The 72,089-nt window shown below is 40.1% G+C and overlaps 1 long non-coding RNA gene and 1 other non-coding gene across 2 annotated transcripts; one reads left to right on the forward strand and one right to left on the reverse strand.

The window, feature by feature from the left end:
• The first annotated feature begins 4,462 nt into the window (after nt 1-4,462).
• Nucleotides 4,463-41,188, forward strand: LOC140843414 (uncharacterized). Its single transcript, XR_012121154.1, has 2 exons — nt 4,463-4,695; nt 36,354-41,188. It is a non-coding gene; the product is annotated as an uncharacterized lncRNA (long non-coding RNA).
• Nucleotides 41,189-43,682: 2,494 nt separating this feature from the next.
• On the reverse strand, nt 43,683-43,789 carry LOC118970552 (U6 spliceosomal RNA). The gene has a single exon (XR_005058610.2). It is a non-coding gene; the product is annotated as a U6 spliceosomal RNA (small nuclear RNA).
• Between the last annotated feature and the right edge of the window lie 28,300 nt (nt 43,790-72,089).

Consider the following 72,089-nt stretch of genomic DNA (forward strand, 5'->3'; position numbering starts at 1 on the left):
ATAGACATAGGAATTAGAAGAAAAAGTTTTTCCCGATTTTTTTACTGTGGTAGAAAATACATACATAAAATTTACCATCTTAAACATTTTTAAGTGTGTGGTTCTGTGGTATTAAGTACCTAAGTACATTCATTTTGTTGTGTAATCATCACCACCATCCATCTCCAGAACCCATTTCATCTGGCAAACCTTAAACTATATACTCATTAAATAGTATCAGCATAGTCTCCCCTCAGGCCCAGGCCCTAGAAACTACCATGCTACTCTCTGTCTCTGTGAATTTGACTGGCAAAAGGAGATTTTTAAATTCAGTATTATCACAAATAAATACTAGATCAGTAGGTGAAACTCTGATGTGTAGCCACAATAGGCTTATTAATGCTACAGAACTCTCCAGAATTAAACTCTCTCATGAAAACCACAGATTCTTCCCACTGTCTCAGCCTTCCTAAGGGCAGAGCAGCCCAGTCGGGAGGATGCAGGTAGACCACTCTGTGGACAGGCAGATACTGAGAGGTCCCTCCAAGGGCCTGGCCTGAGCTTGTTCAATGCTTTCCTCAAGCATCCAGAAGGATGTGACACGGGAAGGAGGGAACAGGTGGAGGTAGGAGGGGCCAGGAGCCTACTCTGATGGAAGCCCCTTCCTGGGGACATAAGGTCAAAGAATCTAGGAAATACGGAAAGGAGGCTTGAAATTTAATTTCACTCTCACATGAATTGCTGTCCAACCAGGAAAGAGGAACATCAACACCAGGACAAGTTGGGAGGACAATAGCAATTAGCTGGAAGTGACGTCATGCTGTCCTCAAGATCTGCTTATCCATCTAATATTATAAATTAAAAAACTGGCTGCATTAGTTCATTACTGACATCTTTCATATGTATATCTTTCTAAGTTGTTTTTTCTTTGTGTTACAGAAAGAGTAACAATTCTGCAATCCAGACTAAAGATTTTGTTACCCTCAAGAGGTCACTTTTTCAACCCAGAGTGAATCAGTGGCCTGTGTCAGTTGCTGTCTAGATAAGCTATGCTAAAACATTTGCAGAAAACTAAGACAGAGCTGGGAGAGAGTGGGAAGGAGCCAAGCAGACTTCTCTTTCTCTTTCTATTAGAATTTTCAGGCATTCTTTTCCCAGCAAGAATGGTCTTGGGTAATGGATACTTGAATCACTTCCTAGCACATATTTTCTCTCAAAGTTATTCAAAATTGTGGCTGAAGATGAAGTCAACAAAAGATGTGCTGGTAAAGAGACTCTGATGAAGCAGGCATCTACACTGCAAGAAGCATCATCTCTTTATTTCAGGAAAACTGATTGCTTCTGTTACCAACACACTGTGAAGAGAAGATAACCCAGTGGTTCGGGTTTTGGTTCTCTTTAACTGGCTGTGAAGTTTTTTCTGAATGCTTTCAGGGTCTTAAAGTTTTTTTACTTGCAGCAGTTGGAATTCAGTAATAGTCGAAGGCTGGAAATCTGACAAGCCAGCAGTTGGAGGACTGACTGTCCTGGGAAAATGCCAAATGACCCCAAATCTCTCCAACAATACTTGCACAGGTACAGGTATTTAATCAGCTCTCCTGAGGTTTTTCTCTCCTCTTCTCAGAAGATTGTATTACATTTGGTATTCCAAGAATCTTAAAAAGAATAGGTGATTTGCTGAGACAATGATGTAAAAAACAATAGTTTGCATACAAGGAAAGCTGCTCCTATGTGAAATCCACTCTTGCAGGCCACCAATGGTGTCACAAAAAGATTCCTCTGACTGGTGGCCCTTAAATACAGTTCTCACACACTTCTATAGATACATATGATATTCTATTTTTCAAATAGAAACCAATGCTTTTATATATTGTACATTATCCTGGACAGTAAGAATTCTTGCCCAGTACTTTGTTTAGGAAGAACCAAATGGAATTTGCAGCTTCTCAGCTCTTAGTTGCAGATTCTGTTCTCTTCCTGGAGGATGGCACTCTGCCTGCCTCTGCTCTTTTCTCAGAATGGGAAGGGAAGAGGGAGCATACTCAGATAAGGAAGGCCCTCTGGGTATTTCTTCCCATCCCAGAATCAGCTGTCTGCTGCCCATCATCCCATTATTCTCCCAGTCTTAGGGTCTGCTTATTTCCTTTGGAGTCCTGAGAAAAACTCTAGAAAACGGCAAGAAAGCTGACCTGGTGGATTCTACTGGCTGATGTGCATTGCTTGTATAGGCCTGAATTTCAGAAATCTCCGAAGGCAAATCTTACTAAGCATTTTATTTTCTATAAAAGTACTGACACATTTTGTACAATTGCCCTTTTGAAAGAGGTTATTTCACCATGAACAGATTTTTAAAGCTGATATGCGATTCAGCTAAACAAATAAGTGGTGATAGAATGCATGCTCAAAACACATGACTCTTGAATCAAATTAGTGTTTTTAAAATTGTGGCTTTTAGGAGGGTGATCTTTGTATTTATGTGGTCTACTAAGCTGAGACCAAAAATCATAAAAAATTGAAGTTATACATTGATGACATTCTTTCAATGGCAGATGTATTTTCCATAGGCTTGGATCTACTTTCTCTTTTGTATGTGGTTAAAAGTTTCCATTTGATATGAGTGGTACACTCAAAGTGTCTGTGCTTGGGTCTCAGCTACTTTGTGCTGACCTTTGTGAAGGCAGGTGACCTTTAGCTCTGGTGAGGTGGAATAAACATGGGACTTTCAGTAAAAAGAATGGCTTTGAAATTTTGCCAGTTTACATAGTTTCTGTGAATGTCAGTTTCCTTATTTCTAAAGTGAGGAAAGTAATATTTACATTACATCAGGTGTTTTAAGAATTAAATAGTATAATACATGGAAAAGCAATTAGATCACTACATAATTGAATCCAACAAATATTAAATCTGACGGTGATCTGAAGGTTGGTCTTCCTGTTCTAATGCCAGCTCTGCCACTTCCTCACAATGTGATCTTGGGATAGCTACTCCAACATTTTAAGCCCGTTTCCTCAACTGCAAAATGGGATGATAGAAATGAGATCTTGTTATGTAAAATATTTAGTGCTGTGTTAAGCTCATGATAGGTTTTCTCTATTTTCCTATCCCTAGCCCTCAGCGATCCCTTCTCTACTTCCTATCACTAAGGATTTCTTTATTCTGGACATTTCATATGAATGGATCATAAAAGATGTGGTCTTTTTTGTCTGTGTGTTCTTCCACTGAGCATAATTTTGATCAAGATTCATCCATGTTATAGCATATATTAGTACATATTTTTCTGGCCAAATCATATTCCAATGTATGGATTTATCACAGTTTATCTCTTCTCCAAGTATCCATTCAAATGTTGATGGATATTTAGGTTGTTCTGCTCCAGGAGGAGGGGTTCCCCATTCTCAGCAAGTTCACTATGAATTTGGTGAGACCGAATAATGACAACTGAACATTGTGGGTAAAAAGGGCTCATGCCAAAGTTCATTCTCCCAGCAGTCGGTCAAGCACTAGACTTCCATCTGCCCATCTCAGTCCCTGGCCCTGGCTCCAGGCCCTGCTCCCCAGGTGCTGCCTCCACTCGTGGCTCTGCTTCCTCTCCCTCCTGCTCCTCAGCATGGGGCTCCACAGCTTGTCTCTGTCCTGCTTGCCTCTGCTCTTCCCCAAGTCCGATACTTCCATGACCTACAGTCCACTCTGGGCAGAGCTCTATCAGCCTTAAACAGCTTACTGCCAACAGGTATGCAAGCAGGCCCCTGTGTGCATGCAGAGGATGATAGAATCAGGTGAGAATCCTGGCCATGAAAATTCCATTTTCCCTACAGATTGTTTCTACCTTTTCCTACGATGATTAATACTACTATAAATATTAATGTAAACTTCATAAATTTTCATTTCTCCTGGATATATACCTAAGAGTGGGGTTGCTAGGTCTGTGCAGCTCTATCCTTAGCAGCTGAGAGAATGGCCAGGCTGTTTTCCAAAAAGCCTGCACCATTTCTCATTCCGGCTGGGAATGTGTAAGAGCTCTGAAGGGGTTTGGAACAAGTCTCCCCAGAATGTGCCACTTTGGCATGTGGATTATTTTGAGCTGAAAACACAAGCCCAAGAGACTCAGGAAGCGCTTTTTACCTCCCCCTTGGCTGCCTAAATGAATTTAGATAGAGGATGTGGTCCAGCAAGAGAGCTAGAACAGGAGTGTGGACTGGGGTAAGTGGGGGGAGCTCGGCAAGGCCTGTTTGTCGGAATTCCTCTCCGTGCCCGTTGTCTCTGCATAGCATGACAAACACTGGCTTACCAAACATTTGCTCTTCCCATCTTCCTAGGAATTGTATTCCTTCTTTTTGAAGCCCAGACCCTGCCCACTTCCCCTTAGCTCAGGATGGCATACAAGCCTCAATTGTCTGCCTGTCTTTGAGCCTCTTATGTCTATGTGAGGCTCCAGTATGTACCAAATTAAATTATTTTTTCTCCTGTTAATTTTCTAGTGTCAGTTTAATTAATTGACCAGCCAAATGAATCTAGAAGGGTAGAGGAAAACTTTCCCTCCCTTACAGTTGGCAACCAGGAAGAGAAGAACTTCACTGGCCGGACACTGCTCTCTCCATGACTGCTGCAGCTGAGGATTCCTGGGGCCTCTAACAAAAAGCTCTTAGAGAAGGAAAAAATTCTTGCCATGTCAGTCTCCTGGATCTCTACCTGCAAAGTTCAGTGGAAGCACGAATGGTGAGAACCTTTATTTTTCTTTCTCTAAATTTAGATTAGCAGGAGAAAATATTTGTGGGCCTAGTTCCTTGGGTATAGCAACCCTGGCCAAGATTTATTTTGAGTATTCTTGACTTTTATTGATTCTTTTCCTCCCAGAGATGGTCACTGTTTTCCTTTGTCTCTGTTCTGCCATTTGTCATAAGGAGAGCAACCACAGGGCAGAATGCAGGTGTTGGCCCGGGAAGCTGGCTGGCAGAGCCAGCCTCACAGACTGGTAAAGTTCTTGGTTGTCACCAGTCCAGTGTCTCTTCAGACAAACTTTGCTGTGGGCTAATGTGCACGTGAACAATGATGTTGGTGAGAGACATCTTGGAAGCCAAAGCCACAGAGCTGGTGGGCATGAGCTGAGCATTTCAAAGTGATTAGAGTGCTCACCACCTGACTCGAAGACTCCTGTGTTAGTTGATCTAGGAATGGGTTAGATTGACACTAGGTCATCTGCTAACTTCAAAAAAATTTCTGTTCAGAGAGGTAAAACACCACCCAACACTAACCCAGTGGCACACCCCTTGCTCGTAGATACTAGTTTGGCTTCTAGAGACATAGGCTTAACCAAAGCTGTTAAAGTGCATGTAAGAAAAATCAGATGAGGTTTTCCTTTCTTCTGTTCTATTCTAAGCCAGGGAGAAGATTCTGTGACCAGTGAGAATATTCTGTCTGGTCTCCACCAGCCAGAAGATGCATGTACTGGTGTGCATCTCAGTGGCCAATGGAAAACACTGGGGCTCCCAAACGTGAAGTCACGTGACTCTGCACCAGCTCCTGGAGAGTTAGTCAAGGGAGCTTTGGCCACACTGGTCTTCATTTCCCTCTTAGTGCTGGAAAAGTCCCACTCCAGTGGCATCTCCTAGATGTCACAGAACACTGGGTTTGTGACTGTAGGCATCTCATGTTCTCAGGGAAACCAGAGACACCATTTTTATTACACCATTCTTACTGCCTGTAACAGCAAAGGGCTTTACTTCCTTGGACTTCCTTTCAGAGTGAACTTTTTGGATCATGAGAGCTGCATCTTTTGCACCCATTCTAGCGACACCTCTTAAGTCCATGGTAAAGGTTTATTCTAGACTGGAAAGTTACTTCAGGGTCTTTCCACAAAAAGGCTTATTGAATTGAGTTTCTATTGAAATAAATATGCCATTGAAGATCCTCCTTGTGAATGGCCAGACTATGGATCCTCTGAATTGGAAAAACTTCTATATTAAAAAACCTTTTTAGAGAGATCAAATCCTAAACAGCTGTTATACTGGTACCTATGGGAAGATCAAATTGAAAAGAAGACAAGAAAAAGTATAATGGCTAGCCTTAGGGATACCCTAAAGGTGAAAGAACAGAAGCTGGATTTAAAACAAACTTTAGGAAACACATCTCACATAAATTTCTTCCCTTATACAACCTTTATCCTCAACTCTCTACCCCTGACCCTCCAGCAGATCTTTTGGATCTTGGGGCCACTTTTCTGCACTCCCCCCTCCAAACCCAGCTCCATTTCCTCAGCCAATCCCCTTAGAAACTGAAACACCTCCAACTTCTCCAGAAAATCCCTTAAACACCCAGCTACCTGTTTTGATTTCCCTTTCTTTACAAGATTTAGAGAGAGCAGTCCAGCCTGACTTCTAGGCCTGGGGTGTACAGGTTTCTCATGTAACTACTAAAAACCAGGTAGTTAATTTAAGGCTCACTTTGCTGAGCCTTACATCTCCTGCTTCCCAGGGCTCCATAACCAGGCTCTGCCAGGCTCAGGCCTTCCTACACTGTGCCTTTGCAATATATCCTAGATGCCCACCGCAAAGATTCATATCTTGTGGACAGCAGCAGATCTTTTAAATTATAAAGCCCTTTAACCTCCACTTTTGGAATATCCTACCAAATTTATAGGCAAGTTGGAAAGATTAGTGGCTATTCAAACCCTCCTCTCAGAGACCCAGATTTCTGACAAGGGGTGTTCTTCCCACCCATGATTATACCATGGTTATCAAACAAGCCAGAAGGTCTCCTGGGGAAAATCCTCTCTCAGATGGAAAGGACGGCCAGAATCTCTCCCAGGTTCACCCTCAGATGACAAGGAAATGGCTCAGCTGGAGACTGATATTTAAGACTGATAAGAGCAATATAAGAGGCTTTCCCCCTAAAGTGAATAGGTCTTATGTTGAATTAGGCAGTCAGAAAGGAGGGCATCTGAAGTCTTTCACTGAATGCTTTACACAGACTTTTCAAAGGTAGAAGCTCCAGAACACAGATATCTTTTAATTTATGCTCTAGTGTGAAATTTTCTGCCTGATATAACAAAAACAAACTCAAAATAGCATGGTTGGGTGGTCCAACCGACCTCTAAGGGTCATAATGGAGGCAGCCACTCAATTCTTTGAAAATTGCTTACAAAAGTACATGAGAAAAGAATTAAAAGCAATAATTATTGCTTTGTAACTTGATTCTTTAGGGGAAAAAAACATGACTCAAAGTAACTTAAAGTCGTAGAGCACTCCTGATTTGCCTCCAAACAATTATAGATACTGTAAAAAAAAATTGGACATTGAAAGAAAAATTATTATTACTCTTAAGAGAAAGGAAAGTTCAAGAAACAAACTTTCTAGATTCCATCACCTCAGAAAGGTTCATCTCTCTTTCTGAAGGACTATGTCACTTCAAACGACAGGGTCCCATTCCAGTGCCCACCTTTAAACTTACAGTAGAGAATTGGGGACTGTATTTCCACTTTACCCTTTGCTAGAAGAATTTATCTCTGCCTGTTACTTCTGATGCTGTTCAAGCTGTCGGCATCTCTGGGTTGCCCAGTTCATTGCCCACATCTCAGGCCACTCCTGTTTCCTTAGGCCCTCTCAGCACCCATCATGCTTTTCTAGCTTCCAAATTCTCACCAGCAAACCTTCCTGGTAGAGATTTGTTATGTAAATTTTGGAGACGGGAGTGTTATGTAAATGTAATAAGAAAGACATTTTTATTTCTCCCCCCTCAGACCAAATCCCAAATTTCCTGCTTTCCTTGCTGGAAACTTAATTCCTCTGAAGATGATAAACCGTTAAAAGATGTCCCAGTTCATCTCTGGGCTACACCTGTAAGGGAGTTGGACTGTCACTTGAGTGCAGAGAAATGTGCATTTTACTTGGAAAAGAACAGCTTTTTCCATTACTAGTCCAATCCTTCTTCCCAGAGATGCCAGTGAGGATCAAACCTTTGATAGACTCTCTTTTGCAGTAGGATGTACTGTCTCCTTCCTCACTCTGCAATCTCTGAACAGTAAAGAAAGAAATAAAATTTGACTCTGGGGGGGAGCCAAATCTATCAATTTATGCAAGACCTGACCCCTAAACTCTTTTGTAGTTCCTTGCTACCCTGGAGTCCCTAAACCAGCTCCTATTCTTACCGTAATTCTTGGGGATGCAGCCTGGATTAGAGTGAATGACTTCTGCTTGACTTTCTTTGCAATCCCATTCCAACTTCTTTTTGCACTTACATTTAGAGGGGGACAGTTAACATGGACTCACATATACTGTGTATTGTGAGTCTCCCTCAGTATTTTCCTAAATTCTTAAAGCAAACTTGAATTCTGTAGGCTTTGCTCAAGTCTCCATTCCTGATTAGTATGTTGATGACCTTTTACTTTGTAATTAAACTAAGCAGGGAGATCTTATAGACCCTCTCATTCTCCTGAAGGCACTAACTGAATAAGGCATAAAGCCTCTAGATCTAAACTTCAATGGGTCCAAACAAGTGTTACCTACTTAAGACATGAGATATCTCAGGGCATTCAAAATTTCACCCCAAAGTTCCTGGAGTCAATTTTACGCATCCCTCCTCTCCAAAGGAGAGAACAATATGTGAATCTTTATGGGCAGCTTTCTACTGCACCAATGGTTCCTAATTCACGCTCCCAGATACCACCCCAGAGCCCATTTCCTGGCCTTTACAGCCATTAACCTTCTTTAAAGCCAAAAAGTTAACATTGTCCACACCACCAGCTCTCAACTTACCTAATTTTAACAAACTTTATCTATATTGCCATGAAAATAATGAGATTGCTGCAGGTATTCTAGGATAATCTTTTCATCTCAAATACATCCTATAACATATCTCTCGTTCTGGCCAGTCCCTGTAACATCAGGTATGCCCCCAGGCTTGTGTGCAGTTAATGCAGCTATGCCTTGATGGAAAAAAGCCAATACTCTTGCAAAAGGCTTCCATGTTCATCTGTATGTTTCTCATGTTGTGTCTTGTCTCATACACATTGATAAGACAGCCTACATGACAACAGACCACTTATGAACAGCTCGTTTGACTAACCCTTCCACCATCCTATATTGTGGTAACACTTCAAATCCAGCAACATTACTGCCCTCCCTGAGGATGGGCAGCTCCATTCCATTCTCCATGATTACCTTGCAACTACAGAAATGGTCTCTAAGCCAGGAGAGGATTTCTTAGACACCCCTTTGGATAACCCAGACTTATGTCTTATTATTTGATGGTTCCTATAAAGGAAATTTCCCGGGAAACATAATAATTGGTTATGCCACAGTTTTCCCACATGGAACCCTGGAAATATATGCTTTGCCATCTGCAAAATCAGCCTAAGTTGCTGAACACACAAGTACTAGTGTTTGCACTTTAGGGAAAGGGAAAACTATTCACACACAGACTCCAGATATGCTTTTGGAATCTGCCATGCTGTCGGCACAATTTGGAAATCCCATGGATTCTAAAGTTCTGCAGGTACTCCTATGGCTAATGGGCATGTAATTGCTGCTGTATTACAAGATACTCACCTCCTTCCTAAAATCACCATTGTTCACTGTTCAAGCCATGTTAAGGAAGCTGATCTTGTGTTTTTAGGAAATGATAGGACTGACAAGGTTACTAAATATGCAGCCCCAAATGGACTCCCTTATCCTTGCTCCACCCAATTTCTAAACCCACCTTTATCCATAACCGATACTGTTAACTCTCAGGCAAATTCCCCACATCTAGAAAAGATAAACAGATACAAAGGGTGCCAAACAATTATCAGATGGATTGTACATCTGTAGCCCCTTTTCTTTTGACCTTTTGGCTTGTACTTATCTCCCACCAAATGGGACATATGTGCAGATGGGGGACAGTTCAGGAACTAAAAGATTATTAGTTTTGCCCTGGCTTCTATAAAATTCATGACCAAATTATTTCCCAAAACATCACTTGCAAATCTCATCAAATTTTTAGAACAAAAAGTATACCTCTGGAAGTCTGACTGGGGCCACATTGTCCTTTGCAGCACTGCAGATTTGCCCCTAGCTTTAGGCTCTTCTCACTATTTTGTTATTGTCTGCAGGCCTAGTGGATGGACTGAATGGTATTCCTAATAGATGGACCAATGCTACACTAGCATTAAAGAAATTAATAACTGAGATTATTCCCCATTTTGGCATCCCTTTATTTATTGAATCAGACCAAGGAACCCAATTTGTAGCAGAGATAAAGCATTTGCTTGCAAAAACTCTGTAGTAATCATTAAAATTTCATACCCCATATCACCCTCAATCATCAGGGCAAGTGAAGCATAATAAAAATCTAGACGTAAAAAAGGACTTCAGGGAAGATCTGTCAAGAAACTGGGCTGAAATGGCCAGAAGCATTACCCTTCACCCTTATTTAGACTCAGAATATTCCAAATGGGAGACACGGATTGAGAAGTGGAAAATTGATGCTGTAACTAACTATACACAAGAACTAACTAGTACACTTGAAGCATATTGCCAACAGGTAAAAGAGTCAAGGCCCCCACTGTCTGGCAAGCCTTGTTACCCCTTTCAACCAGGAGACTGGGTGCTTATCAAGGTCTTTATGAGGCAATATGTACTGTCACCTTGATGAGAAAGCCCTTCTGAAGTATTGCTAACCACCTACACTGCCATGACAATAAAAGAAAAATCCTCCTGGATTCACTTAAAACATGCCATAATAGACCCAGAGCATCTCTCTCAAGACAAGTGGGAGAAAATGTCTACAAGTAAACTTAAATTAAGGATTTCCAGGGCCAATTCCAGACCTCAGAAATAGATGACATCATGAAGTAGACAGCTTTTCCCAAGACCACAGATCAAAAAACATCACTGTCACCTATTTCCCCAAGTGAAAACTTCCTACTTACACAAGCACACACACACACAAACACACACACACACAACAAGAAAACAAACTACCTTTTCTTATTAATGAACATTTTCCCCACATTTATTAATCATTTATTAGAAGGCTCACTGGAAACTGCTGGTCTCTCTCTACCTTTCTTTCCCTTTCTGAGCTTTCCCTATGGGTTGTCTTGTAACCTGTGTCTTGTACTCATTAACCCTTACTTTTCCACAAGTGGAATACAGACCAAAAACTCACTTATGCCAGTTTACCAAACCCTGGCCATGTTAACTAATCAATCTGATTGTTGGTTATGTCAACATCTCAACAGTACAGAAGAACCTGAACTAAGTTTTTGTTTGTGCCAAAATGAATCCATGGAACTCAAACAAGATAAATAGTGTCTAAATTAAATTTATTAAAAGAGAAGAGAATTACATTGATTAAAAGAGAATAAAATGACATTATTAACACTTCTTGAAAGAGCCTGGGCTAGGTGTGGTAGACTGTAGGAGCTTGGAAGGGCCTGTGGCCCATTGTCTCTGTATGGAATGAAAGTTTTTTACCAAACATTTGCTCTTCCCATCATCAAGGTGACAGTACATGTCTTCTTTCTCTTTGAAACCCCAGACCCCTACTGATTTCCCTGTAGCTCAAGAGAGCATATAAATCTATTGCCTGAATGTCTTTGAATGGTTCATGTCTATGTGAGGTGCCCGTATGTACAAAATTAAATTAACATTCTCTTGTTTATCTTCCAACTCAATTTAATTAATAGATCAGCTGAAAGAACCTAGGAGGCTAGAGGGAAAAATTTTCCTCCCTTACAGTCCCTATGTTTTCTTTACTTTTAGTTTTTGCACTTTGGCCTTTCATCCATTTTGAGTTAACTTTGGCATATGGTTTGATGTAAAGGTTCATGCTTTTCCATGTGAGTTCCCAGTTTCCTTAGCACCATTTGTTGAAAAAACTGTTCCTTCCCCATTAAATGATCTTGGCATCCTTGCTGAATATCAGTTGATAATAGATGTATGGGTTTATTTCTAGACTCTCCTTTCTACCCCAGTAATCTATATGCCTACTCTCATGTTAGTGCCACATTGGTTCAATTAACATTGCTTTGTAGTAAGTTTTGAAATGGGAAGAGTCCTACTTGGTTCTTTTGGAAGACTGTTTTTCCTATTCTGGGTCCCTACCAATTCCACATGAATTTTAGAATCAGCTTGTCGATTTCTACTGAGAAGTAAGATAGGATTCTGATTGGAATGCATTGAATCTGTAGATCGGTTTGGAGAGTACTGCCACCTTAACCCTATTAAGTCTTTCTGTCCATGAACACACGATGTTTTTCCAGCTATTTAAATCTGGGTTATCTTTCAACATTTTGAAGTTTCCAGAGTATAACTTTTGCACTTCTTTTGTTAAATCTATTCCTAAACATTTTATTTTTATTATATTATAAAAGGAATTGTTTTCTCAATTTCATTGTTAGATTGTTCAAGTGTATAGAAATGCAATTGATATCTATATTTTGATATTTTAAATTTGAAATGTTAACTTATTAATTTTTAAGCACTTTGATTTTCTTTCTTTTTTTAATTGAAGTATAGTTGGTAAACAATATTATATTGGTTTCAGGTATATGACACAGTGTTTCAGCAATTACCCATATTATCAAATCCTCATGCCAACTAGTGCAGTTACTATCTGTTACCATAGTAAGATGTTACAGAACCATTGGCTATATGCTCCATGCTGCACTTCCATTCCCATGACCAACATATATTATGATTAATATTTTGTGCCCCTTTATTTTCCTTACTCTCCCCACCCACCCACTAACCCCAACACATCCCCCATGGTGACCACCCATTACTTCGCAGTTTCTCTGAGTCTACTGCTTTTTTATTCATTTTGTTTCAGTTTTGTTTTTAGATTCCACAAATAAATGAAATCATATGGTATTTGTCTTTCTCTGCCTGGCTTATTTCAGATAGTATAATATGATCTAGGTCCATCCATGTAGTCACAAATAGCAAGATTTCTTTCTTTTTTTATGGTGGAATAATATCCCATTGCGTATATGTACCACATCTTCCTTATACATTCATCTGTTGATAGATACTTTGGTTGCTTCCATATCTTTGCTATTTTAAATAATGTGGCAATAAACACAGGCATGCGTGTATCTTTTCAAATCAGAGATTTTGTTTTCTTCCGTTAAATTCCTAGAAATGCCGTTACTGGGTTATATGGTATTTCGATTTTAAGTTTCTTGGGGAACCTCCATATTGTTTTCCATAGTGGCTGCACCAGTTTACACTCACACCAACAGTGTAGAAAGGTTTCCTTTTCTCCACATCCTCGTCAACACTTGTTATTTTTTGTGTTTTGGATAGTGGTCATACTAACTGGTGTGAGGTGATATTTCATTGTGGTTTTGATTTGCATTTCCCTGATTATTAATGATGTGGAGCATCTTTTCAAGTGTCTGCTAGCCATCTGTATTTCTTCTTTGGAGAAATGTCTGTTCAGGTCCTCTGCCCATTTTTTAAGTAGGTTATTTGTTTTTTTGGTATTGAGTTGTATGAGTTCTTTGTATATTTTGGATGTTAACTCCTTATTGGATAAGTCATTTGCAAGTATATTCTCTCATATGGTAGGCTGCTTTTTTATTCTGTTGATGGTATCCTTTGCTATACTCTGGAAACTTCAAAAGTACAGAAACATTTTAGCTTGACGTAGTCCTGCTTTTTCATTTTTATTTTTGTTTCCTTTGCCTGGAGAGACATGTTCCGAAAAAAATTGCTTATGCTTATGTTCAAGAGATTTTTGCCTATGTTTTCTTCAAATAATTTTATGTTTTCCTGTCTCGTGTTTAGGTCTTTAGTCTATTTCAAGTTTACTTTTATCTACGGAGTTAGGCAGTAATCCAGTTTCATTCTCTTCCATGTAATTGTCCAGTTTTCCTAACACCAGTTATTGAAGAGACTGTCTTTTCTATGTTGTATATGCAGGGTATATTAATGATATATTAATTGACCATATATGTGTGGTCTTATTTCTGGACTGTCTATTCTATTCCATTGACCTATGGATCTAATCTTGTGCCAGTACCATACTGTTTTGATTACTGAAGGTTTGTGGTATAGCTTGAAGTCAGGGAGCATAATCTCCCCAGCTTTGTTCTTCTTTCTCAGGGTTACTTTGGCTATTTGGGGTCTTGTGTTGTTCCATATGAATTTTAAGATTATTTTTTCTACTTCATTGAAAAATGCCATTGGTATTTTGATAGGGATTGCATTGAATGTGTAAATTGTTTTGGGTAGGATGGCCATTTTGACAATATTAATTCTTCCTATCCATGAGCACAGGATAGATATTTCCATTTGTTTGTGTCTTCTTTAATTTCTCTCATGAGTGTTTTATAGTTTTCAGAGTACAGGTCTTATACCTCCCTGGTTAGGTTTATTCCTAGGCATTTTATTCTTTTTCATTATAAGTGCAGTTGTAAAAGTTGTTTTCCTGATTTCTCTTTCTGCTTGTTCAGTGTTAGTTTATAGGAATGCAACAGATTTCTGTGTATTAATTTTATATCCTGCAAATTTGCTGAATCTAGTTACTAGTTCTAAGAGTTTTTGGTGGAGTCTTTAGGGTTTTCTATATATAGTAACATGTCATCTGCAAATAGTGGCAGCTTTTTCTTCCTTACTTGGATATCATTTATTTTTTTTCTTGTCTAACTGCTGTGCCATAAAAGTGATGAGAGTGGGCATCCTTGTCTTTTTCCTGATCTTAAAGGAAAATATTTCAGTTTTGCCTTTGAGTATGATGGTAGCTGTGGGTTTATCATGCATGACCTTTATTATGTTGAGATATAGTCCCTCTATACCCACTGTATTGAGAGTTTTTATCATGAATGGATGTTGAATTTTGTCTTCAGCATCTATTGAGATGGCCAGATGGTGTTTATCCTTCCTTTTGTTAATGTATTGTATCACACTGATTGATTTATGAACATTGTACCATCCTTGCATACCTCAGCTAAATTTCACTTGGTCATGATGGATGATCCTTTTGATGTATTTTTGAATTTGGCTTGCTAATAATATTTTGTTGAGGATTTTTGCATCTATGTCTATCAGGGATATTGTTCTGTAAGTTTCTTCTTTTGTAGTTTCTTTGTCTGGGTTTGGTATTAGTGATACTACCTCATGTAATAAGTTTGGAAATATTCTCCTTTTCTGCTTTTTGGAATACTTTAAGAAGGATGAGTATTACCTCTTCTTTAAATGTTTGGTAGAATTCAACTATGAAACTGGTTCCTGGACTTTTGTTTATTGGGAGTTTTTTTATTACTACTTCAATTTCAATACTGGTAATTGGTCTGTTCAGATTTTCTGTTTTTTCCTGGGTCAGTCTTGGAAGGTTGTACTTTTTGAGGAATTTGTCCTTTTTTTCTAGGTTGTCCAACTTATTGGCATATAATTTTTTACAGTATTTTCCAATAATTCTTTGTGTTCCTGTGGTGTCAGTTCTTTTATTTTTTTTGTTTCTAATTTTGTTTTGTCCTCTTTCATTGTTTTCGATAAGTCTGACTTGGAATTTGTCTATTTTGTTTATCTTCTCAAAGAACAATAGATTTTTTTCTATTGTTTTATTCTTCTCTATTTAATTTATTTCTACTTTGATCTTTGTTATGTCCCTCCCTCTACTAATTTGGGTTTCACTTGTTCTGTTTTTATCTAATTTCTTTAGTTGTGAGGTTCAACTATTTCTTTGGGATTGTTCCTGTTTATTGAGGTAGGCCTGCATTGCTATATACTTCCCTCTTAGAACTACTTTTGCAGAGTCCCACATACTTTGAGCTGTTGTATTGTTTTCATTTGTCTCCATGTATTGCTTAATTTCTTCTTTTATTTGTTCATCAATCCATTGATTATTTAGAAGCATGTTGTTTGGCCTCCATGTGTCTGTGGGCTTTTTGCTTCCTTTATGTAATTTATTTCTAGTTTCATACCTTTGTGGTCTGAAATTTCAATCTTATTTAAATTATTGAGGCTCTTTTTGTGTCCTAATATGCGATCTATTCTGGAGAATGTCCATGTGCACTTGAGAAAAATTTGTATACTGCTGCTTTGGGGTGTTCTGTAGATACCTGTTAAGTCCATCAGATTTAGTGTTGTTTAGTGCCTTTGTTTCCTTATTTTTTTTTTTCTGTCTGGACAATCTGTACATTGATGTAAGTGGGGTGTTAAAGTTTCCTAATATGATTGTACTGCTGTCTATTTCTCCCTTTAGTTCTGTTAGTATTTGTTCTACATATTTAGATATTAATTGTTTTCTGGTTGTTTTTGTAGTTCCTCATTGTTGCTTTTTTCCTCTCATACTCTTCTCTCATCATTTGATGTTTTTCTTTAGTATTGTGTTTGAATTTCTTTTAAAAAATTATTTTCTGTATCTATTACAGGCATTAGGTTTGTGGTTACCATAAGGTTCATAGGTAATTTTCTTTACACATTGCAGTCTATATTAAGTTACTGGTCTCTCTATTTTGAGTGCAATCTAAAAGTACTTCTCTATTTTTCTTTCTCATCCACACTTTATGTATTAGATGTCATAATATACATTTTTTGTGTATCCCTTGACTGATTTTGTTTATAGCTGATTTTACTACTGTTTTTTTACTTTCATTCTTGCTTAGTGTAATACATGTACTACTTTACTGTGGGTTTATTTTCACAGTAAAGGTAGTGGAAAAATATTTAAGCATAAGAAGATTTCCATCTACAGAAGACTCTGTAACATATCCTGTACGGCCAGTTCAGTTGTGGTGAATTCTTTTAACTTCCATTTATCTAGGAAATTTTTAATTTCCCCTTCTGAATGATAACCTTGCTAGGAAGAGGATTCTTGGTTGTAAGCACTCTCATTTTAATACATTATATATTTTATGCCATTCCCTTCTGGCCTGTAAACTTTCTGCTGAGAAATCTGCTCATGGCCTTCTGGGGTTTCCCATACAGTTAACTGTCTGCTTTTCTCTTGCTGCTTTTAAAATTCTCTCTTATCTTTAATTTTGCCATTTTAATTACTTTATGTCTTAGTGTGTATTCCTGGGGCTCCTTTTGTTAGGGCCTTTCTGTACTTTCAGAACCTGTCTATTTCTTTTTCCAGATTGGGAAGTTTCCAGCAATTTTTCTTCAAAGAGACCCTACTCCTTTGTCTGTCTTTTCTCATTCTGTTGCCTCTATTATGCAAATATTGTTTCATTTGGAGGTGTTACACAGATCTCTTAGTATCCTCTCATTTTTCAAAATTCTTTTCCTCTGTTCCTCAGCTTCATTGCTCTCCTGTTCTCTAATATCCATCTCAGTGATTATCTCTTCTACTTGTAGTATCTATTATTCATTCCCTCCATTGTACTTTTCATTTCAGTTACTGTATTCTTCAGCTCTGAGTGGCTCTTTTTCAAATCTCTTTGTTGAAGTTCTCACTGAGATCATCAATTCTTTTCTGCAGATCAGTGTGCTCACTTTGAAATATTTATCAAGAAGATTAATAATCTTCATATCATTTAGCCCTCTTTCTGGTGTCTTATCCTGTTCTTTTGTTTGGAACATATTCTTCTGCCTCTTCATTTTGTCTGGGTTTCTGTGTTACTTCTTTTGTATTACATAGATTAAGCATACCTCCTGGTCTAGAAAATAATGTCTTTATGAAGAAAGCATCATGTGATGCTCACAAAATAAGACCCTTTGCTCACCAGTGCCTGATTCTCCTTTGCAGTGGAGCCACAGCTACTGTTTTGGGACTGTAAGCAGCCCACCTTTCTGTGTGTTTCACGGCAGTGGCTGATCTCTGTCAGCAGAGGCTGACAGCTCCCTCTGTGTCCTTTGTGAGCTGTGCAGTGGTGCTTCTTTCATATCCTTGTGGGCAGGACCTCCCTCTGCCTTCAGGGCAGCAGTGATGGTGCTGCTGGGCCAGCAGGGTGGTCAGGGCTGATGCACAGAGGAGCACAATAGGGGGCCAAGCCAGCATTGAGGGGGATGGAGCATATGGATCTGGCTTCTGCAGGTGTCTCCCTAGTTGGGCTGAAAGAGGGCCAGGAAAGCTAGGAGTGCCTCCCTCTTCCTGTAAGGCAGCAAAGTCTGACCACCGTTGGGCTTAGTGGCCAGGTGGGTGGGCAGGAGGGCAGGAGCATAGGGAAGCACACTACTGGGCAGGGCTTAGCCACCATGGAGGGGGATGAAACATTTGGGGCTGGCTCCTCAGAGTGCCCAACCATTTGGACTGATGGAAGGCTGGGGAAGTATCATGCACCTGCCCTTTCTCCTCCAGAGAAAGCTCCCTCCAACCGCTGCCTTTCTGGCACACTTCCCACGGTTGATAAATCTCTCCAACTGCTGCCTCTGTGTTGGGTCTCAGCAGGACTGAAGGATCATGACTGTCCTCCACAAGTGACAAGAGACTCAGTCTCTCAGAGTGCTCCAATTCTCCCCAGTGTCCAGCCCCATTAATAACTAAAGCCCAGAGCAATGTGAACTCTTGTTACAAGAGCAGATCTCCAGGAGCAGATGTGCAGGATTCCTGCACTTATCCTCCTGTCCCCTCCAAGTCTGTTCCTCTCCTTTCTGCTTGTGGGCTGGGATGGGGAAGGGCTTGGGTTCCAATTATCATGGGCCTGCCTCTTTACCCTATCTTTGTGGTCTTCTCTTCTTTGCCAGGTGTAGATTGTCTGTTCTGCAGTCTTCAGGTCATTTTCAGGGTTAGTTGTATTTGCTGTAGCTGCTTATTTGTTTTTATTTGTGAAGAGGTTTCTGCCTTGCTTCATACTCTACCATCTTTTTCCCAAGTACTCTTTCTTACTTTGGTCTTGTATCCTGAAACTTTGCAGAATTAGTTTACTAGATTGTTTTTTACAGGATTCCTTAGGATTTTTCTATATAGAAGATCATGTCAACTGCAAATAAGGATAGTTGTATTTCTTCCTTTACAATCTAGATACTTTCTATTTTTCCCCTTATCTAATTGCTGTGATGAGAACTTGAACTACAATGTTGAGTAGAAGTGATGGGAGCAGACATCCTGATCTTGTTCTGGACATAGATAGTAAACATCCAGTCTTTCAACATTAGATACAATGCTAGGGTTTTTCATATATGATCTCTATCATGCCGAAAGAGTTCCCTTCTATTCCTATGTGTCAAGTGTGTTAATTGTGAAAAAAGAGTTGAATTTTGTCAAATACATCTATGGAGATGATCATGTGATTTTTAAAAAAATTTATTGATATGATGTATTAAGTCAATTGATTTTCAAATGTTAAACCAACCTCACATCTTTGGATTAAATATTATTTGTTTATGGTATATAATTATTTTTACATGCTGGTATATTCAGTTTTCTAATATTTTGTTGATGATACTTGTGTCCATATTCATAAAAGTTATTTGTCTTTAGTTTTCTTGTGATTTCTTTGACTGATTTTGGTATCAGAGTAATATTGACCTCATAAAATAAGTTGGAAAGTATTCCTTCATCTTCTATTTTTGGAGTTCATACATATTTGGTAGTAACTCTTCAAATATTTGGTAGAATTCAGCATTGAGGCTATCTTGACCTTTAGCTCTTCTTTCTGGATTTTTTTGATTATCAATTCAATCCTTTTAACTTGTTATAGGTTTATTCAGATAGTCTATTTTTATTTTTAGTCAATTTCAGTATTTTGTGAATTTTAAGGAATTTGTGTCTTTTAAGGAATTTGTTTCACTGTTTATCTAATCTATTGGTGTACAATTGTTCATTGTATTTATGATCCTTACAAAAAATTCTGTAATGTCTCTGGTAATTTCCTTTCTTTTATTTCTGATTCTAGTAATTTGAGTCTTTTCTCTTTTTTCCTTTGGTTGGTCTACTTAAAGCCTTGTCAATTTTGTTTCCCTTTTTAAAGAACTGGACTTTAGTTGTATTGATTTTCTCTATTGCTTTTCTATTCTTTATTTTGTTAATTTCTGCCATGTTCTTTATTATTTCCTGTTTGCTTTAGGTTTTGTTTGCTCTTCTTTTTTCCATGGTCTCAAAATGGAAGGTCAGGTTATGATTTGAGGTCATTTTTTACTTTCTTAATATATACACTGACAATTTTAAAGTTCTCTCTAAGCTCTGCTTTAGATGTGTCCCACTCACTTTAATGTGTTGTACCTTCGTTTTCATGTATCTCAAAGTGTTTTCTGATTTTCCTTGTGACTTCTTCTTTGATCCATTGGTTATTTGGGTGTATGTTGTTTAGTGTCCACTTATTTGTGAGTTTCCCATTTTTTCCCCTACTATTGCTTTCTAATTTCTTGTCAGTGTGATTGGAGAACATACTTTTCTCTCCATACATTATTTCTATCCTTTAATTTGCCATATTTTTACTTCAGAATATCACGAAAACTATCTGATATTATGGAATGTGGAATCTTATTTCCCAAAGGGTTGCAATGCCTGGTTTGTGGCTGAGCGTGTAATTTATCCTGTTGAATGTCCCATATGTACTTGAGAAGAATATATATTCTATTGTTATTCAGTGGAGTTTTCTACAGATGTCTGTTAGATCTAATTAGTTATAGTGTTGTTCAAGTCTTCTTTTTCTTTGTTGTCTTCTGCCTAGTTGTTCTATCCATTATTGAAAGTAAGATATTAAAGTTCCCAGCTATTGTTGTTGACTTGTCTATGTTTCTCTTTAATTATGTCAGCTTTTGCTTCATGTATTTTGGGTCTTCCTTTTAGGAGCATATGTATATAATTGATAACTCTTGCTGATTGACATACATATATAATTGATAACTTCCTGATTTCTTTATAATATATATGTATACATATAATATCATTGTAAAGTGTCCGGGTTTATCTCTAGCAATATTTTTTGTTTTAAAGTTTAATATCAGGATAGCCACTCCATCCTTTCTGTGATTGCTGTTTGCATGGTAATTTATCTTTTTTCATCCTTTTACTTCAATATATTTGTATCTCCTAAAGAGAGCATACAGTTAGATCTTGCGTTTTAAAATCAAGTCTGACCATCTTGGCCTTTTGACCTCTTCAATTCATTCATGTTTAATGTTATTATCCATATAGTTGGATTGATGCCTTCTATTTTTATTTTTGGTTTATATGTCTTTTTCCTCCTCTATCCCTCCTGTACTGCTTCCTTTAATAATAAATCAACATTTTCTAGTACATGACTTTTGTTTCTTTAAAGACTGTCATTATATATTTTTTTAGTTTGTTCTAGGGTTTACATTATTTGTATTAATTCACAGCATGACACTGGGGTGACAGTGGTTTTGGTAGCACTCCATTTTTCTCTCTCCCTGACCACACCTGGTTGTTAAACTCTACTAATTGCTGGTTTATTGCTGTAGTGTTTTCAACAAGGTCCTGGGCATAACGTATACTGGATCTCCTCTCAGTTGCCTTTAGCCAGAGTCTCCCCTTACCCATCTTTGTTGCAAATGGAGCCAACATTTGGGAAGATATGAGAGTGATGGTGTTTACAGCCTGCTTCTTCTACCAGGCAAAATCTATACAGGCCTCTGGAGGTGGGAATGGGGATAATGGCAGCCTTCTTTAGGATACTGCTGCTCTAGCTGCTGAGTGCTTGGTGTACTGCAAAGTGGGAGGAGGTTCTTTTGGCTTGTTTCTCCTAGCGTGGAAACATGAGGCATGGCAAGGCTATCAGGGCCCCAATATTGTCAGTGAGCTGTTCCCAAGGTAGAGCCTCCATCCCAGATTCAGAGCTGTGCAGAGGAAGGGAGCCCTCACCTCTCCACTGTATTTGCCCAGGGCCTAGCCTCAGCAACAAGCAGCTGGTGGCAGGATGAGATGCTGTGGTTTGCTTCTCTAAGGAAGAAAGCCCTTCTGGGAGTTGGAGAGAGAGACAGCCTTGGGTTCTTGGCTGCAGCAGACTAAAGTAGAATCCCCACCATATTTGGTAGGGAGAGGGGAAAACAGACTTGGCTCCAATGCCATAGACTTTCATCTTTCTTACCAAACTTTAATAGATTTTTCTTGAATCAGTGTTTTCTTTGTTTGCTCTGCCCTCAGGACTATTTGCAGAGGCTTTAAATGATTGTCTTCTCATGATAAGTATTTAGCAAAAATTAGTTAGCCTTCCCTTTACCTCTATTTCCTCACAAAAGATTGAAAGGATCTTGAATGCCCCTTCTAACCAATAATTTTTATTTTAGTATTTCATAATCATTAACTGTCTTAGAAAGGCCTCTTTCAACACACCCCATTTTTTTGTGATGCAATTAGGGATCAATTACTTTCTGTATACCAGCTAGAATCAAGAACACTACAACAGATGATAAGGAGGGATAATTTAATGCCATCTCTTGCCTATGGTCCAGAAACTTCACTATAAGATTTTCTATTTTACCCAGCTCAGGGTATTTCTAAATAAATAATGACTCATTGTTGCTTCTGGGTCCTCTCAAGAGCAATGCTCATCATTATTTATTCATAACAGAAAATTCTCAAGAATCTTTGTGAGCCGTAATAATATTTCATAAGCATCTTTGCTTACTCCCTCCTATCAGACTTTGCACAATAGTACTACTAGTGCAGCTCCTTTCTCACCAACCAGGGGTTTGGCTGACATTGTACTGACATTTAAAGTTTATACTTTGTTGTCTTCAAGCTGTTGGTACAGTTTTCCTGCATTCTTTTAGTGGTTTCAAGTTTCTTGCTTTTTTATATGATTTCTGCATAGATATAGGAGTGCATTATTAAAAGAGCAAGCCATGACTCTGAAAACACTGCAGCACATATGAGGTTACATCGGTGGGCTTCTTTGAGTTCCTACCAAACACTTTGTAGTTGACAAGAGCTCAAACTCGGATGTTGTGAGCATTCCCTTTCTTACTTCCAGATTTGACCATTTGCTGTATTTTTACTTTCAGAGTATCATGAAGACTATCTGAGTTAACAGATTATTGAATCTTATTTCCCAAAGGGTTAAAATTCAAGGGTCCATGATGACTGAGATTTGGCGAAAACATACAAAATTGATTTATGTATGCCTGATAGAGATAGTCCCACAAAACAAATGTGATTTAGAAAATAAGAAAGGAGAGAGGCAGAAAAGTCATGAGAAAAAAGAGAAAGAAAATCTATATCAACTAAAAAGCTAAATTAAAACCCAAAAACCTCTGAAATGTTATAATAATTTTAAATATATTGCAAAGCAAAACCTCCTGCCAGATCAAAATGAAATTTCTTGTAATATATAGTGCATGATTGCTAATCTCTGTTTATGACATTTATCTTTATGAATTCATTGAGTTCATAAGGGAGAAAGGCTAAGATAGTATTGGCATTATCTTGCTGCTCTTCATGAAGAGAAATGCCAATGTCATAATAAAGATGAGGTGTTTTTTACAGTTATTCTTTTTATATTATATTATGAAATTATAAATTTTTAAAAATAAGCCTAGTTTAAAAAAGTCCTGATTAATAAAACCATGAGGACACATACCTTCATTTTTATTGAAAGATAATAGAATGATGGATATTGAAGATTATTTCTATTTGGTTTTGAAAAATAAATTTTGACCTGCAATATGAATTTGGGTATATTTGTTCTTCAGGGATTTCATATCAAATGAAATACTGAGGCCACATTGTGAAGATCCAATCAGGAGGAATTAATAAAGCCTGCAGACTTTACTTCTGGTTCTCTGATCAGCTCCAGTTTACATTTCTGTATTTGCCAAACTTGCCATCATCTTTCAGTCTTAAGCAAAGTACATTTGACTTTCTAAGCTTGCTTGTCTGTCAGACTTTCAGCTTTTCCCTGGGGTTAGAAGAGGTAAATAAGTGTTTTGTGTTTTGAAAAGACTTTTTTTGGTAGTTGGGAGTAAGAAGCTGGAATATTTTCCTTTCTAGATTCCACAGGCTGCATATGTAATCAGGAAAGGTGACGAGTCAATAAGAGTTCAAAAGAGGAACAGAAGGGCCGCTGGGAGAGAGCTTAGTGCTCGCCTAGGAATGAATAGTGGATCATCTTTTTCAAACTGTTTTGTAACATTTGTTAAGCTGCTATTACATGTACACTCAAATCCATATTTCTGGTTATATGTCAATTTCTCCATATCATAAAGTTTATGCCATTTATAGCTATAGATGCTTCTCATAACAATGAGAGAAGGAAACAGATATAGACACAGTGACCTGCATAGAATGACAGAGTCCTTCACCATGGGACAGACTTTCTAGAGGCAATCTTGCTGAAGGGCTGTTCTGATTTCAGCTGGCTGAATATCTCATTGCTTGCTAATTCTCAAAATCAAATACATCTCCCATTTGTGTGAGACACACTCAAAATTAATATGTAAATCCAAAGTCATTATCAAGGACGAATTCTAGTATTCAGTGGAGAGCCAAGTATTGTTATATCAAAATCATGAGAATGCCATTTTTAAGTTTGATTTTCCTACTGGTGGGGATCTTATCGTATTTTTCTTGGCTATTTCCTGAAAGCATATGCTTTTCATCTGCATGAGAAGTTCCCTCATTAAGGTGATCGTGTCCAGCAAACGTTTGCTCCAGCTGGTGTTGAACAACAGGCCCACTGACTAACTGCATGAATAAGGCTTCACTCAGGCAGAAAGATGAGTTTCTTTTTATTTTTTCTTTGCTTTTGTGACTTAAGGAGGGAAACAGTGATGTACAGCTTATGTTCCTGGTGATTTGAAATTGAAGCACATAACACAGGCAGAAGCTGAGTGTGAGAACAGAGACAAAGGGTTTATAAAGCATGAAAGGATCAAAGGAAAATGTCAGCATGCAGTAGATTGAGAATAAAGAAGAAGGGGGGTGGAGAAGTGGGAATAAGAAGAGGCTGTGAAGGAGAAAGGAAGCAACCTGCCCACAGCAGGGGAGGACCAAGTGGCAGGGGCAGCAGGTGGCACTGATAGGAGGTGCTCTGGAACTCAGTGCAACCAGAGAGAGGCTTAGAGTTCTTCTGTTCTAATAATCCAAAGAGCAAATAGTTCATTCAATTAGATTTACAAAATGAACACTATATATTATAAGGAAAAAATGGACTGTTTTTAAAACCACGACTTCATCTAAGAGATGGAGGGGAAAATAAGAGAGCATGAAGCAGTGTTTCCTCATTGTGTCACTTTCAGAACTTGTCCATATGAAGTCAAGATAGTAAACGTATTACCTCATAACAAATGTGGGGAAGTGATTTACCATCCTCAGTCCTAAAGAACAGATGGTCATAGATTACACACAGCAGCATTATGAGGAGATAAAGTAAGAGGTACCTGTGCTACCAGTGGAATGTGTTGTGTTTCCCCAATTCTTTTCTTCTCAAAGGAAAGAATTCAATCAAGAGACAGACTTAGGACAGTTTTAAATGTCAGGAGTTTGTTAAGCCAAGCACAACTATACTCTCAAGAACTGTGGACAGCAGGCTGTCCAGAAACCAGAAACAGTCTAAGGTTAGGTAAGTTTTTATGTTTTCTTAAGACAGCAGGAAGTCCTGCCCTGTATCTCTGTCATTTGATTGACAGGTTGATTGACAGCTGTAGGTTATATAACTTTTTTCTCAGTGCAGGCACCTTACCCATAAGTACTTACGCAAAGCCCACAAAGGGGCCAAACCATGATACTAATTCTATTTAAATGTTATTTTAATGAGGTGGGGTTACTTTCGGACAAGGTTTTCAGACCTTGCGCATGTCCTGTAATCAGGGAAGCTGCTGTGGTGTTGGGCCGCTTGGCAATCTGGGTGTCCCTGACGGTCCGGGTCTCCTGACAAGCTAGGCATCCTTGACTGGGAACTGGGAACTACGGAGCGCTTGGGGTTTGGCCAGGGAGGTGTCTTCCTTGATAATGGACTGGCCCTTTCTCCTGCTTATGTCCAACTAACCACCTATTCTGACACCTGTATATTAGTTTGAGGAACTTAAAAGGCACCCTTTTTCAAAATACCGTCTTATTTGAAGCTTTTTCATCCTTAAAGCTTCACTACTCTGGTTAATGGTCTATTTTCCATTGCTGTTAACAGGAATTGATGGACAGTCTGTTACATTTTTGGTTGTCATACTAAGAAGGGGGTGCTATGGGCATCTAGTGGGGAGAGTCTAGGGACACATGCAACCACATACAGGACAGTCCACCATGAGGAGTTACCTGGCCCAAAATGTCAAAAGTGCCTGGTCTACTGACATAGTCATATAAATGAAAGACAAATAGTTCCAGGCAAACTTCTTTGTTCATCCATTCACTCACTGGTAAACACTCAGTATGTTCAAGGCAGTGTGCCAGGTGCTAGGATGCAAAGATAAGATTCACACAATCCTTGCCTTTAGGAATTTGCCACTTTCAGCAAGAACATCATATATGACATAAACATTCAGAGCAAAGAGAGGTTATTCCCAGGTGTGCCATCAAAGGAGGCTTCAGGAATGGCAGTGTTGGAATGGACCGGTGCACTGTATGAAGGAAGGAAATGGAGGAACAACTATGCAGGGCTTGATCAGAGCAAACTGGGGTGAAAAGAGAAAAAGGTAGTGCTGGAAGGGCAATTGCGGCCAGATAGTAGGATGTCTTTAGAGCCAGGTTGCGAAGGGCTTGTTGCTGTTTGCCTGTTGAGTTGTTTTTATTGCATTTTATAGAAAAGGGAATCCATTCAATGTTTTTGAGAAGGGATGTGCCATGATCAGAGACCTGAAGTTGAAACATTTTTGTAGCAGAAGCATATGAGTGGTTGAGTGGTGGCCTTTGAAAGTTCCCATGAATGTCCCCTCTGCTCCCTGAACTGGTCACTTAGTAAAAGAATTGAGCACATGCTCCCTCCTCAAACTGGGACTGTGGTCCTCCCGGCGCTTCTGTAAACCCTGTAAGCCAGGGCTGCTTTTCCCAGACACTGATCTCATACCTTATCTCTCATTTCCTTCCTTTCCTCGCTGTTAGAATCTCATCCTTATTATTATTTTTTTCAGCCATGACTCTAGGCCTCTGAAAGAATTTGTTTCACAGGCCCAGAACCACTTGGGGAAGGCAGGGTGGGGGCACAGGGTGGAGGGACTGTATTTCTAATGCTCTTGAGAAGCAGTACTCTATCCTGACGTTGGAAAAACCAATTCCCTTCCCCTTTCTGCATGATTTCCAGATTTTCCTGTCCGGGTCACTCTTGAAAGGCTGTTAGCACATGCTGACCTTACTTCACCAACTGCTCTTTTTCTTTGGCCATTGCAGCCACCTTTCTGCCTACTACAACACTAGCAAAATTGCTTCTTCAAGCATCATAGATGATAATGATAATCAGCATTTATACTATTTTTATGTGCCAGTTTTGTTCTAAATACTTTATATGTATATTAACTCATGAATCCTCATAACAAGACGATGAGGTAGATGTATTATAATTTCCACTCTAATGTGGGAAAACTCAAGCATAGGAATGCTTGCCAATGGTACCAAGCTACCTAGCTACTAAGTAGTAAAGTCAGGACTTGAATCAGGCAGTTTGGCCCTAGAGTCATGTTCTTAACCACTACTCACCTTAACGGCAGTATCAATGACCTCTTTTAATTGGACCACTGAGGAAGAAAAAGAGTAGCCACTGACATTCTGAAGCTGGCATGGCACCCAGGCTAGGTGATGTTATTCTCTTATTAGACATAAGCAGCCTCACAAAATAATAACCTCAGTTAAAGCTACCTTGAGACCAGGGTAAAATGAGCCAAAGCAAGGCCACCTCATAATTTTGTTTAAGAACAGGCAAAAGGTCGCTCTGCCATCATAAAATACCAAAACCTACTCTCTCAGCCAAAATGAGGGATTGCTTCTTCTTTACCAATGACAACTTAGTCCTCTTTCTAGTTCTCCCTCCTTGTATAGAAGATTTATTGAGGTATCCTATCAAAGAACTGTCCCCTCTGTCTGACAGCATCCAGTTCCCAGTGAGCCCAGCTCCCTTAGAAGCCCCTGAATCACTCATCCAAAACCCAGATTCTATAATCGGTTCTAACACCATCATACTGAGGCACCCCATGGTTCCCCTTGCTGTGTGCCTTCTCTGCTGCAACAAGAATACACCCAACTTGTTCAACTGCAAGCGGGTTCCTTACAGGCTCTGGTGGGAGGGCACTCACATCTCTATGCCATGTATGACTTCCTGTTCCTTGAAATCTTCTTGGCTTCTAGACACCATTGTCTCCTGATTCTCCTCCTAGATTTTGATGATGTCCAGAGATTTTCATGTCTTGCTATTCATGTCCTTGTATAATCCCTTCCCTTTGAGTGGGGGTCTGGACCTAGTGACTTCCTTCTAATGAACAGAACTCACCAAAAATAATATGACGTTTCTGACATTAGGTTACAAAAAGATACTAGCTTCCATCTTCCTGTCTGTCTCACTATCTCACTCTGGTGGAGTGTAACTCCAGGGAGAGGAAATCCTGGAGCAAAATACTCCTAAAAACAAAATCAGTCAAAAGGAGATATAAAGTTTAAAACCTGTTTATTGCTTACAAACTGCAGTCTGTGGCTGTCTTTTTCCTAATCCAGCAGAAGCAAGCAAGACTTCCCTCCAACCTCTCAGGTTCAGATAAGCCCTAGGTGGCCCAGGTAATTACCCATTGATATGGAGATGAACCACCTCTATCCACTCCCTAGGAACGCCTGTTGATATGCAAATGCACTAAAGTCAGGCAAGATATTTTGACATTTTATCCGCAGGCCACCCCTCCAGAAATCTCACCTTACAATCTACTTATTCTCTCTCGTCTGCAATGGTCCTGGAGTGAAAAAACTGGAGCATTGTGACCAGACTAATGACTAATAACAATAGTAACAGCAATAAAATCATGATAATCCTCAAACTGGAGGATTGAGCTAGGTTCAAAGTCCTATGCAAATTAAGTCCAGAGCTCATCCATTCCAGATAGTAGCTGAAGAGGTAGAGAGTTCAGAGCAGTCATCACATGGCAGCTGACTGTAGAAGAAAATAACTTTAAGGGCGATAAGATACATGTTTTAATGACACCAGTATAGGCAAATCTTGTCCATGAGTTAGAATACGTGCAAGAGAGTGGTCCTGTGATAGAACAGTGGCAGGAATGGGATCTCTTCCTAGTCTAGAATACCTATAGGGCTACAGGAGGTACATGCACTGGCCATAAAGATAAAACTAAACTTCCCCATTTATTTTCCTTTGATCTTTGGGGGCCACTCTACTGTTACACCACAAATACACATGAGGCCACTTTCAAGGCCTTTTCCTTAAGGTGCCAGAAGGACCAGCCATGGCTGGTCCATGTGTCAAAATGTCCAAGGCCATGTCCATTCAACAGTGTCTCCAGGGTTTAATGCAGTAGGGGCTGGCAGCAGGATGTTGCCCTGCTGGCTATACCCTGGCTTCAATAACTCTTCTTTGGTTTGCATGTATAGTTGTGCAGGAGAGGCAGCAGTGTGTGCTAGCATATCCACAGGGCTCAAAGCTCCTTCATGTGGTTTCTCATTCAAATGCTATAGCACCGTTTATAAGCGAACTGACAGCCCCATAGACTATTGGTGTCCGACTTCAGGCCAGATTTCAACAAATCATTGTACCTCTCTATCATGCCTACTCCAGTAGGCTTATGTGGTACATGAAACTGCCACTTTATTCCTAATTGCTGCACCCGTCATTGTAACACATGTCCAATAAAGTGGGTGCCTTAATTGCTCTCTATCAGCTGCAGCCAGCTATAGGCTGCAAAGAGACAGTCTAGGCCTGTCTTGGTGGTTTGTTGATCTGTACAATGTATACAAAAAGCAAACAATAGTTTACTAGCCATGTCCACACAAGTCATAGCATACCAATATCCTTCTGATATGGACAAAGGCTCAATATAGTCTATCTGCCACCTGACAAGGGATATTGGCTCCCTTACTATTGTCCCATGTTGCTGCAGGACTTGGTGTAAGTCCCTCTTAGAGCACACAAAGCACTCCTTCCAGGATCAGCTGACTTTTTCAAAGGTTAATGGCAAACCCCATCGACAAGCTACAGTCCACATTGTCTTTTGCCCTGCATGTAACAAATGCTGGTGTAACCATTGGGCCACACCAGAGGCAGGCTTTCCTTTTAGCCAGCATAGCTGGGTGTGTTGGCTTCATCATTCTCTGGGGATGCCCAAGGCAACTGACCAGTCACATGATATACGGTAACAGTCTTAGTCTCACCAGAGGCCAATAGATCTTGCCACAACTCCTGCCGCCAAACAGGCTGGTGACCAACCATTCAGTTGGCATGGTACCATGTCAGTAGCCACAGGGTCAAGCCCCGATAGATGGCCCAGCTGTCAGTGCAGACAACTATGGGAGAAGGCTCCTGAGCGATCATGAGCCATACTGCCCAAAACTTAGCCCATTGGCTGCTTTTCCCCTCTTCATCCTCCATCCTTATTGTCTCCATCTTAGGATGGAAAGCCACAGCCCTCCACTTCTGGAGCTGCCCATGACTGGAGCCATCTGTATACCAAACATCTTCAGGTATAGGGGCTTTTCCTTCCTGATAAGGACTCTCTGCTACCAATGGCTCAAAAACAAGTTCTTCCTGCTTTCCACTGGTATGGGTCACTGGCCCCAACAAGCATTGGAGTTCTCCACTGGAGGGGCTGGTAGAGAGCGTGCTGCACTACTGTAAATATGTGCCCCATTTGGCCAATGTAGGCATCTGTGCCATGCCACTCCGTGGCCTTTGGGTCCTGTCTCACACCCACCCCACGATGGGATTGGTGGTTATTACCTTGGTCAGAGCTGTTCCAGCAATGGGCTCTGTAGCCAGCAAGGCATAGTACATAGCAGCCAGTTGCTTCTCTGTCAAGGTGTACTGGACCTCTGCTCCTTTCCATAACTGTGACCAGAATCCAATAGGGTTTGCGTGTCTGTTCAAGCTGCTGCCAAAGACCCCATCCATAACCATCTTCAGTTACATGAACATCTAGCTAATAGGGCCTTGATGAGTCCATTACATTCAAGACCTGTACAGCCTTGACTGCCTGCTTGGCAGCAGTAAAAGCAGCTGCACATGTTTCATCCCAGTCTCATCTGAAGCCTTTTTGTACCAACCAGTATAAGGGCTTCAGAGTGTGGGATAAACACTCTCCAGTAGCCCAAAAGACCCCAAAACACTTGTAATACTGCCACAGGGGTAGTGGTGGGGAAAGCATGGACTTTGTCTATGACCATTTGAGGAATGACTTTAGTTTTACCCAACCAGACAACCCCCAAGAATTCCACAGACAAACCAGGTCCTGAACCTTGGTGCTGTTCACAGTCCATCCTTTTTCCTGTAGATGTTGCAACAGTCTAGGAACTGCCCCTTCTAAATCTGAAAAACAATCAGATATGAGCCAAATATCATAAATGTAGTGATACAACCGCGCCCTTTGCTGTTTTTTCCAAGTGGCCAAGTCCTGGGCTATAAGTCCATTGACAGATGGTGGGACTGTGGAGGTATCCCTGTGGAAGGACAGTGAATGTCTGCTGCCAGCCTTCCCATGTGAAGGCAAACTGTTCGTGGTTTTCCTGTGCTATGTAAGTAGAGAAGAAGCATTAGCAAGGTCTACTACTAATGATACATTCCCAGCTCATGGCTGAGGGTGTCCAGAATGTCTGCTATAAAGGGGACAGCAGCATGCAAAGGGGTTGTGACTTTATTTAATTCCCTGTAATCCACGATAATATGCCAGGAGCCATCTGGCTTTCTCACTGGCCACACTGGGGAAAAAGGACTATGAGTGGGCTTTATGAGGCCCACCCTCTCCAACCTCTGCAGAGTTTCTCCAATTTCCTTGTGCCCCCGCAAGGCAATTTATACTGCTTAATATTTGTCACCCACCAAGATACAGGCAGAGCTACAGGTGGGTGCTTAGCATGTCCCCTCAGAACTGCCTTTACTACACATACCCTCAGTCTGAAGTCACCTGCAGTGGTCTGTAACCACAGGCCCTGCAGGATATCTACCCCCAGAACATATTCAGGGATGGGAGAAATGTACACAGTATACTCCTTTGGCGGTACACATCCTATCCTCAGTGGAATTTGGGCTTTCTTCACTCTAATTGCCTTACCCCCTTAGCCAACTCTCACAGCAGGGGTCCACAGAAAGCACTCAGGGTTGCCATAAATCAGAGAACACCCAGCTCCTGTGTCCACCAGCGCCAGGACACGTTGTAATTCACAGGTGACCAATGAGTTGCTAATTCTACATGTAGCCTCCAGTCCCACCATGTCTCCCAAGGTGGGAACCTTGACCACCCCCCTCAGTAGAACTACAATGCCCAATCATCCGCCTGTGGGGGTTATGGCCCAGGCAAATTCTGAGTGCTGAGCTACAGCAAGTTTTTCAGGGACACAGGCTGGTCGTGAGGTCTTGACTCTGGTTTCCGTGTCCTGGGCTTCAGTGGCCAGAACTGCTGTTCTGCCTTTAACTGGTGCCACAGTTCTAACAAGTTTCTACTGGGCTGCCCATTAAGTTTTTCTTTCACTACATCAGCCTTCCTTCATCATCAAGTCAACCCACATCTGGTTCTTCGAGACCTGTATGGGGTTCTTTGCACTGTTCCTTTCAATCATAGCCCATACCTCCCTCCATGCTCTTACTGTTCCAATCTTCCCCAGATCTGCTAAAGTATGAGTAGCCTCACTTATGGGTTGCCCTATGTGGTGGTCAGGAGTAGTCACTGGGAACCTAAAGAGAGATGCAAGAGCTGAATGCGACATCAGATTTCTCATTCCTCATTGGGGCCCTGGGGGATCCATATTTTAGATGACATTTTTCATACCCAATTCCCTCAGTATCTTTTGGTGCTTTGCATATATTTTTTCCAACTACTGGGTAAATATGGTAAATCACCCTGATTAGGCCAAACTGCCCTGATGGCAGCTGTCAGCCATTCCAGGAGTGTCTGATTCCCTGAGGGGTGACGGGCATTTTGCAACCACTACCAGAGGGAAGGGTGAGTCATCAGGGAAGCCATTCTACTCATCTCAGTACCTGAGATAACAATGTTTTCCACCCGTGATATCCCAGTGACATAACAGCCATGTAGGCAGAGTTTCCGATGGCTTCTGCCAATATCAGACATTCATGTCCACCAGCTCATCCTGGGGTATAGGGGCAGAGCATGGAGTGCTCCACAACCTGGGGAGGGGGCTGCTCCTCCTCCTGAGGAGCCCATGGTTGTTTCATTTTTATTTTCTTAATTACAGCCAGGCAGGCCTTTAAAACAGGAGAGAATGGTACCTCTGGTGGTGGCATCGGCAGTAGATCAGCCCCTGGCCCCACCTCCTCCTCTTCTCCCCCCACCCCTTCCCTGGCTCCTCCTCCATTTCTGGAGCTGAAAGCATCACCCTTTCCTCCCCCTCCCACATGGCCTCCTGTAATGTGGCTTTTCCTGCTTCCTCCCCGCTCGCAGCTGCTAAGGAATCTTCTAGGAGCATGACCTACCTTTTCAATAACTCTCTCTCTTCCTTAACAGCATCCCATAAGTTATCCCCCAGCTCCTCCAAGCCACACTGAAGTGTGTCTCTCTCCTGCCTAAGTCCCTCTCTCTCCTCACTAACCCTCTAGACAATTCTCTCTTTTTCCTGGATAACATTTTCCACTATCTTGATGAAAAGAGACCCTACAATGCCAGCCACTACACAGCCACTCAGGGCCTCTAAGCAGCCTTCTATCTCATGGAGGGCTAATTCTGCAGCTTCCAGTGTCACCACCCTTCCCCAGTTCTGGGGAAGGCCCCACCCATCTTGGAGGGATTTTACCCTGGACCAATTCCCCACTAGGGGCTCCCAAATTGGAAACCCCACAGATGTGGGTACAATAACAGGTGAAGCTGCACTGTCTGCTGCCGTATCCACTGGGGCCTCCCCACCATCCATAGAGGGTGTTCCAGGCATCTCATCATCATCTCTAGGGGCAGCCCTCCCAAAGGTCACACCCATTATGACAGATTTCGGGTTCAGAGATCCTGCCAACTACCTCAGATGTAACTCCAGGGAGAGGAAATCCTGGGGAAAATACCTCTAAAACTGAAATCAATCAAAAGGGGAAATAAAGTTTAAAACCCATTTATTGCTTACAAACTGTGGTCTAGGGCTGTCTTTTTTCTGTTTCAGCAGAAGCAAGCAAGACCTTCCCTCAGGTCTCAGATTCAGATAAACCCTCTGGGTTGCCCAGGATGTGGAGATGAACTACTTCTCTCCACCCTCCAGGAATGCCTGTTGATATGTAGATGCACTAAAACCAGGTGAGATATTCTGGAAATATTACAATTTTACCCACATGGAGCTAGTTGTCAAATCATAATTATGGGTAAAATTGTAATATTCCAGGATCTCTCACCTGGCTTTGGTGCATATCCATATGAACAGGTGTTCCTAAGAGGTGGAGAGAAGTAGTGCTCTATGGAGAAGCCCACAGAAAGTGGGTGACCCATAGAGAAACTCAGAGAAGTGTCCAGGAACTAAAGGAAGCCTCTAAGCAATTGCCAGAGGGAAAATTGGTTTCTGCCAACCACCACTTGAGTTACCTGGGAACTGGATCCTTCCCTGGTTGAGCCTTGGGAGGACTGCCATCCTGGCTGACACCCTGATGGCAGCTTCAGGAGAGACCTTGAAAGGTGGCCTTCAGCTAAGCTGTATTGTATTTCTCAACCACAGAAACTATAAGATAGTAAATTTTTGTTATTTTAAGTCTCTAAATTTTGGGACAATTTGCTATGCAGCCATAGATAACTATTAGACTTCTATAATATGAAGATTATTCTATGGCATAAGCCTAACTGTGTCGCTCAGTGGTACAGAATCTTTCATGGCTGACCTCTGTCTCTAGGAGGCTTATAGTCTGACCCAAGCTTTGACATAGCCTTTGCTTTAGCCACAATAACCTACTCATAGGTCCCAGAACATACCAAGTGACTGGCTATACTGCTTACTTTCCCTAGAATATTACATGTTCTGTCAAATCTTCCTAAGAGCTCGCATATTAGAATGAGTTGCTCTTCCTCTGGTGTTCCAAATCCCAGAGAAACAGGTATAAATGGGTAGGAGAAGTAGAAAAAGCACACAGGAATGAGTAAATAAAGACAAGTAAATATAATAACACAAAAGACAGAAGCTAAAAGAATGATAACAGAAATTCCTTAGCTCCAAAGAGAACAGACTGTATTGCAGTGAAATGTGGAGTTTGCCACAAAGGGGATGGGAGACATTCTTTGTAAGAAAATCATTTTGATTTGTAGGTTGGGAGTTATATTTGTAGCTGGGGGGAATGATGGTAGAAGCCTTAGGTGAAAGATTGCTGTTGCTATTTTTGGCCAATCAACATAAGCAGCCTGAGGCATAGGCAGCTAGGGCCCTGCTCCTGTGGGTGCCCATCATGCAATAGCCTCTGGGTACATTTACAAATATTATTTTTAGATGTCATTTTTGGCTCTCAGAACTTTTGGCTATTAGAGTTACTTCACTCTCTACCCTTCAATTAGGTTTCTTCCCTGTGGAATGTCAGGCATTCTATAACGAAACCAGATCAACTCTGCTCAAAATTGCTATTATATCTTCTATTCAGAACCTTTTTTTTTATTTTTCCTCTTGGAGTGGCCATTTGGTCTAAGGAAGTTTATAAGGGAAAAGCCTTTGCTAAAGGCAGCAAAGCTGTGAAATGTTTAACAGTATGCAAATCCAGCAGGCAGCTCCTAGACTGAAAGAGAAGGGAGGGAGCTGAGCTACTCTTATGAAAAGAAAATCTATGAAAATTCAGTCATTAACTGTTAGAGTGTTCCACAATTGGCAGTTGCCTACTGGGAATTTGGGTTAAGTTTTTCTGGGGGTATAACAAAACTGTACATTCTCATGGGAAGCCAGAAAAGAGGAGGCCTTGGAGCAGTAAAGCGTGGATTTTCTCAGCAGAGTGGAGCTGAGACGAGAAGCAATGCCTTCCCCTTCATTACTGTGATGGAAGGTGGGAAATGTTGCCTGTGGCTGAGACAGTAGAAGTTGTTAACAGCAGGAGAACAGTTCTGCCAGGGCTAGCCAGGGGCCATGACTCACTTACCCTGTAAGAGTTTTGTTATAGTTAAGAGTCCAGGTAAATTTTAAAGGGGCACCATGACCCCTGTTTAAAGTTACAGGTCGTTGATTAGAAGGATACTAAATTGAAAGAGAATATGATACACAGTGTATCTCGCTGTCACTTATCCATGGGTTTTTAGGATCTGGAAGAGACCTTAGAACTGAAAAGATTTCTTACTTTGATTGTCTAAGGTAATAAAGCAATTTTTTCAATAGAACGAATGCTAATATTTTATCTGGTTTATGGATTTCTAGAACCTAGAGTTGTCATTTTCACTTTTATTTATATGTCTTATCAGTTAACCTGCCAGCCTTTCCCAGTCTCTATTCTTCTTTGCTTCCCTTCCTCTATATTCCAGGATCTCATTCGGGAATAATCTCTGCCTGCACTCAAGGATCTGCTCCCAGACCAGATTGCTAGCAAGACCAGAGCCCAGGAATGCTTACTGCAGCATGTTCCTGTGCATCAGCTGAGGGTGAATCAACCTTCCCAGGTCTTCATTTGTTGCCTCAGCATCTCAGCTGCATGGAGCTCCACCAGCCAGTCCATCAAGCACTTCACCTCCCAGGCTGCCTTAGTCATCACTAGAAGTCTTAGCGTCAAGACTGCCATAATTGGCCAGGTTGTCCTGAATATGCTCTAATCTTACCTCATGCTCCACCCTTCTCCCTCTTCCCAAATCATTCCAAAGGTCCTTTGAAATTCATAGTCCCTTATTAACGAAGTGCCAAAGTATCTTCAATCTCTCACCTGAATATTCCATTCTTTTTCTTGCTTTAAGTTGGGTCAGCAAACATTTTCTATGAAGGGCGAGGTAGTGCCTATTTTATGCTTTGCTGGCCATATAGTCACTGTTGCAACTACTTAACTTTGCCATCAAAAGGAGCCATAGGAAATATGTAAATAAAGTGTTCCAAAAAAACTTTACTTGCAAAATCAGGGGTAGGCCAGACTTGGCCCAGAGATGGCGATTTTCCAAGCCCTGCTCTAATAGAAACCTGGCTAGTGCTCAACTATCACCATGAGAATACGCCAGGTATAAACCCTTTTACCCCAAGAACATTCCATTGTCATTTGTCAGTCTCACCAAATCCATAGTGAACTTGCCCAGGGCTGAAACCCTCAGGCAAAACAAACAGGCACATGACCTTGGAACACAGTGGGTTCTCCCATACTGTCATTACCTAGAAGCAGTCAGGATGTTGGAATGGCTTTTGACAGGCTCCAAAAATTCATGCAGTTGGGGATTCTGTCCCTCAGGATGGGGTATATGCGTTGAGCTACTGGCTGGTAAGGAGTGCTGTGTCTCTGACAGCCGGACTTCATAGGTCTGGGAACGAAAGGGTAAAGGAAAGACTGACCCTTTCATCATCACTCTCAGTACCCATCCCTCCTGCAACTTTAAGCTCTAATGGATTGGAAATTTTGGTTCCCAGTAGAAGATGGCTTTGACCTGGACACAGTAAGGCTTCCATGGCAGCTAAAGCAAGTCTGATACCTGGGCAATTTGGTTTCTTCTACGCAAGAGACTACCAGGCAAAGGAAGGAGTACCTACAATGGCAGGAAATACCAATTTTTGTTACCAAGAAGAGCTACTGCTATTGCTTCATCATTACAGGAGGAGCATTCTGGGATTCAGGAAATTTATTAAGGCATCATGATAAGTGCTCCAGGATGGGTGACCAAGTGCACCTAATGTGGACATGAGTAGATCTGAGAGCTGCAGGGGACTGACCAGCAGACATGTGCAATTCATACCTCACACCCCACTGCCTACCTCTGATCTCAGCTGCAGAGGCAGTAAGAGTTCCTGTGTGTGGTAGTGTCCTGCCTCAAGCGTTTTCTGCCTCCCTGTTTCTCTACCATACAACTTTCTTTGAAGCTGCCTAGCTTATTCTGTTGAAGACATTGTAGCTGGAAAGCTGAAGGGATTTGATGTCATTAGAAGCAAACCAGGAGCACTAGGGGATGGGACCTAATGGACAATGCCCAGTCTCCCAACTTTTTCCCCCAAAGTTTGATTAACATATAATTGATACATGATATTGTATTAGTTTTAGGTGTGCAGCAGAGTGATTTGGTATGTATATAGTAATATATATCTATATATATTGTGAAATTTCATGATATATGGGGATACACACACACACGCACACACACACACATACAAATATATAAATAATCACCACAATAAGTTTAGTTAACATCCATCACCACATATGGTTACACTTTTTGTTTTTGTGGTGAAAATTTCTAAGAGCTTTTCTCTTAGCAACTTTCAAATATGCAATACAGAATTACTAACTGTAGTCACCATGCTGTACATTGCATCCCCAGGATGTATCTATCTTATAACTGGAAGTTTGTACCTTTTGCCCACTTTTATCCATTTTGCCTATATCCAGCCCCTACCTCTGGCAACCAGCAATCTGTTTTTGTGGGATTCTTTTTCTTTTTTAGATTCCACATATATATGAGATCATATAGTATTTGCTTTTTTGCATTTGACATTTTAACATAATACCCTCAAGATCCATCTATGTTGTCACAAATGGTAGAATTTTCTTCTTTTTAATGACAACATAATATTCCTGTGTTTGTGTGTGTGTGTGTGTGTGTGTGTGTGTGTGACATCTTTATTCATTCATCCAACTGTGGGCCTTAGTTTTTTTTCCATGTCTTGGCTATTGTAAATAATTCTGAAGTGAACATGGGAGTGCCACTATCTCTTCAAGATAGTGATAGTGATTTCCTTCCTTTCAGATATATATCCAGTAGTGAATTCTAGTAGCCTATTTTTTATTTTTTGAGGAACCTTCATACTGTTTTCCATAGTGGCTGCACCAATGTACATTCCTACCAGTAGTGCACAAGGGTTCCCTTTTCTCTACATCCTCTCCAACCCTTGTTATCTCTTGTCTTTTTGGTGATAGCCATTCTAACAGGTGTGAAGTGATTATGGTTTTGATTAGAATTTCCCTGGTGATTAGTTGAGTACTTTTTCACATACTTGTTGGCCATCTGTCTGTCTTCTTCGGAAAAATGTCTATCCCATTCCTGTGCCCATTTTAAAATTAGGTCTTTGTTTTTGTTTTGCCATTGAGTTGTGTAAGTTTATGTATTTTGAATATTAACCCTTTATCAGATATATGATTTGCAAATATTTTCTCCCATCCTGTTGGTTGCCTTTCCATTTTATTGGTAGTTTCCATTGCTGCACAGAAACTTTTCAGTTTGATGTAGTCTCATGTTTATCTTTTTTTATTGTCTTCATTTTTATGTCAAATCCAGAAAATCATCACCATGTCTGATGCCTAGCTGCTTATCACCTATTTTCTTCTACGATTTTTATGGTTTCAGGTTTTACATTCAAGTCTTTAATCTATTTTAAGTTCATTTTTGTGTATGGTGTAAGGTGGTCCAATTTCATTCTTTTGCATGTGGCTATTCAGTTTTCTGAAGAAACTATCTTTTTCCTATCATATATTCTTGGCATCTTTGTTGTAAATCAATTGACTGGCTATCCGTCTTTTGGTGGGACAATTTAGAGTCACTCCCTGCATGGGGACTTAGGGATTTTCCTACAGTAGGACTGAGCCTCACATGCTCAGAAGAATAACCAAGTCAGTGACACACACTAAAGTGGCTTTTATTCTTCCCATCTCTCCCAGTTTCCTTCCATAGCTGCTGCTTCCAGGGGTCACCTCCAACATAAATTGCTGTGCCCAAGTCTAGTCTAAGACACTAGGTCCCCAGGCCAGCAGTGTGTGCCATCCGGCTTATCCCTGAGGTACGGAGCTTGTGCTCTGTAGGGCTGCACTAAAGGAGGGTGGCTGTAGTGTCTGGGTCTATAAGGACAGGTCAGGTGAGTACCCAAGGGCAAGTCTAGTGCCTCTGTGACTCACAGCACAGGGCTCTGGCTTTCCTAAAGCTCCAGTCTCTTCCTTGTTTGTAAGAGTAAATAATATTGACCCTTTCTCAGGTTGCCATTTTAAATTATACTTCAATGTTTTAAGTGCACAGGGAAAATTCAGTATAGATTAGAAAGAGTTTAAAACTCTCCCTCTGGACAAGAATTGAAATTGCATCCCTAACCTCCCTAGTCCTATCCCAGATAGACTGTTACTCATAATCCCTATCTTTAAAACATTTTGACTTGAATTTGATGTAAATAAGGCACTGCATATTCATGCATTGTTTTATTGCTTTTATGTCAAAGTTCCTGTTTCATTTATTTATGATTTCCACTCAGAATGAGCAGCTCCTGAAAGACAGGAAATAAGATTGTGTAAGCCTCTTTAGTATGCAGTTAGGTGCTCACCATGCATGAGTATATATATCCTTTTTGCTAATGGCGAAAGTGCTCTTTCCTCACCTGAGCATGAATGCTCCTCCTTCTGCTCACTCAGTTATGGCTGTGGATAAATACATCATGCATCATAAAAAATCCTTTAGAATTATATGCATCCTTTCTTATCTAAATCAGCTCAGAACTATCAGTTTGACAAATGTCCTAAAGTATTAACAGACCTAATTTTCCAGGTCAAACTGTAACGGAAAGAGGAATGAGCTGGAGGACATTTGGTTAATGGCTTTGAAGGCCTGAGTGGGAAAATGGAGTACGTCACATACAGCGAGGACACAGAGGTGCCCATCTTCCCACACTTCTTCTCAGCTCAGATATTATAAAAAATGCCAGCTGTTATTAGATCTCTAATGGACTGTTACTAGTTCATGCAAGGGAGTGTCCCTTCTCATGATCTTTCCTGCAAAGAGTACATTTCATTTCTTTCTAATTAATTGTGCTCCCTGGTAAGAATAAAAGTAGTGGTTCATAGAGTAGTGTATCTCTTGACCAAATTAAATCAATAAAGAATCTGAATATTTCCCTAGAGCATTCCGATAACCTCTCCGACTAAAACAGTTCCTTCTGATAACTGATAATGGTTGAACAATTTATGAGCAAGGTCTCCTATTCTATCTGGGCACATTTTCTCATGTCTTTGACATGTCATGCTAGGCTGCTGAGTGTGAGAAGTGAGAATAGCAACAGGGATCATATCCAGACAGTTATTTGTCCACTTATAAGCACTGATTCTCTAAACCTAGAATGCTATACAGTTATTTTAAATGTATTTTCCTTATTATGCAACATCTTGATTGGGCTAATTAAAAGACAACTATTAAAAGTACTGCTTTTTGTTTTTATTTCCAATGTAATGATATGGATATATACTTAGAAGTCATATATACAAAGTGCATATCAGCGTCATTTATTAATGACTTGTAAGAATGTACCATTGGGCTTTTCTCATCTTTGAATGCTATTTACATTTTAAAACAACACAGATTTAGTCAATCAGAAGAGATATTGTATTTTATTATTATAAGCATCAGGGCAAACTGACAAATTGAATTTCTCTGACATGCAACTGAGGAAAACCTTTCGAGAGATGAGGGGCTCTATAGCCTTGCTGAGGTTAGGTCATATTTGCATTGGATACAAGCTTGCTTATGTGCAGCTCAGGGCTGGAAAAATAACTGAAACTCAATAGTAGATGTTCAAAGGATGGATGAATGAGGAAGGAGCAAATGCATGAGACTAGAAGTTGGGTTGCATAGTGGTATGAGGATATGGCCAGTTCAGGGACATTTCTTCACAGCTGAGTTACCCTGGGAATGGCTCAGAGGGCTCTCAGCTTTGAGGCCACTGGCATTTAGAAAGACACTACCCAGCAGATGGCTTATTGTCCTATTATTATATTAAATTATATGTATTCAGGATGCTCTTGAAATGAAATCTAAGTAATAGTTAAAGGAAACAGACTGATTTAACTTTTTTTTTCCTATTTGGAAAACACAAGTAATATGCCTGACAATTTTTCCTATTATATTCCTCATCAGTTTGAAGGGTGAAATACAATTCAAAAGAGTGAGAATTCAGACATCTGCACCAATTTTCCCCCAAGCCATTATAGCATACTTGAAGGTCCATGCATGATCCTGCCTTTCTGTTACTTGCAATTTCACTAAGGTTGATTCATGAATTCAAAGTGTCTATTGTTTGGGAGTCACACTGATCTCAAAAGTTCAGTCATTTAAAGATTAATCTTGAATTCTTAATCTCAAATTCCTATGGCTCTCTTTGCTTACCCTAGTGAAATAAATTTGGCTTAAATTACATACATCTTCCTAATTACTTGTCAAATTATTTTATTAAAATATGGGGAAATGTTTTTTAACAGGTAAATATGATGAAATGAAATATTTACATAGCACTTGTAATAATAAAAAAGAACCTGTAGACTTCTGTTTTTAAAAGATGAAATGAGTTTTAAATTAAATTTTGGTCTTCTCCATGTCTGGTTCTGGTTCCTTTTCCTACAATGCACCTAAGGAAAACATCAGGAGTTTAAAGTTGCTTATAAACATTTTTAGAGGATTTTACATATTTTGAAGTTTGATTACTTGATGAGGAATATAAGTACTCACCATATTATTATGATTAAAACTTTTCTCAAAAAACAGCACTTTGCTCTATTTTTCCAATTTCAGTGAGGCCTTAATCTTGGCCATTCATAGCCATTCTGCTCAGGGACTTCAAACTATGGGCCATGGCCAAATCTGGTCCAGTCTGTTTTTGTATGGCCTGTGGGCTAAGAACAATATTTACATTTGTAAATGATTAAAAAGAATCCATATAATCTGTGATACATGAAAATTTATAAAATTCAAATTTCAGTGTCCACAAATAAAGTTTTATTGGAACACAACCACTCATCCCTTTACATATTGTTTATGACTGCTTTCACACTGCAAGGGCCAGTTGAGTGATTGCAACAGAGACCATATGGCCCACAAAGCTTAAAACATTTACTAACTGGCCTTTTTCAGAAGTTTGACAATTTCTACTCTATTCTGTTAACTTTTTTCATGCAGATAATCCTGTCCACCTCTCCTCATTTGCCAACCTCTGACAATAGTTACCTTTGAGCCTAGCTTAGTTCTCAACACTCTGTAAACCTCTTGTTGGTATTTATTATAAGTTCACTCTGAGTTTTCCTTTCCTTAACATTAAAAAAGCCATCCCTAAACAGATGGGTGGCAGCATGGGACTTGTAGCAACCAGCTCTAAGATGGCCCCGGTGATCCTGACATTCATACCTCTGTGTGGTCCCCTTTCAAGTGCACTAAGGTTCGTATTTGTGACCAGAACATGATGGAAGTGATTGCATGCCATTTCTATGATTACATTATAACAGACACTCTTGTCCTCTCACTCTCAGATAACCTGGTGTTAGGAAATTGTGTTGTAAGAAGCCTTGTGGAGAAGCACATGTGGAAAGGATCCTCCTGGCAATGCCATGTGAGCTTTGAAGTGGATCCTCCAGCCCTAGACAAGAATTCAGAGACTGTAGCCCCAGCCAACAGCTTAATTGCAACCTCACTAGAGACCCTGAACCAGACCATACAGCCAAGTCACTTCCAGTGTCACCACCCTTAGAAAGTATATGACAAAATTAATTTTGTTGTTTTAATCAGCTGATTTGAGATAGTTCGTTATGCAGCAATAGATAAGCAATACAGAGCTTGAAAAGCCTCCTGTTCTCCACTGTGGCACCATCATTTTTCCTACTCTGATACCTAGTCTGTTCTTAGTCTTCTTTTTTTTTTTTTTTTTGCCAACAAAAAATGGAACGCTTGATGAATCTGCATGTCATTCTTGCACAGGGGCCATGATAATCTTCTCTGTATCGTTCCAATTTTAGTGTATGTGCTGCCGAAGCGAGCACCCTAGTCTCCTTGAAGTGTGATTTTCTTTTCACTTCATGGCTTTGCCTCATCTATTGATTTAGAAAATTTTTTCTTGACTTTGAACTTCTGCTTCTCTCCTCAAAGTGGAATGTAGTCTCTCCCCTTGGCTGTTGCCCCTCCAAGGGACTTTATAGTTCAGTGCAGACTCCTTGGTTCCTTCTAACCCCAGAATAGCAATCATTTCTGGATTGTTGATGTTGAGATCTCCAGATCAATATTTTAAACAGGAAAACAAGGTAAAAAATCCCTCAGGAGAAAATACCAAGATTTTTGTTTTGTTTTGCTCTTTTAGAGCAGGTGGGTAATTCTTAAAAATACCATCATCTGATTTTTAGCCTCTCATTTGAGGAAGGTGAAAGACGCAAAAGAATTTCTGAAGCAGGGAGAAACTTGAGAAACAGCATAGTCTGATGAACTGATTGACACATGACAAAATGAGGCCCTTGAGGTTATGTGATGTCCCCAAGGTCACCCGGCTACTCGGTGGGTTCTTTAATAGTGTGAAAGACTGTTGAAATGTAATAGGACTGGAAAAGTAATTGGAGCTAAGTCAGCCTTTAGTGGGGTTGTCGGGCGGGGTTTTGCTGAGACTATCTGCCAAGTTCTTCTGCTTGAGTGAGGCCTAGTTCAGTTTCCTGAGGCTGGGCACTGGCCATTGGTGGGGCTCGAGATGGCAGGTCAAACAGCAGCTGTGAGAACTGAGTATTCAGCCTCTCTAAGAAGAGGTAAGAATCATTTTCTACTGATGATGAACTGTATTTTAATTCTATGGATCTGTGTTTCTTATATTGCTACACACACAGAGGAAAGAAGGCCTAATTGTTTCTTGGGAGAAGAAATCAAAACAGGCTGACAGGAGGCTTTGAACTGCACTGAGACTGTGGGCAGGGAAAGTGCTGGGCAGCCAGTGGGAGGAGTGGTGAGAAGACGACCTAGTGCTTCACTCCATATGCGTCTGTTGTTCTGCATCTCTTACAAGAAGAATGCATTTGAATATTTCTTGTGTCATGTTAACAAAATTTTACAAATTTTTTACCAAAAAAGTAGTCCCACTGGTTATAACCATTTTGGAAATTGAGTCTGAAAGTAGAATTTACTGTTACGGGCTACATGGACACAACTCAAACAATTGTCCCTGTCAAACAAATAAACCAAATGGAGTACAGGCAAGTAGAAACCAAAACAGTCTGGGAATTGAGACATATGCCCTGATAGAGGTGAAAGTCATGGGCAATAGATTCAAACACAGCTGGTCCCATGAGAAGAAATGTGTTAAATTATGGCTGAAGACAGTTGAATTAACTGTCATGATGGACTTTTTTATGGTAGAGCTGTTCACAGCAGGGAGGAAATTTAGTAACAATTTATTTGGCCAACTGGGAACCTGTTCCCTTGGATATTTTACAAATGAAATTAAAAACCTCTTGTTTCTTACTAATTAGGTATAGTTCAGCTTGTGGGCTGAATTAGTCAGCCTCTTCTGTATTTGGTTAATAGTAGAAAAAACTAGTAGCAACTTTGATAGTCACAGCCAACATGTGATCATTTTAAAAATAAAACAAAGGTGGATGATAAATCTGTGATCTCAGTACCTAACTAAAACCCAGAAAATGGACTCAAATTTAATTTTAATCTCTTTGAAATGTCTTCAGTTTATTTCCCACCTAAAGTTCAAGTTCAGACCTCCAAATCTTTTCAGTGATTTCCTGTTTTTTTCTACAATGGACACATAGTTTTGTAGTTAAAAAATAGAAACCACAAAGGAAAAAAAGGCAAATTCCTGGAAAATTTAATCCAGCAAAACTTCATTATTTTGAACTTGGGAGAAAAACAAAACTATTTCATTTTAAATGACTTTAATACCTTCAGGTAAATAGTATGTGTAACATAAACTAGGATGAGAATGGTTGTTTTTAATGAACAAGTAAGAATTATCTGACTCCAAAACATATGTAAAGCAAGCTTGTTATAAATATTTTAAACATTTTATCTTGATTAAGGTAATCTGTAATAGCAATAAAAGAAAACCAGCCTCTAACAATACTTAGTCACAATTTTCAAACAGAATCTGTGCTACTGAAGTGACTTTACCTTCTTGCTTCTTTTTCTTTGTGAAGTGACAATCTTAGTTTCTGATTCTTGAATAGCAAGGAGCTCAGACAAAGAAAAGAAGGGGAAACAAACACCATGTATAACTTCCGCATAGAACAACAAAACAAAAGCCAGCAATTAAATAGTGCAAGTAATTTTTATATGATTGTTATTTGGCATAGTTGATTTGCTTTACAATTCATCCCTCAAGGAGTATATTTATCACTCTCAAATGCTCATATCCTGGTTAAGGAAATATACAAGTAAGGAAAACAAGTTAATCCAAATATCATATTGAATTCCTGCTTATTAAGAAATGTTACGAATTACTTAAAATAATGGCTGTTTTCATCTGAGACATTTTCCCACCCTTCCCCCCTTTTCTGGCTTATGATTTTTAGATGCAATATTAACTTTCCTATTTAATTTGCTTTAGTTTATTTTCAATTATTAGTTCAATAGCCACAGTAATATTTAAGGATTAAACAAATATATGATACCACATTAATATTTAAGGATTAAACAAATATATCAATGGTAAAATTACAACTATTTAAAAAATTATTCCTTCCATACTTTGATGTTTTCTGACTTTTTAAAATCTAATGAGCATCTGTCACTTTTATAATAAGGAAGAAACCCCATGTTATGGGTTAATAAAAGAACAATTGATTCAGAACTTTGTATCTTTCAGGGGAAGGGAGCTCACCAGCTATGCTGCCCTGAAAAGTCAGTAGAGAGATTTGGAGAATTCTGTCCAGCTATCTCTCCCAAATCATGAGGTAGCCATTTGGTCTGGGAAGGCTCTAGGCTAAAGTGAGGCTCCACTTCTTTTTAGGGAAAATGCCTGGGAAAGCCAGAGATCACTCCTGTATTTTTCAAAGGCTCCATGCCCCAGGAAAAGGAAAGAGCTGGTCAGGTGCAGTTGTCCCCCCTTATCTGTAGGGGACCCCAGTGGATGCTTGAAACAATGGGTAGTGCTGACCCTTACATATACTGTGTTTTTCTATACATACATGTATATGATAAAGTTTAATTTATAAGGCACAGTGAGAGATTGACCACTATAACTAATAATAACAGAATAATTAGAATAATATCCTGTAATACAAATTATGTGAATGTGGTCTCTGTCTCAAAATATCTTGCTGTACTGTACTCACCTTTCTTGTGATGATGAGAGATGGCCAGTGTGACGACATGAAGTGAGTGGAATGACACAGGCTTTGTGACGTGACCTTCAGCGTGTCAGCAGGATGATCATCTGCTTCTAGGTCATGGTTCCTCTGGTTGCCTATCAGTGAGGATTGCTTTACTCTTCCCCTTCTTCTTCCCCACCTCTTCTCCTCCTCCCCTTTCTCCTTCCCTTTCTACCTCCTCCATGAGGACATGGGTTTAATTTTTAAAAGTTTCCATTAGGCACAGTGAAGGAAACTATCAACAAAACAAAAAGGCAACAGACCAAATGGGAGAAGATATTTGCAAGTCTACATCTGATAAGGAGTTCATATCCAAAATATATTAGGCACTTATACAAGTTAATATAAAAAAGAAAAATTAAAAATGGACAGAGAACTTGAATGGACATTTTTCCAAAGAAGACATGCAGATGGCCAACAGGCACATGAAAAGATGCTACATGTCCAATTACCAAAGCATCACTAATAAGGAAAATGCGAACTAAAACCATCATGAGATATCACCTCACACCTGTTAGATTGGTTAAAAATTTTGTTTTTATTGAGCTATCATTGATAAACACTCTTATGAAGGTTTCACATGAAAAACAATGTGGTTACTACATTCACCCAAATTATGTTAGATTGGCTTTTATCAAAAAGACTAAAAATTAACGAGTGTTAGCAAGGATGTGGAGAAAGGGAACCCTTGTACACTGTTAGTGGGTATGTAAATTGTGCAGAATGTAAATATGGAAAACAGTATGGAGGTTCCTCAAAAACCTAAAAATAGAGCTACCATATCATCTAGCAATTCCACTTCTGGGTATTTATCCTAAGAAAATGAAAGACCAATTTGAAGAAATATATGCACCCCCATGTTCATTGCAGCACTATTTACAATAGCCAAGATATGGAAGCAACCTAAGTGTCCACTGATAGATGAATGTCTAAAGATGATGTAGAACTGAAAATCCACAAAATAGAATGAAGTCTTCCCATTTCAGAAAACATGATGGACCTATAGGGTGTTATGTTAAATGAAATAAGCCAGGTGGAAAAAGACAAACACTGTATGATTTTGCTTATATGTGGAATCTGAAAAATAAAACAAATGAACAAAATAAAAAAACAAAACAGAAACAGACTCAGAGATACAGGAAACAAACTAATGGTCATAAGAAGGGGAAGGAATTCAGGGGGTTGGACAAAATAGGTGAAGAGCATTAAGAGTTAAAAACTTTTAGTTATAAAATAAATAAGCCATGGGCTTGTAATGTACAGCATAAAGAATATAGTCAACAATATTTTAATTTTGTATGGTGACAGATGGTAACTACACTTTTCTTTCTTGGGGATCATTTTGTAATGTATAAAAATATTGAATCACTGTGATGTACACCTAAACTTAATAAGATATTCAATAAAAATAAAACCTATTGGGAAAGTATTGTAAGCAAAACAAAAGAAAAATACTGTATGTATGCATTCATTCATTCACTCATTCATTCATTCATTCATCTTGGTTGCCTCCAGAGAGGGGAACTGGGTGGTGACTGGGAATGGAGAGAAACCTACTTTCCAGTATGTACTCTTTCGTGCCTTTTGACTTTTCGACTATGTGCCTGTAATATCTGTTCAAAAAAGTAAACACCTGAAGAAAGTTATAGTGCAAGAGAAAAAAGTTCTTATTTTTTATTTTCTGAATAACAACATAAGAAAATTAACTGAGAAAACTATAAGTAAGTACCTAGGGGACCATACCAAAATATAATTACCTCTAGGTAAAGGAACTGAGATGTTTCTTTTTTCTTTTTTCTTAGTTGAAATTTATCTTTTTTTTCCTAAAATAAACCTATTTTGCTTTTATTACTAAAACAAAAAAAGTGGAAAAGGTATTACAATAGCAAACACAGAAAACTATTGTGAGATTTTCTACTACGCAAGAAGTCTTGTTTAATCCTAAGAGGCAAGTACTGTCAGTAGCATCTACATACTGCAAATAGGAAATGAAAGAAATTAAGTGCCTGCCCAAGGTCAGAGAGCCAGTTTAGTGGACACAAAGCAGTTAAGCCCAAGTCTGTGTTCTTACCCACTATGGTATACTGTCTCTCAACAACTGATAAAAATAAAACATATTAGATGAAAAAAATGTGAACATACTGTGATTTTACAAAATAATTGCATAAAACAGACCAGACAAATATTTTTTTTGTCTGGTCTGTTTCATGCAGAGAAAAGTTTTTTTTTTACTGATTGTAGTGATTTTGTAAAAGTGATACATGATCTTATAAACAACTCAAATAATGTGGAGAACAACCAAAGGTAAATTTTAAACTACTCTAAGTCCTGAAAATATTCCTAAGTGGCATTCAGTGAATCTTGTTGAAGACATCTGGCCATACATGTACTTCAAGTAGAGCAGAGAGAGAAAAATAGAGAGTTGATAGAATATCTTAATATTACTCTTAATTTTACCTGAATTGAATAGGAAAAAAAAGGAACTGAAGTGAAATTCAAAAGAATTGTTGACTTTTCTATAAAATATGTTAAGATACATTACTTTATAAAAATTTCCTCTGGAGTTAAAAAATGGAATTATGACAACCGTTAAGTGTTATCATAATATCATAACCATTAAATGACCTAAATGTTGGCTTCACCTAGTCATCATGGAACTGGTTTCTTTCCATCTCTTCTCTGTCTTCCATGGTGTCAGCTTTACCTTAAGATAGAAGACTCTCATGGCAGAGAGAGAGAGAGAGAGAGAGAGAGGTGGAGATACAATTAGTACTACCAAAACTGCATGGTATCTACCCAATGAGGAAGAGTTGTAATGAATGCTGGAGAAGTTGCCACAATGTCTTATAAGCCAATGTCCTGTAAGTGGTGACAGACAATGAATTTTTTTTAGCTGTCATTACATTTAGTGAGCACCTATTAGTGGTCCAATATCAGCTTAACAGTTTACACATATTATTTTGTTTAGTCATTACAACACCTGACACAACCTATGGTACTTTATCTGTTTGCTGTTCTGTCTCCCCCAATCAGCATTTGAATTTCACAAGAGCAGGGACTTCATTTTATTCACTGCTATATTGAAGGAGCCTAGAATACAGCCTGCCATGTGGTGGATACTTGATGATGAATGAATGAATGAATGAATGAATGGCTTTGTAGTCATCCTCCTTTGTTTTCTGTATCTACATAGTCACTAATATCTGTAGATTCTTCACAATGCCTTTCATGCCTCTCCTTTCTTCCCTTTTAATTACTACAACAGATCTCCCAACTTCTAGTTTCTGCTGGTTTATTTAATTTTATGCCTTGGAGTTAAGTATCAACTGTTGTTGATTCTTGTGTACACAAAACCACACCTCAGATTTACCCTCAACACTGATGTCAGTTAATATTCCTAAATCTATTTTACATTAGGTCTCAGGCGGTGCACTCGCCGGCTTGAGAGGGCACGGGGAAAAGGTGGCTCTGGCCAGGTGGCTTGCCTCGCTGCAGCTGTGCAGCCGAGCTCGTTGGCTCAGCGTTCTCCTGCGCTGCCATCGCCGCGTTCTAGTGCGGAGTTTCTGCTTGAGAGGGAGACTGGCCTCACACCCACCGCAGAGCTGGTTTGCTTGCCTGTGGGAGCGTCCGGCCGAGTAGCTGAGGGGGGAGGGGAGGTCGTTTTGTCTTGAGCGACTCCCCGGCACCGGGTGGAGCAGCTGGGAGAGGCTGTTCGTAGGTCACCTGCGCCCTCTCGATCCCTCCTTCCTCCCACACTGCCCCGGTCCTCAGGCCTGAGAACGCCCGAGTGAGGAGTTGTAGGTAGTGGAGGGACCGAACCCTTGGGGCTGCAGGCCGCGAGGGCCTGAGCCGCTCGCTCCTCCCAATGGCGAGGAAGATGTACAACCTGCTTTTCAAGCTGCTCCTGATCAGGGACTCACAGTGGGGAAGACATGCATCCTTTTCCATTTTTTGGATGATGCCTTCAATACCACCTTTATTTCCACCATGGGAATTAAAAATTTTGACGAGAAGCCTTTTGGCCAACTTACTTCCACTTCTCTTTAACCAGAGTTGTGTTAACATGGACATAATGAAATGGGCATTTTTCTGACTTAAAACAAAACAAAACAAAAAACAAAAAACTTGATACACTAAGAGGAAAGTACATAGCAACACAAGCAATCTCAAATAAACAGTCTAAATTCACAATTACAGAAACTTAAAAAAGAACAACAAATGAATCCCAAAGTTAGCAGAAGGAGGGACATAATAAAGATCAGAGCAGAAATAAATAAAATGGATTCAAATAAAACAATAGAAAAAAATCAGTGAAACCAGGAGTTGGTTCTTTGAGAAAATTAAATAGGTAAATCCCTAGCCAGATTTATAAGAAAGAGAGAGTACACACATAAAATCAGAAACAAAGAAGGAATAATCACAACAGATACCACAGAAACACAAAGAATTATTAAAGAATATTGTGAAACATTATATGCCAATAAATTGGACAACCTAAAAGAAATGGACAACTTCCTAGAAAAATACAACCTTCCAAGACTGACCCAGGAAGAAATAGAAAGTCTGAGCAGACCAATTACCAGCAATGAAATCAAATTGGTAATCAAAAAACACTCCAAAAACAAAACCCAGGTCCAGGTGGCTTTACAGCTGAATTCTACCAACCATTTAACCATTTAAAGAAGAGCTAATATCCATCCTTTTTAAAGTATTCCAAAAAGTAGAAGAGGAGGGAATACTTCCAATTCATTCTGTGAGGCCAGCATCACTAATACCAAAACAAAAGACACCACAAAATAAGATTACATACCAATTACCCTGATAAACATAGATGAAAAAAATCCTCAACAAAATATTAGAAAACCAAATTAAAAAATAACATCAAAAAGATCATCCATTATGACCAAGTGGGATTTATTTCTGGGATGCAAGGATGGTACAATATTCATCAACCAATCAATATCATACACCACATTAACAAAAAGAATAAAAACCACATGATCATCGCAATAGATGCTGAAAAAACATTTGACAAAATTCAGCATTAACATCTGATAAAAACTCAACAAAGTGCGTTTAGAGGGTACATACCTCAACATAATAAAGGCCATATACAACAAACCCACAGCAAATATCATAATAGCAAAAAGCTGAAAGCTTATCCTCTAAGGTGTCCATTCTCACCACTATTATTCAACATAGTACTGGAGGTGCTAGCCTGTCAGTCAGACAAAACAAAGAGATAAAAAGCATCCAAATTGGCAAGGAAGAAGTTAAACTGTCACTATTTGTAGGTGATATAATATTATAAAAGAAAACCCTAAGGACTACACCAAAAAACTGTTAGAACTAATAACTGAATTCAGCAAAGTTGCAGGATACAGAATTAATACACAGAAATCTGGTCCATTCCTATATACTAACAGCAAACTAGCCAAAAGAGAAATCGGAAAAAACTCCCATTTACAATTGCATCAAAAAGAATTAAATATCTAGGAATAAACCTAAGAAGGTGAAAGACCTATGGTCTGAAAAGTATAAGACACTCAGAAAGTAAAGAAGACACCAATAAATGGAAATCGATCCCATGTTCATGGATAGGAAGAATTAATAGTGTCAAAATTGCCAGCCTGCTGAAGCAATTTACAGATTCAATGCAATCTCTATCAAAATACCAAAACTGCATTATTCAGGGAACTAGAACAAATAGTTCTAAAGTTCATTTGGAACCACAAAATACCCCGAATAGCCAAAGCAACCTTAAGAAAGAAGAACAGAGCTTGGGGTATTATGCTCCCTGACTTCAAGCTCTGCTACAAAGCTCAGTAATCAGAACAGTTGGGTACTGGCACAAGAACAGACCCATAGGTCAATGTAACAGAATAGAGAGCCCAGATATAAACCCACATATATATGGTCAATTAATATATGATAAAGGAGCCATGAATATATAATGGGGAAAAGACAGCCTCTTCAGCAACTGGTATTGGCAAAACAGGACAGCTACATGTAAAAGAATGTAACTGGATTACTGTCTAACTCCATACAAAAAAGTAAACTCAAAATGGATCAAAGACATGAATATAAGTCATGAAATCATAAAACTCTTAGAAGAAAGTATACAAAAATCTCCTGAAATAAACATGAGCAATATTTTCCTGGACACATCTCTGCAGGCAAGGGAAACAAATAAAAAATGAACAAGTGGAACATTATCAAACTAAAAGCTTCTGTACAACAAAGGACACCGTCAGCAGAACAAAAAGGTATGTATGGGAGAATGTATTCATAAATGACTCATCTGATAAGGGGTTAACATCTAAAATATATAAAGAACTCATATACCTCAACACCAAAGAAATAATCTGATTAAAAATGGGTGGAGGACCTGAACGGACATTTCTTCAAAGAAGAAATACAAATGGCCAACAGGCACATGAAAAGATGCTCCAATCACTAATCATCAGGGAAATGCAAATTAAAACCACAGTGAGTTATCACTTCACACCAGTTAGAGTGGCCACTATCCAAAAGACAAGAAATAACAAGTGCTGGTGTGGATGTGGAGAAATGGGAACACTGTTGATGGGAATGTCAAGTGGTGTAATCGCTGTGGAAAGCAGTATGGAGATCACTCAAAAAACTAAAAATAGAAATACCATTGAACCCAGTAATTCCACTTCTATGAATTTACCTGAAGAAAACAAAATCCCTGATTTGAAAGGATGCATGCACCCTTATTATCACCACATTATTTTCAGTAGCCAAGATATGGATGCAACCTAAGTGCCCATTGATAGATAAATAGATAAAGATGATGTAGTACATGAACACAATGGAATATTATTTAGCCATAAAGAGAAAAGACATCCTGACATTTGCAACAACATGGATGGAGCTAGAGGGTATTATGCTCAGTGAAATAAGCCAGGCAGAGAAAGACAGATACCATATGATTTCACTTATTTGTGGAATATAAAAACAAAGCAAAACAGAATGAACCAAACAGCAATAGACTTATAGACACTGAGAAGTGATTAGTGGTTACTGTGGGGGAGGGATGAGGGGGATAAAGGAACACAATAAACAACAGTCACAGTACAAGTTGGTCATGGGGATAGCATGGAGAATATTATAGTCAATGATTCTGTAACATCTTTCTACATTGATAGAAATTGCACTGGAGGGGGTGAGGATTTAATAATATAGGTAATTGTTGATCCACTGTGTTGTACATTTGAAACCAACATAAGATTGTATATCAATGATACTTAAATTTAAAAAAACTTTATACACACACACACACACACACACACACACACACAAACCTACTTTACATTACAGCTGAAATAGGAGAGTGTTTGGACTTTCTCTTTCTCTCTTTCTGTCCAGTCTAATATTTGAAAAACCAAGTTGCTCTCTACTGCATTCAATGTAAGTACAAAATCCTTAGCTTAATTTTCAATGGACTTCACATGATGGTATTAAAATTCTTTCAAACTTTGTTTCCAATTATTCTCTTAAATGACACTCTCTTTCCACTCCTTTTGGACTATTGAAGGTCCATTATTAATTAGAGGCCTTTCCTCACATTCTTGCTCCAGCCTCTCCAAATCTAGACTAAATTACAAGGCCTAGGTGAAAGCCCGTCTTGGTCTGTTCATCCTCAGTCCAGCCCTGCTGCCGCTCAGTTCTTGGAGTCCCTCTGAACTTGGAGCCCTAGTCATTCACTTTACTTTTATTACTAAAATATCATTGATACACAATCTTATGTTGGTTTCAAATATAGAATTGGTTCAACAGTTACCCATATTATTAAATCCCCACCTCCTCTAGTGCAGTTACTATCAGTGTAGTAACATATTATAGCTGTTCAGTCACTTTTCACCAGATCACATGATACAAACTGAAGAAATTTTTCTTCTGTGTTTTAAAAAAATTGTTGCTAAACTTTCCAGTGCCAGGTATCTTTTAAATTTAAATTTGTTCCCCCCAAGATGTAATAAATTAGGTTATTGTTAATGAAGTCATTCAATATGAGCAAGAATCTGCATAGATGAGGTTATGCGGCAGCAACCAAATGATGCTCAGATTTCAGCAGCTTAATGGAACAGAGGTTCCCTTTTTATCTGCACTGCTAACCCAGTGTAGACCAGTGGGAGCTTGCCCCTCATAGCTTCTCAGAAACCAGAGGGACAGACACTGTAACACCTCACAGAGGAGCTCCATGGTCACTCAAGGTCTTAAATTTCTTAGATCAGATGTGACATCACTCTCTCTCACAGTCTTTTGACCAGAGAAACTCACATGGCTTGACTGAACTGCAAGGGACCTGAGAAATGGGGAGAGAATAAATATTTTAGCAAATTATTTATATCATGAATAATGTAACGGATAGTTACACAAATTGGGACTTTACCTACAACAGACCAGAGAACAGATAAGTTTTAAGATAAGTAGCTGTTTCATGCAGCTGAAAGAGGTCAAATCTATTTGTATATTGAGAATAAGTATTTTATTACTATGACTTAATTTAAGGTGAAATCTCAATTCAATGCCAAACTATAACCAGCTTATTTTTCTGCCTTGGAATAAAGGATCAACTTGTCCTGATTGTTGTATACACAAAGCCATTCTTTTTAAAACTTATCTGCAAAGATTTAAAAAGATTTTCATGTATCCCCAGATGACTATGGAAATCATCTCCTTATTTAATATGTGGTTGATGCCTGGTTAGAAAGAAATGTCACTTTCTTAGCATCTCTTACCAGCAATCGAAGGGGGAATTGGAATGTCACTCAATCTCTACCAAAGGGCTTTCAGGTCAGAAGTGCACTTCTCAGTTCCCCTGCTGAAGTGACAAGATCTATAATCAGTTAATGAAATGTTTTCATGAATCATGACTAGGGTATTTCACTCAAATGTAACTGAAATAGCACAGCCTATTCTGGCTTGAAAAGATAAAACTGTGTGCAAACTAATTATGCAATAAAGAATAGCTTCATATTCATTATGCTCAAATCATGCTTAGTAGACTTGTATTTGGGTAAGTTAAAGTCAGGGGAATGGCTGGGTTCCTTTTTAAGATGTAGATATTTGAGGCATAAGGCACCCTTTTGCCAGGCACTGCTGAAGTTCAGTTAGCTGGTCCTTACTATGTATCAAACAATATTCCTATTGTCTTTTAAAGCCAGTTTTTCTAATTGCAACTTTCAAAATACTTTTTTCTCATCATGTGAAAAAAGATTTTAGAAAAAGTCTTTTAACTTTGCATGTGTGGTGGATACCTGGAGTAGCTAGCACCACTCTCTTCCTCTTCCTCTCTTCCTTTTCTTTCTTGCTTTAGGGACAAAGGCTTGGCTCAGGATTCGTTAAGCATTAATGTTGGTGGCCATTGTCATCACTGGTTCCTATAAGGCTCTTCCTCATTTGTCACTGAGTGAGTATATGACTGTTTCTATATTTGGTATCTTTTATCAGTATGCTTTGCTACCCTTCCTGTCTCACTATTCAGTCAAATATTCAAATTTAATATGCACTCTTGTGTTTTCATGCCTTCTTGCAAAATACATATTGTTTTTATAGGTATCTTTATGTAAATAGTGTTTTAAATCTCATTCTAGTTGTTACCATGTTTCTTAGGTCCATATAAGTTGACATGTGAACTTGCCTTGGTTGACCATGGTGTGTATCTGCCACAGGTCTCCTTCCCAGTGATGGGAACCAGGTCACCTCCAACCTTCTGTCACCACAAACTATGCTTCAGTGAACATCCTCATACACGTCCCCTGATGAGCAAGCATGAGGATTTCCATGGCATTTACACCAGGTGGAAAAGTAAGACTTAGCTTTGTCATATTCGTCTCCAAAATGGGTGTCCAGCACAGTGACATGAATCCCCACCCCATCCTCATGAATGCTGGGGAAACCTAGGATTAGTACCATTTGATCTTGCCTCCTGGCCTCAATAAGTTGTCACTAGGAGTCAATACTGACGTCCTGCTGGGTCACGGTGGTCCATTCCAGGGTGTCAGAGCTCAGGTAAGGAGGGACTAATTTGGGCAAACAAGGAATTTCAGTGCAAGTCAGGGCAATAGGACAAAAGCCTAGCTATATGGAGAGAACACTCCTGTTGAAAATTAGGAGGAAGCTGACATATGATGGATGTGTGAGTACCCAGGGCTCAGTGGATTCCTAGCTTAGGGGGTTACAGACAGGATGCCCCCACTTTGAAACCCCCTGTGCCTCAGCAGTTGGTGCCAGAGCCATGTGGTGACAAATGATCCAGTTTCAGCAAAACATCATCACATTAAATTAATGATGTTAATTTGAATGTACTGCTTCTGTAGTTCTGTTTATAATTAATTTGTAAATTTGTCTTGGTTTTATCACTGTACACGAATCATGATCATAAGGAGTTTGTACCTAATTATTATGTTTCTGTGTATTTGAGTGGCAATGTGATTTTTAAAAATTAAAATAAATCCTGTGGGGGTTCCCTTTGTTTCTTAAAAGTATCTGACTTTTCCAACTCAGGCCAGAGAGGTATTGCTCAAGTCTGATCTCAGGAGTTGGCTCTTAGGCCCACCTTTAGGCACATACATTATCGCTGTTTTGATGTCATAATCAGTCCTGATCATCTTTTTAATCTCAATTCTGTCATCCAATAGATTGCTTCTCTTCTAGCTTCATGCCTTTGGCAGGTCTGAAAAACATGCCACCAGTCAGTGTTCTTAGCTGCAAACAACAAAATCAACTATGGTTGATATAAGTAGAGAAGGAGTTGATTGCAAAGATTTGGGGTGGCTCATAGGTTCCCTGGGAAGGCACAGAACCCTTGGCTGTGGCAGGGAAAGAGTGAGGTGAGAAGCAGCAAAGATGCCATCACAAGCCAGTGGACAGAAATCTGCTGCAGAGAATGCAGCTGCCCCCCACGCCTGGATCGTACAGCTTGCCTAGCCTCTGGTCATGGAGCATGGGCATGGGCCTTGCCGTGGGCTGGCAGTGCCCAGGAACCTGGAGCTGCTGCCAAAGCCCATCTCCTCCACCAGAAGTGATTTGCCTGGGTCACCTCTCTGAGTCCTCATTCTCTAGTTCAGAGCTGGGGGTACATGAACCTGACCTAGGCCAGGCCTAGGTCACCTGCCCACATGCTAGTTGGAAGCAAGGCTAGAAATGCAAGTATCTGGTACTTTCCAGAACTACTATGGGAAGGGAGCTCTGCCTACCATCAGGCCTTATTATACAAGCATTTCTCTAAATACAGGAAAGAGGTTCAGATGCCAGGCAGGGAAAAAAAGACAAATGTACTCTCCATACCTTTTACATCTTTATCCAAGCAATTGTCAAAATGGAGAATAAGATGAGGATGAGGATAGCTAGAGTTGGCAAGAGGCCCTTGACTCCCCTCCTGTGACGACTGGCGGGATGATTCTGAGGGTTGGGACCAGGTAGCATCCGCTGTTTGCCCCTGTTCTCTGCCTCATCCACAAATCATATTTCCTCCCAAGCCCATGCTTGTGAAGGGATGAGGAGGGAGGAGATAGGAGGGAAGCATGCTCGTGCTTGTTTCATTTGAGTTCTTTCATCTGGCTAGATGCATTCCCAGAACCATGTAAATCAATGGCTTTTATCATTACTGCAATAAAATTTGCCTTTGTACCTGACTCCCCAGGAAACTGGAACATAAGCAGAGTTTCCACAATTCACACTTCACTACACTTAGGTGCAATGTCTTTGCTAAGCCTCTGTTTGATCATCTCACTTTTGATCTGCCTATTTGCTTGGAAAGAGCCATCCAAGGCCCTTCTATGGCAAACCTTCTGAATCTTCTGAGACAGCCCTCTTAAAACCCATACTGGTTCCCCTTGGCAGTATTTTTTGTTTACACTGGCTCATCACTCAATCATTCCTTGCTCTATGGCAAGCCTGCTGGACTTTACAAAGCCAAAATACATGGGGAGTCTAGGGCATGTTTGTCAACACACTTGTTGACAGCTGAGTTAGTGCTGAGGTGGGGAGGTGGGAGGCATATGATAGGATGGGAAATCATTGCAGCAATCCCAGGTGGCCAGTAGCTGGTCAACTGCAGCCAAATTGTCTCCCCTTTGGAGAGCAAGAAAAAGAGGGGGAGCCAGGGACAGCTATTTTCCTTCACATTCAGGGTGGGGGCATGCTAAAGTAACAGACGTAAAGGGAGCCCAACAAATGTTAATCAAATAGATGTATCTAAATAAGTTATATATTGTTCTGCAAATAATAATGGATAACTGAGACTTACAAACAGCATCTGTAATCTTGTACCAGAATCCGGGCAGTTGCTTACTTGCATGTGGAATGAGTTATAAAGGCAAAGTCTAAATATGGTGGGGAGGATCTCAAGAGAGCTACAAAATATCATCAAAATGTTAGAATTATAGCTCCTCAAGGGCTGCTTACCCAGCAGTCCTGCAGGCTGGTGAGAACCTTCATATGGTAGGAAGCAGCTGCCACCCTCAGAGCTTGGGCCAGCCCAGCCTGGCATCCTCCCTTCTTGAAGAGGCGGGCCCATCCTGCTAACTGCACCCCTGGGGCTAAGGTGCAGGCCTGGGCAGCCCCCAGAACCTCAAACCTTCAAGCTAAGAGGGTCCAGTTCCTAAACACCGAAGTAAGGGGAAGGGTCTGGCCCACCCACCCTCCACCCCAATCACTTCTCCTGAACATGAAAAGGAGGATGAACATGTCAATGTATGTTCATATTATGGCTGACTAAGGCATCTTCTAAGATGAGACAGACCACAGTCTGCAGAGATATGTCTAGCCAATTAGTATTTTTAATTTTTTGAATATTAAAATGTTGGACCCAAATATGCTCTCTTAATTATGTTTTACAAGATGTATTGGGATTAGGACCTTAAATCTGGATGCAGGCTTTATTGGAAAATGCCTGGCCTTTTAAGCTGGATGCTAAGGCAGGTCAGCATTTGTTTGTGGCATTCATCCTCAAATGCTAAGATAGTTTGATAAGAAAGCCTGTCATCCTCCCTGTTTAATAAAATTGGAGGCAGAGAGATAGGAGAACTGAGTCTACTCAGAGCCACAACTCTCTGGTGTCAGAATACTTGGATAATTAGGCTGATTATTAGTAAATACACTATAGGCAAATTAACCATGTGTAAGTGAAAGTGCATTTGTTCTTCAGGGAGAAGCACAATGAAAAAGCTGGACATTAGATGATAAGAAGCCAAGCTGGCATTCTTTCCCTGCCCACCTGGGTAGCCACTGGCCCTGGGTCTGATTGTGCACACCTCGTGTTCATGCTCAGTCATTCGCACCGTAGTAAAGAGATGAGTAGCATGTTCTTCCTGAAAGCAGTACGTTTTGTGATTGCCACTGAGCCTGTGCTGTGCACGGACTCTACAGTTGCCTTTGTTAAGGACACTCTTTTTGGGCTCTAAGCACGAATTCAGTAATTTCCAGATAATTCTTATATATCATACCTGGGCACTCTCTAATCTGGATCTTCAAATTTTGATCCCAAACGTTTACTTTTCTTTCTTCATTAAGTCTGATACCATGAGCTATAAAGATAATTCTGAGTGAAAAGTTGCCCTACTTATAGTTTTCTAGGAATTTTTTTTATTTGAAAAATGTCTTTTTACAAAAATAACCACATTTTGACAATGATCGAAACAAGGGAAAAAAGGAAGTGTTTTAAGGGGCAAGATGCTTTTACTTTTACTAATTTATTCCTTGATCAAGAGGTGACTTTCAATTATAGACATCATGCTTAACGTGGGAATAGTGAGAACTCTGTTAATGCGATGGTTTTAGAAACCTTCAATTTTTTTTTTAACAGCAACAACAAAAACCTGTGCGTAAAAACAAAGTCATGTACTTTTCGGTCTTTAGGACATCTGAATTTCTAACTTCAGGCACACTAATGTCTTTTAGCCTTTTGCTATACTCCGGAAATATGTGTCTACCAACTTTCCACATCTAAAGTCAGGTTAGTTTAGAACACATCTTTGTAAGGATAACTTCACAACAGATGGATTCTTTTAGTATGAATTTTAGGTTATGTATTCTCATGATCTTTTGACAGGTTGAGGTTCCCAAAAATATTGTTCCCTAAATTAATAAAATAATTTATTGCAACTCCAATTCATTCCCAAAAATATTTTGATGGCTTCCAAAAACCTTTTATTAGAGATACAATTAGGAAAGAGAAATGAATTCCACAAAATACAGTCTTGCTGCTCCTAATGTTATTGCTCTAAGTCTCCTCACAGCAAAAACAAAGAGGAAAATGAGATTAGTTACAATATTCACATTGTTTTAAAATCTAAATGCCCTCTAGTTGCTCATGAGGAGCACATTTTGTCCTGGTGCTAAGGCCTGAGAGAAATTACCCCATTGGGTCTTATAAAGAGAAAACTATGTAATATAATTTTTACAATGTTCAAAAATTATGCCTAAAGTGAATGCAGTACTGAATTTTATACGATTGTCCTTACATAAGGAGAAGATATGATGCAAAGCCACAATTCAATAAAAGCAATTGTACAAAAGGCCAGAGCAGAGATGAGTAATCTAGGCCCCATGCGCCCCATGAGGCCTGCCCTTCTTCCATCATGGACCAAAATCTAATTTCAGGAAGCCCTCACAGGTGAGATGACGTACCCCAATCCATAGCAGGCTGGTGACAGAGCCAGAACAAGACAGATATTTCTTCCATTCAGGCTGACCTTGCAGGACTCCTCACCTGGATTCATCTGCTCCAGGAGATATGCTACTTTGCACAGCAATGTTGTCCAGGTGAAGTTTCTATAATTGCAAAGATCTTCTGGGTGGAGATTCTGTGCTATCCAATATGGCAGCCACAAGCCACATGTGACTTTCGGGTATGTGAAATAATAAGGCTGAGGAAGTGAGTTTTAGGTTCTATTTATATTTACTCACTTTAAATTTGAAAAGCACAGTGGCTCACAGCTGCTCTAGACAGGGCAGCTCCAGAGGACTGTGAGATGGGCCCAAACTCAGCTTGTCCCTGCCCTGACTCTGGGTCCCTTGTGTTGCTAGCTAGAGTTCAGGCAGAAAGAAGAAGATCAAAAATTGCATTTGGAGAGCAGTTTTGGGCATGAGTTGGTAATGGCTTAGTCAGGGATGATGGGGCATGTGCACGAGATGCCCTACCTGGCCCAGATGCCTGCAGTGGTCAAGGGCCTGTGGGGCACTCAGAACCCTCAAAGCTTTCAAGATGGTGGCTTCTGCTGGACCCATGCTGGTGGCTGTGCCTGGGAGAGGGGACATGGAGATCAATCTGGGACGGAGGCACCTGGCAAGAGCCAGGCTAGGGTCCAAAATGGTGTCTCTGGTGCCAGGTTCGGGTTCAGCTCTGCATTATTTCCCCTCCTCCTTCCCAGATATGAAGCCTGGAGCTCCACAGCTGAATAACCACAATGCTGATGAATAATGTCTTAACTCATCTGAATTATGCTACTTATAGTACCGTTCATAGGCTTAACATATTTTTAAATTGAAAGTATACAATGAGAAGAGGTAATAAAATGCAAACCTCATTTCACAATACAGGCCCAGTCAAGGAAAGTTAAAATAAGCCAGATAGTGTCTCACTCAACAACAAAATGTATTTAAAGGGCAACAATATGGCAAGTTGCTCCAGTATGTTCCAGTATTTCTGAAATTTTGAACCCCAAAAAGGATAGTCTTTGGTGATGCAGAAATAATGAGGGACTATTTTGGATAGTGGTAGATATTACATTCATTATTTGAAAATACATAAATTTAAAATAAAAAAGTGATGCTGCTTATAACATTATTATTTTTCAAAAATATTTTTGTTGTGCAGAGTAATGACTTGCTTGGAAATGGACCCTTGTAATGCAATTCAAGTAAAACATCTCTTATACTCTGGGTTAGGCCAGGGATTTCCCCTAAATATGATTATGTGATTTTTCATAATGATCATAAATAATGAAATGAAAAACCATTACTCTTCCTTTTGTACAAATATATTGTGTTAGCTATAGAAAGTGGTGTCAGACTCAAGTCTAATTGCTTCTATTTCAATTCTGCTATTTTTCTATTTTCTTTATTGTTTTGTTGTCTGAGCTCCAACTATTTCTTAAAAGATGCAATATTTCCTTATCAAGTAGCAACAGAAACCATGTGAATAAATAATTCTTTCCAAATTAAATGAAGCCAGTCATAAGAGTAGAGTGATAAATTCTTTCTTTCTTAACAACAAGATTGTGGGTTGAGTAAAAAGAGGTAATAAATAAGAATAAGAATATTAAATAAGAATAAATAAGATTGAGACTCAGGCTTTTTCGGTTGCAGAACCTCCTGATCATTCTCTCTCTAGGCTCCTTGAAGTGTCCAAACAATTTGAATCAGTTTGCATATCTTGCCATTCTCACTTGTCTGGGTCAGTTGCACAGGTTCATCAGAGACTGTTAAGAGCTCTTTCTCTTATTTCTTTGTTTTCATACTGAAAAAAGTTGACATATAACACTGTGTAAATTTAAGTTATATAACATATTGATTTGATATATTTAATATTATAATATGAATATCAACATAGCTTTAACACCTCTATCAACACCTCTGTCACATCATATATATATTTTTTTGTGGTGGGAACAATTAAGATCTAGTCTCTTAGCAACTTTGAAGTTTATAATACAACACTGTTGACGCTTTGCTGTGCATTAGCTCTCCAGGACTTATTTGTCTACTAGTTTCACGTTCAGACCCTTACACTTCACCTCTTCAGTTCCCCCATCCCACTGCCCCCAGTAAGCACCATTCTACTCTCTTATTTGTTATTTGTTCTTAACTTTCAAAGTATGTCAACTTTATCCATGATACAATACTAAAAATTATATTCATTATGTCCTCTATTCCTATTTCCTTTTCCAGATGGAAGGTTCCAATACTTTTTACATTAGTTTTGGGATTTCTGCTTTCTAATATTTTCTTGAGCAGCTGGCACATCATAGAGAGAGAGAGAGAGAGATTTGGAAACTGTTTTTGCATGATGAAGCTCTCAGCTCTGTGAGGAGGCCAGCAGGTAGTGTTCGCCCAGTAGTTTGATTGGTGCCAGGTTAATTTTTAGACCATGTAGCTTGCTGCAGGGCCGACCTGGACTTGAGTCCTGGTTCTGCTACCGCATACTCCAGGGAATAGCTTAACCTTGCTCTGCTCCAGATTTCTCATGTATAGATTGGGGTTGTCTATTGCATAAAGGAGGGTGTAGGTTTTCATTGGGTAGAAGGTGAGAAGTCCTGACCCATAGTGATTGCTTACTCATTTAAATGACAGCTGGGTCATCCAGGGCTGAAGTGATGCTGTGACCAGGCTAAGAGAACAGAGACAACACACAGCAAACACCGGCCTCCCCTTCCCATGTGTAGTTCTCAGCAGACTAGCGCACAGGGTGGTGGCTGTACGGTTCCTGTTCTTTTATACAAGAAAACCGACTTCGCTTTTTATATAGTGCTGGCATTGGGCTCTTTCTGCTTCAGAGTGCCGCAGGCACTGCCCACAGTGGTCTGGCATGAAGGTGGAGCAACAGCTAATGCTGGCCTGGTTTGCCCTCTAGTCCCTCCTCCCCACCTCCCCCACAATGAGTTTTCTTCTTTTACCTGATCCTGGTAAGATTCTTTTTTGAAATCGAGGTTCTTTAAATCAGTCAAAAGCTGTTTTGGTGTTGACCATTTAGTATAATCTTTTCCCTCGACACAGATTTGTTGAATGATTCATTCATTCAGCAAATACATACAAAGTACCTGCCATGTGCCAGACACTAGCCTGGGTGCTGCGGATATGTTCAGGAACAGACAGGCAGAAAAAGCCTCACCTTTGTGGAGAGTGATGACTAGGACACACGATGTGAAGAGTAAGGTATACAGCGTTTGGAAAGGTGATCAGGGCTCTGGAGGGGTGAGGGGCCTGCAGGCCAGAGGTGGGCTGCCTGTTAAACAGGTCAGCTGGACTTGGACTGGGCATCTGGGCAAAGAGTTGGAGATGCTAGGAGGCACGTGGCTACCCTGAAGGAGGGCCGAGCATAGTGAGCTGGGGGAGTTGAGGGGAAGCAGCAAGGGGGCCAGTGGGGTGGCTGCAAGGAGAGAGGGAGGAGGGGAGGTCAGAGCCAGAGGATGCTGTGACCAGTGTGGGGTCATTGGCTTCTCTATGAGTGACATGAGAGCCATGCAGCGTTTTGAGTAGGGAAGGACCTGATCTGACTTATGCTATAAAAGGAACATTCTAGCAGTGCTGTTAAGAATAGACTAAAGTGGGGAAAGATTCAGCTTTTCTTTTTCTTCAGAAACATTAGAAAATAAATCCATAGTATATCTGATTGCTTTTATTCAATTTATCCTGGCATTTTCTTCAGAAATAAGAATTACATATATCATGGGTCTCCTGGTCAAGACCTCACATCCATCATCTACATCATCTATTACCTTTACACACCACTGTTTCCCCATAATTTTGGTTAAGATTTCTTCAAATGTATTCTCTGTTTATTTATGCATTTGACAGGCAGCTATTCAGTGCTTTGAGTGTGTTGATCACTGCATCACAATTGAAGGTACGGAGGGGAGCAGATGGTAAAAGCTTGCTTGGCAGTGGAGGAGCAGACAAGACACCAAACAGACAAATAAACACCCACAGTGCTCTGTACACCAACGATGCTATGAGCAATATAAAATGGGAGCAATGCTGCAGAAGGAGACAGAAGGGCATCTGACACATGGTCAAAGGAGGCCTCCCTGAGGTGGTTTGTGAGCTGAGACCTTGGTGAGAAGAGGGAACCAGCCATGCTCCTAGTCAGGCAGAGATGCATTGAGGCAACAGGACGTGCCACCCCCAAGAGACAGGAACAAGCTCGGCATGTTTGAGGAACAAAGGGAAGGTGGCATGCAAGGCGGTGGTGTGGGCAGCAAGGGCAGAGGAGCCAGTGAGGAAGGAAATTGGATTTCCTACTGAGGGCAAAGGTGGGCACTGGAGGTTGCTGAGCAGGATGGAGCTGTGGTATGTGATTTACATTGCTGAAAGGCCAGGCTAGAGCAGGAGTTCTTAAACAAGGCAGAAAAATCAAGCTACAATGAAAAAACAAATCATAAATTTACAAATCTCAGTGCATTAAAATAAAAAAATTCTATTACCAAAAAACATGATTTAAAAAGTAAAGCAACAGCAGACCATAAAACCAATCCATGATTAGTTTCCAGAATGTATAAAAATGTTCTTACAAAACATAGGAAGGAAAAAAATCAATAGAACAATGTGCTGAAGGTATGAATAGGAAAATAGAAGGCAATAATCATGGTAAAGACACTCACTATGACTGGTATTAAGATTTAAAAAGGCATGAAATACTATTTCACACCATTCAGTTTGGTAAAATTATCAGACATATATCCAGTGTTGGAAAGGATGTAGAGCAATAGGAGCTCACACAATGCTGGCAGATGGCAAACTGGTAAAATGTATTTTGGAAAATGGTTTGGTAACATCAAAAAGAGTTGAAGATGCTTATTCTCTTTAATCCAGAAATTCTACAATTATATATACTTTATAAAAATTCTTACACATGTATGTAAGTAAATATCTCAAATATGCACATAGTAGGTGCCTCAGTCTGTCCAAGCTGCTCTAAGAAAGTGCCATTGACTACATGGTTGGAAGCAATGGGCATTTATTCCTCCCAGTTCTGGAGGCTGGGGATCAGGATGCTGGGATGGTCAGGCTCTGGTGAGGGTCCTCTTCCAGGTTGCAGACTGCCATCTTCTTCTGTCCTCACCTGGCAGAAGGGAGAGGGGAACTCTCTAGGATCATTTTATATGATCATTAATCACATACATGAGGGTTCCCCCACTCATGACCTAATTACCTCCCAAAGGCCATACCTCCTAACACCATCACACTGGGGATTAGGTTTCAACATACGAATTTTGGGGGAACATAAACATTCAGTCTATAGAAGTAGATAGCATTGTCTGTCATAATGAAAAAGAACCAAGTATAAGAGGAAAACGGATAACTTATTTTATATTTGGAATACTACACAGCAGTGAAAATGAATGAATTTGGGTCAGAGGTATCAGATTAATTTCACAAACATACTGTGTAGTGAAAGAAAATTCTAGAAAAATATACTTAGTATGCTAAAAATGTTTAAAAGTATACAAACATTTTATATTGTTGGAAAAGCAAACACAGGATAAAAATTACATAGAAATACATGTGAATGACAAACACAAAATTCACTTTAATATTTACCTTTGATGGGAATGAAAAGAGGAATACTGAGGGAGGACTAGCCAAGGGCTTTCACTAATTTGTATTATTCAATTTCTTAAACTGCATTGTGGGTATACAGCTATAGATTTGAGGATTTTTGGTTTCTGTTGTTTTTTACTTTACAAAGTGTCATTAAGATCTAAGAACTGGAAACAGACTTAAAGAAAAAGATGATTCCTTAAGCTCTTTGTAGAAAATGATGATCAAGAGTGAAAGCAGAAATGACCAGGAGGAACATAATAATCCAATATCTAATATGATAATCTAATATGATAATCCAGACACGAAACATTGGTTGTGAGGAAAAGTCAGAGTGGTGCCAATGAGGACATGGTGATAAATTAATAGAGTGAACTGCATAGAGGAATCAAGTATGACTCCTGGAATATTGGCTTAAGGAATGGGATGGATGTAGGACCCCTTAGAGGCAAGGGCCAGGAGATAAATACATTTGCAGGTGGGAGGAGATCAAGGAGCTCAGTCCAGACTATGTCAAGTTTGAGATGCCTGATAGATAGCCAAGTCAGAATCTCAGGTTGATAGATAGGAGTGAAGAGTTCAAGGAAAGAGATATGAATTTGGGAGTCATCAGCAGATGGCATGAGAATACCTGTAGAGAGGTGCTGGGTAAAGTAGAGGAAATTCAGGAATGGTGGCAGGGCATTCTACTCCTGGCTGAGAAGAGCTTAGACAGAAGCCTGAAAAGCAGTCAAGTGGCATCAAAGTCAAGTGACAGAATGATATGCAGAAGAAGGGAGAGGTTAATCCTGCCGAAGTCAAGTAAAACATGGACAGAGAAGTGTCAATAGGGAGGTGGATGGCTATCCTGCAAGAGATGTGTTTGGGGCGAGATACAATTTGATGGTGTTCAAGAGTGATGGGAGGAAACAAGGATGGATTAAACCACCTACAAAAATAAAACACAAACATAATTGAGGCTCTTTTTTATACTCCCTGCCTTTGTTATTTCCCTCCCATCTCAGAGTGAATCACTGTGTTGAAGTTGGAGAATATGCCTGACACCATGCTTTTTAAAATTTCACTCCATATGCATGTTTACAGAATTAAAATGCTTTATATTTTTAAGGTTTGGACAAGTGTTATCATTTTGACATGGCACTGTGAAACTTGACTTTTTTCATTCCATGTTGAAATTTTGAGATGTAGTTACAGGACACCTGCAGATCAGTAAATTATCCAGTTAGATTTAACTGTATCTATGTAAGATAATTTATTTCGTTATTCCTCTATTTATGAATAGTTAGGTAGGTGTCCATTTTTGTTGTACACGACTCCTTGGACTTATGTTCAAAGTTTCTCTTGTCCACACATGTAGAAATTGAGTTTCTGAATTTCTAGATTATAGGTATTTTAGTCTGCTTGGTGGCCATACAAAACACTACAGACATAGGGGTCTCAAACAATAGAAATTATTTTTTCACAGTTCTGGAGGCTTAAGGTCAGAGAGCAGAGTGCCAGCATGGTCACTTTCTGGTGAGAGCTCTTTTCCTGACCTGCAGACGATCACCTTCCTGCTGTGTTCTCACATGGCAGAGGGAGAGATCTCACTTTTCTTACAAGGTCACTATAGGATTAGGGTCCTAACCTTGTGAACCTCATTTAACCTTAATTACCTCCAAAAACCTTTCTCTAGATACAGTCACATTGGTGGTTAGAGCTTCAACGTATGAATTTCAGGGTAGGAGACATAATTCAGTCCATAGCAATAGGTTATGGGCATTTTCAGTTTCACTAGATACTACCAAATTGCTCTTCAGAGGGGCTGTGCCAGTTTACATCCTCACAAACAGGGTAAGTCCCGTCCATCTACCAAGGTCTCTGTCAGCTCCCCATGCAGCACCCACCCACCTGAACCAGCCTCTTCCCTTTGCCTTCAGTGTATGCTAGCTACCCCTTGCCTGACCCACACTGCTGTCCTACCCGTCCAACGAGTATGTGCTGATAGGTTATGTAAAGCCAAATGAGCAGGCTGAGGACAGACCCAGCACCAGGTGCTCCCGGAAAAGCACAGATAGAGCAGGTTAGCCTGCAGCCTGGACCACTGCAGTGTGGGTGGCTCTCAAAGCAAATGGTGCCCAGGTGAGAGGAGTGTGACTTGGGGATGACATAGATGACGTAGTGCAGGGGCCCAAGAGGCAGGGAAGAAACAGTAACAGTGAGGATACAGGGGTGCTGTCCTCCAGAAGAAGAGGCAGGAAAGTCAATGGCACCAGGCAGCTCTGTGTGAGGGAGCAGTCCTAGCCACCCAGCTGGGCATAGGAAAGAGAGACTCAGGTCCCAGCAATGGAGGTAGGAGAGTAAAACAAAGCTTGAGTATCAGAGGGTCTGGAGCAGCTTGCCAGGATCCCCACAGCCAAATGTCGGGGGTGGCCTGAGAGAGCCCTGCGGCCTGGACTGGGAGGGACCCCAGTATTAGAACCAGAGCACTCTGGCAGGAGTGTGACTAGTGTATAGCCCCCATAGAATGATGCATATGTCATTTCAGATTTGGACCGGCCCTAGGAAGATGAGAACAACCTTGCCTGCAGGTGAGAATCGGAGGTCACAGCTGTGGCTGGGAGAGGATGTGGCCGAAATGAGTCTAGTGGTGTGATGGGGGGCAGCTCCCCTTTGGAGTCTCACAGGCCCATGTCCAAACCCTCAGTCCTGCCCACAAAGGAAGGAGATGGATATGTAAGTAAGAAGAACAAATAGGTTGGTAAATATGATTTAAAGTGGTTAAAAAGAAATTTTCGGAAGCCAAATTATTTTAAAAACTAGTTTGCAATGTTTATATATGCTGCCACAATCTTATGGCTATTTTCCAAATATTGTGCTTTGATCAATGCAGATCTATGTATGGACTATGTATTGTATTTCTTAAAATATAAAAGGAGGGGCATTCTGTAGGATCTGTTGACGATTGCACCAATGTAGAGAAACACTGACAAGCTCTTTGTGCCAGCCTGCTGTGCTGCTTTGCACAGGCATTGCAAGATTTTAACTGACCTTAGAGTAAACTAAGAGAGCACTTTTAAAAAATAGCTTACTAAGGAAATATGTACAGGTTACATCAACCCCAGACTTCTTAGAGAGTCTGTCAGCTTCTTGCCCCCTGCAAAGGCTGGAACAGATGCCATTTCCAACAGGGAGGTATTTGCTGGAGACCCTAATAGGGTATTTGGCACATATGAGCCTCTTGCTCCTTTCTGTTGTTCATGCGTTTCAGTGACTTTAAATAATAATAGTAATTATAGTCTATGTCTAGACAGCAACTTTCTGCTTTGTGTCATGATAGCTGTGAAAGTCTTTTGACTCACATGCTCACGATTCCTCTGGAAATAAGAGGAAATACTGGTTGCCAGGCAGAGGTGGCATGTCCTCAGGGAGGCGGCATGTGTTCTTGGCCTGACAGCTCTGAGGGGGTCCAGATCTTCTGTACCCCCTTAGCCCAGGCACTCCTTTGCATCTACAAAGTTGCTGTATTTGGTTAAATCTAAGATACCCGTGATTGTCAAATGTGTTATTATTCTATGTTCCACAAGTTTAAAAAGTCACTGCCAGTTCTAATTGTAAAACACTATCAACACTAAGGCACTGCCTGCTGTCAGAGATGCGAGCAGGCGAACATGGGAAATGGAAATGTATCTTAAAGTAGATGAACAATAGTACTTAGGCTGTTCTGTGGGGTTGTCTGGACAGGAACCTTAGACAGCCCAAACTTTCAAAGACAAAGATAAAAAATTGCAGGAAAAGCCACAATTTAGCAAAAGCCCAAGGAGTCCTGAGAAAGAACTCAAAGAGGGGATGAAGGAGTGGGGGACGAGCCCTGCAGGCTGGAGGTTCGGCGCAGGGGCCTGGGGCTGCCTTGAGCTGCAGTGCCTGGGGCCAGTGACCTGTGTGATCTGAGCCTGCAGCCCGGGCTGTGGTCCGTGACTGGAGTGGAAGGACTGCCAGCAGGAGGGCAGGTGCAGCGAGCCTGGCTACACACCAGGCTGGTGGCCAGCCTGCAGTCAGATGGTGGCAGGGGTTGGGCAGCAGTGGGAGCAGGGAAGAGACCTTCAGGTCGGGCTTAGAGTGGGCGCTTCCTGGGCAGGTGGGTGAAGCCATGTTTGAGGATCTTGGAAATATTTAGGTAGAGTTACTGGGAACAGCTGGGATTCTTGTTGGAAGGCAGATGTGGACTTGGCAATATGAGCACATGTACAAACCCAACCTCAGCTATGATGAAGACGAGGATGACACAGTCACGTTCTGTTAGAGGAGGAGCCGAAGAGAGACAGGAGAAAGCCCAAGTCCACAGGCACCGAGAGGGTAACAGGAGGGACCAAACTGCCCAGGACTCCAGACTGCTGAGCAGGAACAAGGGGAAGGCTCTCTCAATGTTTGTCTCTGGCCCTCAGCAGAGCTCATTAGGTGAGGAGGTGTCTTCTCACCCAGGGATGGTATTGGTACTCTTTGGGGTGGACTATCTTCCCTTGGTGGCTGGCCACAGTGTCCAGAGTCCTGGTTAGCTGCCTTCAGTAAAATGAACTTCATTTGCTCACACTTCAGTGGAAGAGCAGAGGTCTAACGTCATGGCACATAAGCCTTTTTTCTGGACTCAAGTATGACCCATGGTTTGTGTGGTGGAGGGCTGGAGTCTCTGGGTCAGAGTTTGAAAGATGATGCTAAA

Source organism: Manis javanica, chromosome 9 (genome assembly GCF_040802235.1).
Source record: "Manis javanica isolate MJ-LG chromosome 9, MJ_LKY, whole genome shotgun sequence".
NCBI lineage: Eukaryota > Metazoa > Chordata > Mammalia > Pholidota > Manidae > Manis > Manis javanica.